Genomic DNA, 72089 nt, shown 5'->3' on the forward strand with positions numbered 1-72089 from the left:
TATGATATTGTTGGTTATGTGCAGATATCCGATGGGTGTGGTCATAATGACACGAGGGAGCGTAGCTCCCGAGTGTCATTATGGCCACGCCAATCGGGTATCTGAATATAATCAACAATATTATATGGGGTAAGTGACTTGTACCATAGTTTACTATTGTTCATTATATTGTATTATAGCTTTCGGAAGCGCGGTCGCCTGTTTACAATATGATGCCAATTGTTATGTCTTTACATTACACTTTGTACACCATATATTTCTATCATAATGACTTTCTATCACCGAAAAATGTATGTTCATTAATTGTTTTTAAAAAGACCGTTTTTAAAGTGCATATAGATATTTTTATTTTAATATATATTTTGACTAAATTGGCTGGAAAAATATTTACATGTATATACAATAGATTTTTTTTAAAAATGGTGAAACATAAGAGAGAAAAAAATTGTAAGACGCGAAACCATAAAAGAAACACAAGTCTGATTCACTCTGTCCGCTAAACAACTTTATATCTCTCAAACGCGTTCTTATTACGTGACTGGGTCTTTTATAAAATTCTTTATAAATGATACCCGTATTTACACGTGTTTCTCGACTTGAGGAGAATATGGAAATAGAAAGTCTGTGGTACGAGACCAATGACGATATTATCTTGTATAAAGGTTTAAGTGAGATTCAGTGAGAATATCTATAATGTATTTGGAGAACTTAGTCTGAGTCAGTTATCCGTGTTTGATATGTGCAATTTTGATCTGGAGGAACTTCATACAGTGGACAGTGATGTTGTTGGTTTTTTGTTTTTTTGTTTTGTTTTTTTCCCCCTAGAATGTGGGCGGGGTTTGAAGAAAAGTGTGGGTTATGTACAGGTAACCCACACTTTTAACAAAAAAAGCACGCCAAGCTATGGTACAAATATATAGTTTGCTCAACTATCTATTTTGTATTGCTTGTAGGAGTTATGAGATTGATCACTGTTCGTTATCTTCACCTTGCATGTATTGGATGAGTACATCAGGGATCAAAATAAACTATCAGTGTACAAATAGAGGTTGTACGAATCGTTGCAGTCTCAGAGGCATTGCATTAACTAGCTTTGGGGGAGGGGTACATGTAAGTATAAATATGGTCATCAAAAACTGTCTATAATGAACATGATTATATACTTGAATGTCTACAGTTTCCTTTAAAAAAAAAAGGTACAGCATTTTTTCCTAATTACGATTAACAAGCTCCAAAGGTCAATTTAACTTTCATTTCATCAACAAATGCAAAATACTTTAGCGTAGTTTCAATTACTTAGCTTAATTTTCACTTCATCGAAAAATGCAGGACAGTTGAGCCTAGTTACAATTACTATGTACATAGGTCAGTTTCATTTCATCGTAAAATGTAAAAGAGTTCACCTTAGTTATAATTACTAAGTACTGGGGTCAGTTTCAAATTTAATAAATATTTTTCTACCTCGGTCTCCTTTCGGTTTTTTTTATCCACGTAGATGTATGTACAATGTGCTTATCATATCATATATTGATTATAGGGTTTTGATCCGGGTTAAAATAGATCCTCAGTACCCCCTTGCTTGTCGTAAGAGGCGACTAAATGGGGCGGTCCTTCGGATGAGACCGCAAAAACCGAGACCCCGTGTCCCAGCAGGTGTGGCACGATAAAGAGCCCTCCCTGTTCGAAGGCCGTAAGCGCCGAGCATAGGCCTAAATTTTGCAGCCCTTCCCCTGCAGTGGTGACGTCTCCATATGAGTGAAATATTCTTGAGAGGGACGTTAAACAATATTCAATCAATTGATCAATACTTCAACGTATTTTAAACATGTGTTTCGTTATTTACTATACAACGATGAATACGGTGTAACCCTTTCAAAATTTACATCTTGATTTAAGAAGAAAAAATGCTGATAGACACATGCATACCTTGCTAATTTTTAAATTATATATATTGTTGAATGTTACAATGATGTCATATTTAAGAGAAATTAATTCTTTTTAAATAATGAAAACACTAAGCGTGCTGCAACATGCTAGAGTTAATCCCCAGAGAATTGAACACCTAAAAAGCCCACACCGTGTGTATTTTCAAAATCATGTCACGCGGAGACAACTCGATATCATTGTTTCAAAATCCGGGCAATGATATGAAGCCTCTCAAGGTAGTAGATCAGTACGATTAAGAAATATATTGCAATTCATTTTGAGGAAGGAACAGCACTAAAGATCAGATTTCTTAATCACATTTGATGGAATGAAACACCTTTGCGTTATTTTCACGCGGATTTAATGATCTACTAACCATTATATATTAAATATGAGATGTCGATGCTAGACGTGAATTATTTAAGGGCATGGTATTTCGCACGTGACATGGGACGTTTCATTAGCTGAAAACGTGACAAAGAATGATCAAATATTGTATAAACAGGGGTGATCCCGCCAGACGATTCCATGTTAACATTAAAGGGACTGGTTCACGATTTTTGATAAAATTATTTTTCCTTTTTGATGTTAAACTTTAAAAATATAACTCATTTAATGTTGACAGCCAAACTTTTGACCTTCTGAATGCCAGAATAAAAGCAATATTTTAGCCTTAAATCTGTGTTATGTAAACAAATACTCAAGTCTTTTTATGTAAACAAACAAATGAAATATTGATTTTGTAATATGCTTCTTAATTTTGCATAGTCACAAATTTTAACTTTTAGGTGACACATTTACTCCAAAAATGCTTGAAATGTGAAAGGTATAATAAACTTAGATCGATATCCATTTCTTTTGAAAATTTTGTAAACAATAGCATACCACAATCTTTGTTTACAAAACAAATAATAAACTCTCTAAAATGAGCTTCTGTGATAATATATGACCTTAATTTTCATGTGAAATATTTCAAACACAATAGACAGTAGATTTTGATCATCAAAAGTAAAAAACAAAATTTTGGGGAAAATCGTGAATCAGTCCCTTTAACGTTAATGAACAAGTGTTTTAGCAAGTAAATTTTCATTGACGTGCAGGTTACAATATGAATGCAGATTCTTCTGATTGTAATGTAGAACAATATATTTTTTTCAGAAAAATATAGTGGTCAAAGTACAACATGTTGTTCATGTATTTAAAAACCATAATAACAAAATTAATACAAAACTACACTATACTAGATAATACCCGTTATACGTACTTCTGTCTGCGGTCCGAGTGTCCACGCTACATTAACATCTAAGTGGACCAATTATCCTGATAAAATCTTATTTGACCAACACTTTGTATTGATATTCCACTGTTCCAATCTATACCGTCCACCAGTGCTAACGTTTTCTTACGGACGCTTGATGGAGGCAAAATCACGTGACTGTTTGGGCTGATATATATTTGGTTTAGTGGATACAGATATAACATACATACAAATAACAGACTTGTAAATTTTACATGATGTTCAAAAGTCAAAATATATCGCCCCTGTCTATATATTCCCATTTCTGAAATATTTTGGACTTATTTGAAATATCATGGCAATGAATTACATTCCATACGGTATATTGTATTCATGTTACTTATAAGAACAGATTTTTCACAATTGTTAGGTCACCTGAGTAAACTCAGGTGACCTATTGCAATTGGTTTTCGTCAGTCGTCCGTCGTGCGTTAACAATTGAACATTTTTAACTTCTTAATAACTACCAGTCCAATTCTTTTCAAATTTGGTATGAAGCAATGAAGCACCATTGGGACAAGGGGAACATTAATTGTAAATTTCAGGACTCCAGCACCCCTGGGGTCCTAGGGGCGGGGCAAAAACTGCCCAAAATTGACCAATTTTAAAAAATCTTCTTCTCAAGAACCATACACATGTCAGAAAAACTAAATGCATAGTGATGTAAAACAGGAAGGCCTCTACCAAAATTGTAAATTTCATGATCCCCGGGGTAGAGGTTCTGACCCCAAGGCGGGGCCAAACTTGTTACATAGTGTTTATGTGGAAAACACTTAAATTACATCTTCTTTAATGCTATTGATATTAAAATGAAAGTAAATAGATATTTAGAAAGAACAGGTAGTCCTTTACCAAAATTGTAAATTTGATTATTCCAGGGGTAGGGGTTTTGGTATCAGGGTGGCGCCAAAATGGTAAGTTATTAAATGTGTGAACAATAGACATTTTTAACTTCTTGATAACTATCATTCCAATTCTTTTCAAATTTGGTATGAAACATATTTGGAACAAAATGAACATAAATCGTAAATTTCAAGATTCCTGCACCCCTGGGGTCTATGGGGCAGGGTAAAAACTGCCCCAAAATGACAAATTTTCAAAAATCTTCTCAATGACCACACACATGTCAGAAAAACTAAATGCATAGTGATGTAGAACAGGAAGGCCTCTACCAAAATTGTAAATTTCATGATCCCCGGGGTAGGGGTTCTGACCCCAAGGCGGGGTCAAACTTGTTATGTTGTGTTTATGTGTAAAACACTTAAATAACATCTTCTTTAGTGCTTTTGATACTAAATTGAAACTAAATGGATAGAGCAGGTAGTCTTTTACCAAAATTGTAAATTTGATTTTCCCCAGAATAAGGGTTTTGACCCCAGGGTGGGGCCAAACCTAGTATATATAGTATTTATGTGTGCGTTTGCTGATACTGTATAAAATCTAAATGCATACTTAGAAATAGCAGAAAAGGATGTTCAAATAATGGCGAATTTCACAACCCAGGGTTATGACTTTAGGGCGAGTCCAAATTAGTCATATATTTTGATGTTTTAATGTTACTGCAACTATTATTGAAAGTCTTCCATCAGTGTATGTACTTTTGAGGGCAGTGAAGTTTTAAGAACACATCTTGTTTTATACTGTTGCTGAACATTAAAATTTAGCTTAGATATTCAGAACAGGAATTTTTTTCTAGATTTCATAGCCCATGGAAGTAGTGATATTTTTTCACTAGTATTCAGGTGACCGATGAGGCCTGTGGCCCTCTTGTTGTGATACATATACATATATATATATATATATATATAGAGAGAGAGAGAGAGAGAGAGAGAGAGAATATACATACATTGCATGTTTGGACATTTGGTTCATCCAACGAGTTGATATGGTGTATTTATTCGCGAGGCTTAAAGGACATATCTCATGTTTTCAAAGTATACAATATTACATGCATTTTGTCTTCTTTATGCTTATAGTAATTAATTCTAATAGTTCGTTCGCCGAAATTTTACGTTTATATGTGCTGACGTCATGCGCAAAGAAATCAAATGGCGAGGCGGCGACCTAATTCAAGTGATGCTCCATTTGTCGGTGTTAGAGCCGTTTAAACGGCGATAGCATCGTATTAATCATGATGTATTTGTAGAATAATCTTCCGATAACTGAATCCTCGCGTCTTGGAAGATGGGCCCGCGAAATAAAGTTTGTAAGAGGTAGGTAAAGCAGCGACACCAGCTGGTGTCGCTGAATTCCCACTTTTCAATATGGAGTCCGCTCTGACTCTCCCCCGCACATGTCAAATATAAAAGCGGGGGTAAGAGTCAGAGGAATCTCGGATTACGTCGATATATGTTGTTACAAGGTGAAGGTCAATTGATCCGAGTGTGTATTGAATTTGAAGAGCAAAACAGAATGTATGTTATAGGCCTACCAGTGCTTATAGCTTCGATATATCCATTTTCTCGCAGTTTATCAGGGTCTCTGTCCAAGCGATGTTTGAAAAGGTGACTGGGTGTGTTTTTAAGGTAAAGTTCTTGCTCCAACAAAAAAGTTATCCACGTCTTTTTTCTCGTACCTTCCTTCGAAAAATTGTAAAATACTCAGTCTAAATCCTTTCTACCGACAACTAGTACACCCGAGCACGGCACAAAACATCTTAATGCATTATTATTTACAAGCCGTTAACGTGACAATTGGTTTTTTGTCGATTAAATCTAATCTGTTTATGATATGGCTAATAGATGTTTTCAAACCCGAGGGCGCATATGACGTCACACAAAATGGCGCGTAAACTAGCGAAAGAAAATATGCATATCGCAAGATTTGAATTTCATCGCTTTCAAACTCGAAAACTACGCAAAATATTTCATTTAAAACACATTTAAAGTAGTGTTAGGCATAAAAAGAGTTAATTTTGCTGAAAAAATGAAAAAGTTTGGAAACATGCGTTGTGTCCTTTAAAATACACAATTGTAGATGTTCTATTTATCTCATACGTCTTCTTTTCGCTCTTAATTTTGAGATGATCCCCAGTATGGTAGAAACAGCAGATTGAATTTGTTTTGAATCCGTGGTTCAGGCGTCGTACTTATTAATCTTCCTTACGCGGGAAAAAACAATGCGCTTATAATCTATCCATGTTCATCACAAAGGACAATTTTTATAAAAGAAACCATGGATGAAAATTGTTTTAGAAGGGATATACTTTATGAATAATAATGATTTGCCAATCCCGTGGGGATCCGGGTTATAATAGGTCCTCAGTCGTTAGAGACGACTAAATGGGAAGGTGCTTCTGATGAGACCGCAAAAACCGAGGTCCCGTGTCTCAGCAGGTGTGGCACGATAAAGATCCCTCCCTGCTCGAAGGACATAAGCACTGAACATAGGCCTAAATTTTACAGCCCTTCACCGGCAGTGGTGACGTCTCCATATGAGTGAAATATTATCGAGAGGGACGTTAAACAATATTCACAACTAACCTATTGACCGAGTGTTTATTCATTTTGTACGTAGGCCTGACCTTTTTATTTTTTTTTTAAAGTTTCAAGTCGCCGTCTTTTTTTAAATAAACAAATGTGTAACAACGACCATTAAAACAGGCCTAATATTTTAATGCAGCGATATTAGAATGTTCAACAGTTTACAATGAAACGTAGAAGTGTTTATGTATTTGGAGTATATTCACGTGGTTTCTTTGAATCTAGGGGCGAGAGGAAATCCCGATGCATGTATGTCTAGTAAGTAAAGCTGTTGAGATTTATTACATTCAATATGGCTCCAAGGTAAAGAGATTGTGTTTGTAGATGCTTGGTACCGCAGGATGTCGAGGAACTCCGATAGGCGGTTGATTCCTTGTTGATGATAATAGTGTGGATATTTCTTTGTTGTCTTATTGCAATATTTTTGAGCAGTTATAATGATCGAGTTGATTGATTGATTGTATCTTGATTAACGTCTCACTTGAGAATTGTTCACTCATTTATGGCTCGTAACTTACATTATATGTCAGTTTGGCCAATATCATTTTAATTTTGCTATAAAAGGAATTGTAAATGGATACAGAACAGAATAACAAGCTATACGCTTTATTTCATGCATCGATATGCATCAACACAGAAAATGTCATTCAAGCGGGGACAGTGCCAAAAGTAGTTTGGACCGAAAGTGCTTTATCAAACAGGCGTGTAATAAAGCTAATGCTTTATCTCACTTGCAATATACACCACACGTTTGCTTTCTCTCTCTCTCTCTCTCTCTGTGTGTGTATATATATATATATATATAACGTAAGGTTGGGTGTTATAATTGTTTGTTTGTGCTTTATATTAAATATTCTATACAATTGCATCGAGAGATCCACTCTCCTTATAAAATATCTTAAACACTGAATATCACAGCGACTGTGTGAGGTTGCATCAGTGTGTATAAGTAGCGCTTTAGGAGCATAACAAAACTTCCTTTTTGGGAGTTGAACTATGTTCAGTCTCCTTGGGTCATCACGCACTTTTCTGCGCAGTAATTTGTATTGATTTGTATAGCGGTCGTCAGCGGGGGTTCTGTGTCAGCTGATTTACTCCTAGGTAAATCAACATAAACTTTTATAAACATCCGCCATTAAATAATCCATGTAACTTTTCTGAATTAATCTAATTTTGATAATTGACATGTAAGTAAATGCAATGATATTGTATTCAAATCAATTTGAATACAGGATTTCGATCAAATTGATACTGATATACATAGAAAAATAAAAGATAATGTTGAAAATTGTCGTTTGTAGCGCAGCGTCACCTATAAACATTGATAGGGAAACGAACGACAACTGCACACAAGACCTATTGACACCGTGGTGCGAAATATCGAATATGGTGCGAAACCTCAGAAAATTTACAAGAAATAACTCTACAACATTGCGTGTGGTATATATTTGGGTTTTTTTTTAATGTGATATAAAAAATGCTTGATGTTACATGTATATTGAATTAAAACACGTCATTCCCAGTCAACAACTTTCGATTGGGATCGGAATACGAAATAAAATTTCTTATATCCGGTTGCAAAGTGAAACTGCTTCATGCTTCAAGTTATTGAATTACGTAGTAATTGCACGTTACACATTAGAGAACTGTGTCTTTTAATAAAGAAAGTCACAAAATAGATACAAAATGAGTGTACCTTATTCATTACTGTTACCGAGCTTTCGTCGACGAAAATCTCGAAAGGCGTGTTTCGCTGCGCTTGATGACGGTAAGGTCCACATTTTCTACGTGAGTAGTGTGATATTTGTTTATGAATTTTTTGTGCATACATGGTATGTCTCGGCTAGGAATAATGGAAACTTTCTCACCTATGTATGTAAAGACATATTAATCTCTATCTTTAAAAATGTAGAACACTTTTATCAAATGACAATGTTTGAAAACGCTTAGAGCCCCGATGTCAGAATTTCCTTTTCCAAGACATCAATGTGTCAAATTCATTATCCTTTTTTAATAGTATGTACCATATTTTGTACCAGTTATCCATTTTGAATCCCCTATTACAATGAGATTTTGCTGCACTCTGTAATGTTTGAGTGGATGTCATGAGAGTGTGTTAAACAGAAATTTTAAGAGCATGGGATAAGGTGCTGCCATGTTTGACTTCACTATCAAAGTTTAACCCAGTTGCCACAATGTTGAATTTATGCTGCAAAAAGGATTGGAAATTGCTCTGGTCAAAACACATTGTTTATTTGTCTACAGATGAAAGAGACATGAGGATTCTCCCTCACAAACTGAAAAAAAAAATAGTTATGGATATTGTACATGTATAGTTTATTAATCACTATAGATTTCCAACATCACGAGTCTGATTCCGCTATATTCTTCCCATTTTGTCAGGTTCATTCACCCCCTGTTTAAGCCACAGTATAATATCCCAAATACCTTGGCAATAAATAACATTATTTGACTAGTGTTTCATTTTTAGCGGAGTTGCGATTAAGTCGAACTCGGCTTATGATCTGATGAAGTGCCTTTGGGCGGGCAGGCGGGCACGCATCAACATTTCATTTCCGCACCATAGCTCTTGAGCAAATTATAGGATCTCATTCAAACTTAGATGGATTGTCACCCTCAGTAAGATGAGGAAGCCTATCGATTCTGGCGTCACTAGGTCAAAGGTCAAGGTCACAGTGGCTATAAATAGACTGAAGTTTGGAGAAAATTTTGTTTTCCGCACCATAGCTCTTGAACGAATCATACGATCTCAATTAAACTTAGATGGATTGTCACCCTCAGTAAGACCAGGAAGCCTATCGATTCTGGGGTCACTAGGTCAAAGGTCAAGGTCACTGGCTATAAATAGACTGAAATTTAGAGAAAATTTTGTTTTCCACACCATAGCTCTTGAACGAATTATAGGATCCCAATCAAACTTAGATCGATTAAGTAAGACAAGAAGCCTATCGATTCTGGGATCACAAGGTCAAAGTCACAGTGGCTATAAATAGACTGAAATTTGGAGAAAATTTTGTTTTCTGCACTATGATTTTTTAACAAATTATAGGATCTCAATTAAACTTAGATGGAATATCGCCTTTGATGAGACAAAGAAGCCTATTGATTTTGGTCAAGGGTTAAAGGTCAAGGTCACAAAGGATTTAAGTCGGCTGAAATTTATGTACGCAAAATTTTGCTCCCTGCTTGATAATTCTTGCAAACTTTTCTGCCGGTTCCCTCTATGCCCATTCCTTGCAGAACTCGGCTTGTGCATTTCCGATGCCGGACAATTTTTAATTTTTTTGCATTTCATTTATTTTGAGTTATACAATTATTTACCATTCCATTGATCCTCTACAGGACTGTAGTATACCCAGGTGACAGTTTAGCATATTGGACTACCTTTTCAAGTAATGAATCCTTAGAATTAGCTACAACTAGGATTAAACTTGAATGTATATATACAGGGGAAAAACTTCTTCATAACTGCAAGGCATTGAAAACCATATTGATTTGAATGTTTGGGCCATAATATGTGGTCACATTTTTCATGAGAATATAAAGGGGTGAAATTCTAGAAAACAACAACACGACTTCAGTTACTCGAGGAGCGTTGTGGCCCATGGGCCTTCCATTATCCATGTTTGCTGTTGTAACGCTTTGAAAAACAACAACAATTGATTTGTATTTAAAATCATGATAATATTCAGTCATTTATCCCCCTACCCTTCCAGTGCTATCTGTTCTAACTGAATTTCCACAATGTTCAACTCCCACGAGTACTTTAAGTACTTTGATTTAGGGAAGTCGTTGTGGCCGAGTGGACGTACGCACTGGTTTGACAATCTTGCTAGGCGGTGGGTGCCGTATGTCGCTGGTTCGACCCATGGCTGGGGGCGAAAATTTTCAGTACCTAGTTGTGATTATTTAGTGCTTTTTATATATATATATATATATATATTGTCTATAGCACGTGTTGTTAAAACCATTGTACATCCCAGTAGCCAATAAGAAATATGTAGAGATTTAAATATATATCGTCCTACGGTTATTTTGATTCCACCTTGATAAAATAAAGCAAATATCGAGCTACAGTATGAGCAAAATATTGAATAATTTATTTCTGTATCACCAAATGACTATCACCGGTCCAGGAATGTGCAAGCAATTACCAGACACTACCGAAAGTCCTCCGAGACATTCAAAATTGATAATTTGACCATGTTCTTTATCCAAGTGGATGATGGTATATCGTGCAATAACGAAGTATACATGAACCGATTCCCCCAAACGGAATTGCATTTCAAACAAAGTTGTGAATGAAAAGGTGAAGATAACGAAAGTCATCAACCTCATAAATCCTATAAGGAATACAAGATTGACAATAGGTCAATCACGGACTCCAGGAACACCAGAGATTCAAAATAGTAACGAGGAGGATTAAGTATTTTCTGTTGACCAATTACATCCCCTCGAAACACTATACTTTGATCAGGCAAACAGAGTAATCCCTTGTCAAAATTAGTATCCAAGTACGACCTAAGAATTCCCATTAAATAAGTCAGCTAACATTCAACCTAATGATATCTTGTCTATACAAATGAAGTTTTAAAAGATCATTATAAAGACGATATACTTTTCGAAATACTAACTTTAAACGAGACTGTAGAAATCCCTGTTGCATCAAATTAATTGACGAATCCATCTTGATAGGAAATCCAAAAGGCCACACTAAATTGCACACTGGCTTGCAATGGAAATGGCCATGACTCGTTGCAGTGCATAAAGACACAAGCATGTAGACATTTACAATTTATTAATATATACAGAAATTGTACATTTGGGATATACAGAAATGGACAATGCATTGTTGTTGAGGGACATTCCTATTGTTTAAGGACATTCCTATTGTTGAGGGACATTGCTATTGTTGCGGGACATTCCAGTTGTTGAGGGACATTCCTATTGTTGAGGGACATTCCTATTGTTGAGGGACATTCCTGCTGTTTAGGGACATTCCTATTGTTGAGGGACATTCCTGCTGTTTAGGGACATTCCTATTGTTGAGGGACATTCCTGCTGTTTAGGGACATTCCTCTTGTTTAATGACATTCCTATTGTTGAGGGACATTCCTATTGTTGAGGGTTATTCATATTGTTGAGGGACATTCCTATAGTTTAGGGACATTTCTATTGATGGGGGACATTCCTATTGTTTAGGGACATGCCAGTTGTTGAGGGACATTGCTATTGTTTAGGGACATTGCTATTGTTTAGGGACATTCCTATTGTTGAGGGACACTCCTATTGTTGAGGGACATTCCTATTGTTGAGGGACATTCCTGCTGTTTAGGGACATTCCTATTGTTGAGGGACATTCCTGCTGTTTAGGGACATTCCTATTGTTGAGGGACATTCCTATTGTTGAGGGACATTTCTATTGTTTAGGGACATTCCTATTGTTGAGGGACATTCCTGCTGTTGAGGGACATTCCTATTGTTGAGGGACATTTTTGTTGTTTAGGGACATTCCTATTGTTGAAGGACATTCCTGCTGTTTAGGGACATTCCTATTGTTGAGGGACATTCCTATTGTTTAGGGACATTCCTGTTGTTTAGGGACATTCCTGTTGTTGAGGGGCATTCCTGTTGTTTAGGGACTTTCCTCAGAAAAGCTCTCCCAGTATGATATTGCTAGATCACCTCTGTATGCGTTAACGATGTTTTGCCACGAGAGAGAGAGAGAGAGAGAGAGAGAGAGAGAGAGAGAGAGATAGTCCCTGTGTTCTTTCCATTGTCTACCCATATGTGTTGGTGTTCGCTAATATATCTGTCAATGCTGACATTTCAAAATTCTTGTAAAACGCTTTGAACATTCTTACATGTATAAAAACGTTTAACTTCGCTTAAATCAATTTATGATGCAGAATTTTAATATAGAATTGTTTTACCGCTTGTAAATAAATTCTCAAAATTTTGATTTTAATTCCAAAGTATTTTCTAACGATTCTTGGCGTTATTTCAGCTACATTATTCATTATAATTTTTAAATTCTCTTCCGTTTCGTTTTCCGTTCTGCGTTTTAGCAACACCCCTGAGAATCTGGTGAAGAACTGTTTATTTTTGGTTTGACGCGGCCATAATGCAAGCGCGGTACGAAATTTCCGACCTCCTCACTCTTAAAAGAGCGAATCTCTCATCTCTCTCTGTCTGTGTTTGTGTTCCATTACCAACATTATTAGAGGTAATGGATATGAAATAAAGAAATGGAGAGATCTTTAAGAATAAGGACAGACTTTAACATGCACGTTTTTGCTCTATTGATTGACTGTATATCGTTTAACATCCTTCTTATGATAAGCAAGGGGTACTGAGGACCTATTCTAACCCGGATCCCAACAGGAGTTTGCTCTAGGCATATAGAAATTCATCATTGTCTATTTTGAAGGGGTGGCTGATTGATTATTCGATTGTTTTACGTCTAGTCGAGATTTTCTCTTCCCGTGGGTATCCCGGTTAGAATAGGTCCTCAGTACCCCTTACTTCTTGTAGAAGGCGACTAAATGGGGTGTTCCTTCGGATGAGACCGCAAAAACCGAGGTCCCATGTCACAGCAGGTGTGGCACGATAAAGATCCCTCCCTGCTCAAAGGCCATAAGCGCCGAGCATAGACCGAAATTTTACAGCCCTTCACCGGCAGTGGTGACGTCTCCATATCAGTGAAATATTCTCGCGAGGGACGTTAAACAATTTTCAATCAATCATTCGAAAATTTCTCAGTCATATTTAAACGTCGCCAGCTGTAGGTGAATTATCACAAATTTAGACCTACAGTGTATGGTTAGCGCTCTGGGCCGGAGCGATGAGGGTTCTTTATCGTGCCAACGCCTTTCGTGATACGGGACCTCCGTTCTTAAAATCATCCGAAAGACCCACGATTCTCACTTACAGATGCCGAGCGTTTGGCGAATGAGCAATCACTACCTATTTTGATGTCTGGGGTTTGACGTGGCCATGGCTTGAGTGGGCCTCGAACTCACGACCTCCTGGTTACGACACGAAAGCTCGACCACTGATTTACCGCGACCGGCTCATACATGTCCAAGATCTAATCCTATTTCGATATCGAGATCAAATTGATATCAACTAGATATCGTCGTACCTGCTTACACAAATTGAAAGCTTTCAAATTAACGTTATTTAGTAAAAATAAATGCAGTTTTAGAAAAAATTAAAAGCACTGCTGGACTCGATCCCACGATCTACAGTCGACGTGCTTACCTACTGAGATATTCAGCAAGGCGATGCCTTTTGAAATGAATAGACAACTATTGCTAATATCTATATTTTCATCCATGTAGGTGTAGAGTACCTCCTTACACAACATGATCGTATTGTATCTGCATTGTGTCCTGGACACAGTTCCTTCTTTCTTATCTCTATCAATATATTACATTGTTTAAAAGTGACAATAGAGCGATTGTTAAGAAGACAGCAGCGTCTTGAGAGGTACATTCACTAGTCTTCAAATTAGATCAATTGCAGACAATTTGATAAAGAAATTCTAACACTTCTAGTGTCCCTGGTAAGAAATTCTAACACTTCTAGTGTTCCTGGTAAGAAATTCTAACACTTCTAGTGTTCCTGGTAAGAAATTCTAACACTTCTAGTGTTCCTGGTATTCAACTGTGGATTATTATCCAATATTCCTTAGTCATTGTGTTCAGGTGTCTCATGCAATGAAAAACAATATCTATGTAACCTGTCATCACGAATGTGATGTATGCGGTAATCCCTTTACAGCCATTTCACTTTCGTTTTTAAGGTCTTGCTCATGATTTTTATGCATCTGTTAAATTTTTGAAGTTGATTCTAGATAGTACACATTGAGTAATATGTATCACCTAGTGATAATAGTGATCTTTTACATAAAGGGACAATATAGCGTTCTGCTTTGCTATTCATTTAATGGATATGGGCGGCACCCATATTCAGACTTCTCTTTTAGATCCTTGCATGATTAAAATGCATCCATACACACGATATTTTGTAAAACACATACGCCCCCATGGTGCAAAACTGAAAACGGTTATACACATGCTTCATTTAATTGATAGCAGTATCACAAATTTGAAATATTGAGCAGACAATATCTTCAAATGTCAGGAGTGGATTGACCAAGTGACCTAAAAATCAATAGGGGTCATCTACTCCTTATGCTGTAACAGTGTACCAAGTTTGGTGTAAATCAAGCAAATAACTCTAAAAATGTAGGAGACAATATATTACTATTTCCAGTTTAAACCTTGACCTTTGACCATGTGACCTTAAAATCAATAGGGATCATTTTCTCCTGGAGATGTACCAGTGTATTAAGTTTGATGTCTGTCAAGCAAAGGATTCTCAAGATATTATTGAGTGGACAATGTCTTCCTATGTCCAGAGTGGATTGACCTTTGACCCTGAAAAACAATAGGGGTCGACCCCTCTTCTACTCATAACCAACCCACATATGAAATATCGATCACTACGATCAAGTGAATGGTTCTCAAGATATTAAGCGGACACCATGTGGTCTACCGGCCGACAGGTGAAAAGCAATATGTCCCTCTTCTTGGAAGGGGAGTACAATTATGTTTCTCTATTTACCTTGCATATCATTAATATATATATTTAGAGAGAGTTAGCAAAATCTATTCATAATTAAAACCACTTCAAAGTTGCATGATCCCGTGGGGATCCGGGTTAGAATAGATCCCCAGTACCCCCTTGCTTGTCGTAAGAGGCAACTAAATGGGGCGGTCCTTCGGATGAGACCGCAAAAACCGAGGTCCCGTGTCACAGCAGGTGTGGCACGATAAAGATATCTACCTGCTCAATGGCCATAAGCGCCGAGCATACATGTAGGCCTAAATTTTGCAGCCCTTCATCGGCAGTGGTGACGTCTCCATATGAGCGAAATATTCTCGAGAGGGACGTAAAACAATATACAATCAATGTTCCATGCCTTTACAAGAGTACAAAAAGTTTCAAATAAATAAAACCCTATACTTAGAGATGGGGGTGGGGGAGGGATGGCAACAAGCTTTAGTTCCTCATGTACTATTTGTTCGCTGTCTTCGGTGATTAGACGTTAGAAAACCCGAATTGCGCTCCATTATATGTACTAACTGACCTGGGTTTTTTTGTTGTTGTATTTATATGACGTAAAATTTCTCCAAAATACTACAGAAGAAGGAAAATATCTTGTCCTTCAGCATGCCACTTATATTAAAAGCGTTTTCTTCATCAACATACTTCACTTCCATTCATCTATCAATTCGATGTATCCCAATAAACTCGAATTAAAAGACACCACATAATCCTCCACATCTGCTTTATATTTGGATATTGTATTACACATAAGTGTTAATGATATTGTATTACACATAAGTGTTAATGACAAACAAATAACTCATCTTTCTGACAAAAGCGATGACTTATTAAAACCTCCCATGTTCATGTAGCTATATTCTATCATCAGTTGCATATGGTGTTTATGCTGTATCTCTGATCTAATTTAATAGGTGAAAAATTGTTATGCATATGCCTTTATTTTTAAACTGAGACAGAATACTGAAAAATAATCGTGATTATTTAATTTTATATCAAATAGTCCCTATTAATTTAGATACGCTATGCATGTTGCGTCTACGTGACTTATCTGCTATAGCGTACGAGTTACTCTGTATGCTCTACGTCACACCTGGTACTCCCCGAGATCGAACCCATCCATTAGACAATTTTCAACCGAAGCAGCAACGTGTACTATCAGAGCAGAGATAATATACGCACGTGGTGGAAGTTTTTCTCCTTGATAGCACATTTACATGTAAATTTACACAGAATACCGTGTATGTGTATACTTACAACAGGGAGTGTGATATGTATATAATAACGACAATTCATGATCTTATTAAGTCAAGTTAAACATCTTGTGTTTGATATATTATTTTTTTACTAACAGAGACTTTGTGACCACAGCACTCCAATCCTAGACTTCTAGCAGTTGATTTCTAAACAAAATACTTGTATCTTAATATTTAGATTAATGATGAGATGACCTTTTGGTTCCATTCAAGCATACATTGTCTAGCTGTTAGTCTTTTGGCTATTTCATATCTGTTAATTTCTCATATTATGGATCATAAACTTCACCTTAGTTTTCATTGGTTCTGTTTCAATCTTTCTCTCCCGCTGTATCTCATAAGGTCCAGCACTAATCCGCAGGATATCGGTAGGCTGCAGGTACGCATTTTCACATAAATTTATCCTGCATGAGGCAAACATTTATATACACCGTTCGCTTTAAACTTTGATGTGATACATAGATAAATACATGTATTATTATACCAGGTGTAGAACTAAACTACGAATAATAGAAAGTTAGATTTATAAAGGCTGTTTTGGGGAAATAGTTGAAAAAAATTATCTTACATTTTTCAATGTTGTTTTTTGGGGGAACATTGTATTCATTAAATAAAATTCAAGTCTTTTTCAGTATGATTATTTTTCTTTTCTTTCTTTTTTTTTTTTCTTTATTAATATTTTTTGGTAAGTTAATGAATTCAAAATACATATGCATTAGTAGGAGGTATATGAAAAGGTGGATGACTTCCCGCTCTTCCTGTAATTTCTGCTTCCCTTGTCCATGATAAATCATTTATTTTGAAAATTCTGACCTCATAACATTGTTGCATATAATATTTTCTGTTCCATTACGTTTTCCATTCTGCGTTTTAGCAACACCCAACTCTCAGCATCTTGAAGTGAGAGTCAATTTTCTTTCGGATATGTCCTTAAAACGGTGGTCCATGTCGTAGCAGATGTTGGTACAATAAATAGCCCTAAATGTCACGGCCTTTTGCGCTAAGCATAGGTCTAGATTTGCGGTACTTCCTCTAAAGCTAGGGACGTCGGAATATGAGTGCCAAATTTTCGAAGGAACATAAAACTCTGGACAGACAAATAGCTCTTCTTCTGCCTTAAAATCGACAGCTTTATGTTCTCCTTCAAATATACTGTCTTCTCTCGATCTCTAAAAATAGCTTCTTTAACAAAACGAATAAAGCTTTCGGAAAATATTGTACTTTCTGATTAGATTTAACATACGATCGCGATAGTTTCCGAAGCTACACGATAAACGGAAAACCTGATAAACGCAAAACACAACCTGAAACGCACAATAGGAATGTCAAGAACAACGTTTGCGGGTACTGTACATGTTCAGGAGAATATGACTCCTATTGATTTTGAGGTCACATGGTAAAATATCAAGCGTTAAACTGGACATAGTAATACATTACCTCTTATATTTTAAGAATTATTTGCTTGATTGGCACCAAACTTGGTACATTGGTACATCATTAAATCTGCTCCTTATTTTGAATTGGTTATACTACTATCAATTAAATGATGTGTGTGTATAACCCTTTTCAATTTTGCACGGGTAATACTAATAATAATAAATTCTTTTATTTAGACAGGATATCACAATTAGTACAAATGAAATAATTTACATTGTGGTCCTGTATAAAACATATTCACAGACAAATAAATGAGAGAATAGAAAAATAGATATAGTGTAACATAATATAAAATGTATACATAAAATACACACACGATGTCACTGGGGGGAAAATAAACACATACATATACACATATATATACCTACATACAAACATATAGGGGATATGTGTTTTACAAACATTTCTTGTTTGTAATTACACTGTCCGTTATCTTCACTCCCTTCATTTAAAGATGACATAAAACGGCATGATTAGATTGATTGATTGGATATCATTTTACGTCCCTCTCGATAATATTTCACTCATATGAAGACGGTCACCATTGCCGGTGAAGGGCCACAAAATTTAGGCCTATGCTCAGCACTTATGGACATGGAGCAGGGAGGGATCTTTATCGTGCCACACCTGCTGTGTCATGGGATCTCGGTTTTTGCGATTTCATCCGAGGGACAACCCCATTTAGTCGCCTCTTACGACAAGCAAGGGTACCAAGGACTTATTCTAACCTGGACCCCCACGAGATAAAACATGCGTATTGTGAGACACACCCTGTGTATATAATTCTATTCGTAAAGGTATATTAATTTTCTTATCTTTATCCGGCTGTCTTACAAATGTGATTTTTGAACATGACTAACTTGTCATTTAAAGTTTTCAGTCACCTTTTATGAATTTAATTAAAACTGAAGGAATTGGCTTTCCTGTTTAATATATTCGTGTGAGTGTTTAACGGCTTATAATTCAATTGTTACATCAGATTTTATCAGGTTAATCCTATAGAACATAAACACCAATTCGAATGTCACGTAGTCGATCGAATTTACAAGTGCAGGAAGGTATGGACTAGGAGCGGTTTCCCATTTTCCCGGGCGCCAGAAATAACGCACAATGTGTATCAGTGGTCCAATTTGACCAAGCAGTGTATTATGCATGTTGCTAAATTATCTATGGAAGGTAAACCAGTCACACAAAGTTTTGCGACATAAGATATATTGATATGTATGTACTAAGTAAGTAAAGGGTGAAAGCTTGCACAATATACCCATATGCATGTGAAGTTTACATAAAGTATCATTTCAATTATTCTAAAATCGTACAATTCTAGTTAGGCAAAAATAATCTTTAAGTTCATTCATTACCATGTTTCCGTTTTACTTAACATTGGTTCAAAACCTATATCCAATGCGTACAATACAACCAATTTTAAAACACTATAAATTATACAGCATAGGAAAGAAAGATGTATTGAAGAATGGACGACCCGTAACATGTAAGTTTTTTTTTTATTGAATATCAATTTAAGAATTATTATTTCCTATCATGGAATCAAACATAGTGTTTTGTTATCAATGAAAGTGTAGAATAGTTTCCTTTCAGCATGGTGAAGATAACGAACAGTGATCAATCTCATATATCCTACAAGCAATACAAAATAGATAGTTGGGCAAACACGGACCCCTGGACACACCAGAGGTGGGATCAGGTGCCTAGGAGGAGTAAGCATCCCCTGTTGACCGGTAACACCCGGTTTACGTTTAATTGTTGCTAGCATAATCTTTACATGATTCATTGATTGAATATCGTTTTACGTCCATCTCGAGAATATTTCGCTCATATGGAGACGTCACCATAACCAGTGAAGGGCTGCAAAATTTAGGTCTATGCTTGGCGTTTATGACCATTGAGCAGGTAGGGATCTTTATCGTGACACAGGACCTCGGTTTCTGCGATTTCATCCGAAGGACCACCCCATTTAGTCGCCTCTTGCGACAAGCAAGGTGTATTGAGGACACATTCTAACCCGGATTCTTTACAGATAATGAACCGTGATCAATCTCATTAGGAATAAAAATTAAGAGTGTGACAAACACACACTTAGACACATCAAAGGTGAGCTCATGTACATATATGTACCCAGGAAGAGTAAACATCCCTTATTGATCGGTCACAGGTATTTACAAAACATATCAAATAACAGGTCAATTATATCACATTGATGACAGGATAATTCCTTTACCCCTAAATAAAATATAAATAGGTTAAATTCAATGAATAAATATAGATTGGGGTCAATTAGAAATACGGATGGATATCTTTAATGGAATTTCACCCTTTCTTTAACCGATTTTATGCCCCCTTTTTAGCTAAACACAGGAGAAGATTACAATGACGTTGAAAATAGAATTTATTGATCAAATACACGTTGATCAACAATTCAGTCATGTAACATAGAAAGAAATCTTAAGTATCACATGACTATTAAAACTGCAACTAAAACTACATGCAACTATCTAGTACTAAATTGTATGAACACAGCAGAAAAATATACGAATGTGCAAACTGGTTGTGATGGAACCTAGAGTTATCTTTCTTTGCCCTTGTTATTTTCAGTTTGATAATTCAGAGTTCTCTTTCCTTTGCGGAACTCTTCATTTTTAAGTCATGTTTACAACGCGCGTAGCCCCATCGCATGCTACAAACGCTAGTAGACTTTCTCATGTTCCATCCCTGTCCCCTCAGATTGTAAGTATTATTATGTAGTTACATAATACATGTATATATATGCTATTTTCTTTCATGTCATATTTATGTGTTATTATACCCTCGTGCAACTAGTTGCGGAGGGGATATACCATCGCTACGGTACGTGTGTTTGTGTGTGTGTCTATTACAGCTTGTGGGCAAAATTTAAAGAGAACCTTTGCACTAACGATTCTCAGCCTTCGCATACATATGTGACATTGTAAAAAGACGAACCCTATTCATTTTCTAGTTAATCGGTGAAATATGTCTTAAAATATCGCGTCTTTACTACCTAAAAACCGTGAAATTTTATGTACGGGTTGACAATACTCACTTCCGGTTAATTCAAACTGGTACCCTGTCAAGTTACGATTTTGGTCGCTTCGGCTGCACCAATTAAGAGGGAACCAGTTTAAAGAAAACGAGACAGCTTACGTCTGCTGCAGGTAAGTTTGTATCTGTGCATTGTCATATTAGGCCTAGTGCACGTTGGCGTGCGCAAAGACAGTCTGTAGGAATTAAAAGCGCTATCTCTGACACTGAGTAATTAAAATAACAACGACGGTTTTATTACCAGATTACCACACGTGTCTGTTTACAGAATTAATTCTTGAGGGGTAAGTAATTATTGAGAAAGCTATAAAGATATTTCACAAGCTTCGTCGACCTGTCAACACAGGTATATTGTCATTTTACATAACGAAAAAATATTGCTTCCATGGGAATGTTCTGAGTTCATGCATCCTGCATACAACAACTGTGAGGTATATTCAGGTAAGTAAATAACTGAAATTTAGTGCATACGTGATATGTTTCTGCTAGGAATAAGGGAAACAGCCCAATCACGTTTGTATATGCCCCCCCCCCCCCATGCCCCCCAAGATAATATGCATCTTGATATGTTTATTAAAAATGCCATATTAATTACCCACCCACCACCACCTAATGATGTTAGAGATATCTGAATTTGAATCAATAATAAATAACTATATATATTTAACAAACACCTATATATGAATATATATAATGGGAAGAATAATGGAAACTGCACAAATGATATGCACCTTGATAGGTTTATTAAAAATACCATGTTAATTATGCTCCCCAACTCCCACCACCACCACCAAATGATAATAGAGGTATAAGAATTTTAATCAATAATAAATAGCTATACAGTATAATCTGTCTAAACCGACTGTGTGTGGTTCCAAAGAAATTGGCCGGTTTACACAGTACGGAGTGCAGAATGTTGAAAAGTATGAGAGTTTTCTTCCCTTGTATTCGCTGTCTATTATGCATACATGTGTCATAATTACTAACGTTTTATTATATCACAAAATAATTCAAAATGTGGAACTATAAATGTCAGTGTTTAATCGTCGAGTTCTTTTGAAAAAGTTTCAATTTTTATTAAACGGTATGAAAATCTGGGAATTATTATATTATATTATATATATATATTGGCCTCATTCCTCATTTATGCCTTGATAATGCATACATATGTTCATGATATTTCCTGCCGCGAGGGGATGCTCCGCTTAGCGGTGCCCTTGTTTCAGCACTTTACCGCGCCTACACACACACAAAAATCGAGTGCATTGCTGGTCCTAGCAGGTAACGCTGCAAGCAAACACATAATCAGGATATATAAACTTGTCTAAAATCAAATTCGAGTACATTACAAACCCCCAAAAGGTAATGGCAATGCAAACTAGATAATTAGTTACTTGTTCCAGCAAAAGACAAGGTTGCAGTCCTAAACAATAACAGTACTAAATTGTTGTTTGTGGCCACCGACCCCAGCAGGTAAACACAGAGGTCAAGTAAGGGTAATAACGAAAGCCGTGTTTTATTACTTTTGGAAATTCGATTCCATCCGATATATTTCTAAAACAAGAGATGTTTGTAAAACACATATGCCCCCCATGGTGCAAAATTGAAAAGGGTTATACACACATCATTGAATTGATAGTAGTATCATCAATTCAAAATATTGAGCAGACAATGTCTTTCTATGTCAAGCGTGAATTGAGCATGTGACCTAAAAATCAATAGGGGTCATCTACTCCTTATGCTGTACCAGTGTACCACGTTTGGTGTCAATCAAGCAAATAATTCTTTAATTATAAGAGACAATATATTACTATGTCCAGTTCAAAAAATTGACCTCAAAATCAATATGGGTCATCTTCTCCTGAAGATGTACCAATGTACTAAGTTTGATGTCTGTCAAGCAAAAGGGTTATCAAGATATTGAGTGGACAGTATATTACTATGTCCAGTTTGACCTTTGACCATGTGACTTCAAAATCAACAGGAGTCATCTCCTCCTAAATATACACAACTGTACTAAGTTTGATGTCTGTCAAGCAAAGGGTTCTCAAGATATTGAGCGGACAGTATATTCCAATGTCCAGGTTGACCCTTGACCTTTAAACATGTGACCTCAAAATAAATAGGGATCATCTTCTCCTGAAGATGTAACAGTGTACCAAGTTTGATGTCTGTCTAGCAAAGGGTTCTCAAGATATTGAACGGACAGTATATTCCTATGTCCAGTTTGACTCTTGACCTTTGACCTCAAAATCAATAGGGGTCATCTTCTTCTGAAGATGTACTGGTGTACCAAGTTTGATGTCTGTCAATCAAAGGGTTCTCTAGACATTGAATGGTCAGTATATTCCTATGCCCAGTTTGACCTTTGACCATGACCTCAAAATCAATAGGGGTTATCTACTCTTTAGGATGTACTAGTGTGCTAAGTTTGATGTTTTTCAAGCAAAGGATTCTCAAGATATTGAGCAGACATTATATTCCTATGTCCAGAGTAGCTTAACTTTTGACCTGAAAAACAATAGGGGTCATATTCTACTCGTAACCAACTCACATATGAAATATCATTATCATCAAGTGAATGGTTCTCAAGATATTGAGCGGACAACTCATGGTCTACCACATTGGGTTAAGACCAGCAGTTTAACCTTGATCTTTGACCATGTGACCTGAAAATCCATAGGGATCATCTACTCTCTAAGAAAAGCCTCTGTATCAATTTTGGCTATTATCAAGCAAAGGGGTCAAAAGATATTGAGCGGACAACACATGAGTTTAAGACCAGAGGTTTGACCATGTGACCTGAAGGTCAATAGGAATCATCTACTCTCCAAGGGCAACCCTTGTACCAAGTTTGTAGTCATCATGCATAGGGGTCAAAAGTTACTGAGTGGACAACACATGGTCTACCACATGGGGTAAAGACCAGCAGTTCGACCTTGAACTTTGACCATGTGACCTGAAAATCAATAAGAATCAGCTACTCCCCAGAGGCAACCCCTGTACTGAGTTTGGTTGTTATCAAGCAAAGGGGTCGAAATATATTGAGCGGACAACACATTGTCTACAGACCGACCGACCGACAGTTGCAAAGCAATATGCCCCCTCTTTTTCAAAGGGGGCATAAAAAAGCATTCGAATACCAGCGACCCAGTGATCTTATTTGCGCATCTATGCAACTTTTGTGGAGAGCGAGAGTTGCAGCACCTATCCTAAAGCTATGCTTTTTATATTTTGTGCCATCTAAATCACAGGCAAGTAACGTTTTCTGAAGGGTGTTATTGAATGCAACCTTGGTAAATGATACACCTCTATTCAAAATAAACAATGAACTGTCCCTGCTTTTCCTGGAATTTAAATATTGCACGAGGGCATCTATGGTAGATATTTTTCAGTCCCCATGTGAAAATGACATGTATTTGGGTTGACCCAGAGAGTTATGTTTCACAAAGGGTGTTGCACAGAAGCGGGAATTTTCCCTAATCGGCGCTCCGTGCCAACATTCATGACGTAGAACTGACCTTCATTCATATTTATACTCATTGTGCATTTGCCATTTAAATACCTGAAGGATTCCCCAGTACCAGGGACAAGCCTAATACATTTCATGTGTCAATACATTATACATGTAGTCTAAAAAGAATTTTTGAAATCGTGAAAATTAAATTAGAAAACATCTTTACATTTAAGAGTCGACGACCTTATCCACTGAACCATGCAGTAGACCACACACTACTGAGGAAAATTAACGTACAGGTTAAGTTGAAAATAATACGAGTGAAGTCGTTTCGATTTTAATTTTACAAAAAAATGCCCCCGTGAAACAAACTTTCAGTTTTTTTTATAGAAAAACTCGAAGAACATGCTCATGCTAAATTTATTTTGTTTCACGGAGGCAGTTTTTCTGAAATTCGGGAATACCCCTCCATTTTAACACTAAAAATCATATAAATCCCTTATTGCTTGATTTAAACTCGAAATCTTTTGGCTAATTTTGTCAATAAACGTCTTTTAAACTTAATTTCAAAAAATATTGAATCAAGACATACGTTCGAATTGGTTTTGTCATATATTTGAATAGCTTAAATTTTCCAATCTTTCATGCAACACTTCTAGGGAAATTAACAGGAGACGTGCAACACCTTTTTGAAACAGACATTGACCTGATATCGATCTCCAGCCCTACACATACAACTGATATCTGAAAGTTGATTGGCATTTGTTGTTTTGTTGTACGTCTCACAGAGCTAACAATTCTCCAAAACGTGCGACCGACAAAAATACAAATAAAAACAAAGCCGAAAACAACTGTTTATTGTAGTTTTCCAGAACAACGCCTGGCAAGCATGATAACAATTTGTCTAAAATCTAAGGTCTTATTGGTAAACGAATATCAAAGGTATTGCCTAGTCGCTAAGCACCAGAAACTAATTTCTCTATAACAAATGACGGAAGCGGATCCTGATAACTTAACGCTTTGTGCACATACCCAAGAGTTGATAAATATGTTAAAATATATTTGGGAGAAAATGACATCGAAAAAGATGGACCACAAAAGGGTCACTATTGATGTATTCAGGTCTAGTTCACAGAGCGTTCCATAGGAATGTCAAATCTTAACTGATTTTAGGATAAAATGTACATTCTGCCAAGTCCGCGATTGTAAAAACCCCGCGTAATTTTATACCAGCGGACATAAAATAGGCAATTTCATATAAACTAAGCAGAACTTCATATCTGCGGTCCAAACAAAATTAAATATGCACGAAATAATTACTCAATGGAATTAAGTATGTCCACTGTAGGTTAATAATTCGAAGATAGTGTCGACTATTTGAGAATATTGAGTTGAAAAATAGTTTATGTTTTGAAATGTTTGAACTCACTTTTAATTAATTTGATCAATCTTGAAATCATTGAACATAAATATGATTTAAGACAAATTTTGTTCAATAAAAGATAGCTTCATTTATGTGATTTGAAATTGGTTCAATTAAATAGTATCTAGTGAATTAGATATTGAAAAGATAAGATATCTAGCAGTGGCCTTTAACTCGATGACGTTTTTTCTATTAACAATACTTCACATGTCGATTCGATATATCCAAGTGAACTCGAAATACAAGATATTACAGAGTCTTCCACGTCATGTGCTTCATACTTGGATATATTATTGAACATAGATGTCAACAGCAAATCTTTGGGGGAACTTCAGGTTGCCCATTGTCAGCTTCCCACATTTAATTAGCAATATTCAATTATCACTTGTAAATGGTGGAACTCATTCAATACGCAATACCCTTTTCTGCGTATGTTCAGTGTGTAAATGGAGGCAGGCTACTATTTAATTAGTTGATTTGATAGGGGTTTCAACAACCTCTGTTATAGTCAGTATTTCGTGAATCTTATGGTCGTTAAAACGATTTGTTTTACAAATATAGCCTGTCAGTAAGTCCAATGCTGTAATAGTTTATCTGCATTGTTAGGTAGCTCTTTACAAACTAATTTTGACTATGAATTACTCAGTTTACTAAGGACTACGGCGGGCATCACCGGTCGACGGGCGACGCTTTTTCTATCCTAGACACCAGATCGCACTTCTGGTTTATTCAAAGGTCAGCAGTTACTCTACTCCTAATTTTGTATTCTATGTATTCCAGGAAGTGCTCTACCAAGCCTCTATCTTTGCTCCTCATGAAAATATTAACAGCTTTTGAAGGTGAAACTTCAAACTTTCTGTGCGACTACATATTTCAGAAGTGGTGTTAATCAAATGTGGATTCTAAAATATTCTAAACAACTTTTAGTAAACTTGAAATCGCAAAACTTTTCCCAAATCAATAACATCAAAACCTATGACTTTTCAACACTATACACAAGTCCTCACGATAAATTGAACACTAAACTTTTTGACATCATAGACAGTTGCTTCGTCAACAAAAATGGAACAAGGAAATATGCATACCTAGTTATCAGTCATCCAAAAACTTACTTTGTTAAACACCACTCTGATTCCACGCACAAGTACTCTGAGGTTGGAATAAAGAATATGCTAGACTTCCTCATTGACAATGTCTTCGTGGTCTTTGGTGATCAGGTCTCTCAACAGTTTGTTGGAATTTCCATGGTGTAATGAAGTTCTTTTGGATTTTGTGTAGGCAATAGAGAAAATGATAAATCGTAGAATAAATAAAAAGAAAATTTATTTAGGAATAAGATAAGAAATATAAAGATGTTTGAAAAACAAAGAAATCACACTTTCACATACACACACCCATACTCTCTCACCGAGAAAGAAAATATAAATTGGTATAAATAAACCTGGCAATATTGACAATCAATATAACGTATAACTGTCAAGACAAGTCAATAGTCAATACAACAAATATGTCATTCCAGACTGAACATATAACTCATAATAAATGTATTACAAAATGGTTCAAATAGTAGCAAATTCCACTAACTACAGAAAAAGTTAAACAGTAGTAAATTACGTTTTGTAAATACAAAACTTCTCAAATTCCATTTTGATAAAATGTTAATTTACTGAAACTCAATATGAAAGTTTGGCTACTCAGCACAATTCAAGTTATCGCCATGTCACACTTGACACAACCAGGCCTCCATACAGCGCGAACACCCCCCTCCGCTTCCAGTCCCGGACTCAGGTCTCTCACTGAACAACGATACTGGGTATAACGCCGACTTCAAACCAATGGCAACACTAGGCCCACAAAATAATTGCCGAGTCCACCACGTGGAACACCCATGTACAGTGCGGTCTCACGTGTTTTGATTCCCACGCCGAGCACCTACTGAAACGCTGAGAGTACTGCCTGATATGGCCCAGATAGCTTCCTAAATCCCCTCTGCACTGAAATAGCAATTACTTAACCTAAAACCTATACTCAAAGCGACTTGGTTAACAACAAAATTGAAAACACACTACACGAGCAAATTAACCCGAAACCTCGCAAATATTTCACACAAAAATAGCTTACCGGCTGGAAAAAACCAATGCCCACACAGTAAAATGTGTGTCGCTCTGGCTACCCATTACCCAGACTAACTTCTGGAATTCGCCAAGAAAAGACCCCTGCTGAAAAGCATGAAAACGTGGCCGCACGCTTGACAAAAAGCCGCTACTCTGACTGACCAAACCGGTATGCTAAAAATAGCCTTATCGACCAACACTCACACTACGGAAACACCTTACAAGCATAAACAAATATTTACTGACAACACCACAAAAACTAACTAAATGAAAATTAACTTCATCACACATGGGCACCAATTGTGTTCCTTTGTTAGCTAACCTGTTTCTTTATTCATATGAAGCAGAATTTATTCAAAAACGTTTACGCTAAAAGAAAAAAATATCTTGCTGAGGCCTTCAATTCGACATTTAGATATATGGACGAGGTTTTGTCTATTAACAATAATAACTTTAATTCATATCTCGATTCGATATATTCCTGTGAGCTTGAAATAAAAGACACCACAGAGTCGTCCACTTCTGCTTCATACTTAGATATTTTATTGAAAGTAGACATTAACGGTAAACTGACAATTCAACTGTATTACAAATGGGGTGATTTCAGCTTCCCCATCGTCAACTTCCCATATTTATGTAGCAATATTCCATTATCACCTGCATATGGTGTTTATATCTCTCAACTGATTCGATAAACAAGAGCTTGTTCTGCGTATAGTCAGTTTTTGAATCGAGGTAAGCTACTGACAAATAAGTTGGTGGTACAGGGGTTTTAACAGTGTTGATTGAAGTCCACATTTCGCAAATTATATGGTCGTTATAACGATCTAGTTCGTCAATACAACCTATTTTAGGTTAAATGCTGTCTGACGTGTTTCATACCGATTGTTAGGCCGTTCTAGGCACATTGATTTTAACTACGGATAACTCCGTTTACCTGATCAGGATATAGGGCTCACGGCGGGTGTAACCGATCGACAGGGGATGCTTACTTCTCCTAGGCACCTAGGCAGGGGTCCGTGTTTGCACAACTATCTACCTTGTATTGCTTATAGGAGTTATGAGATTGATCACTGTTCGTTATGTTCACCTTTCTTTAACTTCCATACGGAAGTTTGGGTGAGTGAGAGTAATACCACGCTCATGTGATGCCATAGGACTTTGCAAAATCATTGATTTATTTTAGATTTATGCATCATAGGAATATGAATTATGTTGGAGTCTTGTTAAACATTAAATATTTCAAAAGTCTAATTTACATGCATATATGAATAATCATCGATATCTTTCAAAATATTGAATCTGAGAGTAATTACATTTCTTTTTTCATTGATATATTTACATAGTCCATTACACAACAGGTTTACTTTATTTTCAGACATTTTGTATCTTTTAGTAAAGGATCAGTTTGATGAAATTGTTTTGAATCTGTGACCTGTTGATAGGGGATGCTTACTCCTCCTGGGTATCTGATCCCACCTTTGGTATATCCAGGGGTTCGTGTCTTTGCCCAACTCTTTATCTTGTATGCCTTATAGGAGGTATGAGATTATCAGAATATAGGGCTCTCGGTGAGTGTGACCGATCGACAGGGGATGCTTACATCTCCTAGGCACCTGATCCCACCTCTGGTGTGTCCAGGGGTCCGTGTTTGCCTAACTATCTATCTGGTATTCCTTATAGGAGTTATGAGATTGATCACTGTTCGTTATCTTCACCTCTCATTGATCACTCACTGTTCGTTATCTTTACCTTTCATGAATACTATAAGTATATAGTTATAACCAGTTTGTGTGAAATTTTGATAACGCTGTTTAAGGAAAATGGCAATTATTTGACATTGATATATGATTCTGTTTATGTATGTCTTGCATCTTAAGAAGTGTGATGATCTATACATTTCATTTGATGATTTATTAGTTTTCACTCTATTCGGTGGAAATAAATATGTTTTTATACACTTTTATCAGATAACAATGAGAGTATGGTGTTACCGTAATTTTGGCGTTTTTAAAAATTGCTATTCTGTTTGGAAAAATATAGGAAGCAAATCATTGAATTTCATTTGTTTTAGTTTGAAGTTTGCTACTTGAATCATAAATTACCACATTGAAATACACAGCAGCAGTGTAGATATTGGCAATATATTAGATAAACCAGAAATTGTAAAATCTGAAAATTAAGAATTTTTTGATAAGAGAATCCTTCAGCCACGACATGTACTCGTTCTCAACCCTTTAAGAATTGAATTATCATATTCAAGTTATAAATATATAATATGCTTAAACCAATCAAAATAAGTATTGAGCCAGTGCCTACACAGTTATATCATCTTAGATTTGTACTCAAAATCCGAGGAGCTAACTTCCTTAATGTAAATATAGATTAGGGGAAACAATTAAGAGAATGTTACTTCCGAAAACAATTCAGTACATGAACGTTCGCACTATATCGTTTTCTACATGCACATGGACCTTTTGAGTAGTATCCACTTGACTCGCAAGCGAAAGTTGGGAATGTTACTACGTTATGCGATTAAAGTTAATCTAATCTGTGTTATACAAAAAACAATACGTCTTTCATGAAATCGATAAGAATAGCAAAAAACTTAAATGAAGAAATCTAGTACTTTACGGATATTTTCGATATTACACAGACTCAAAGCATTTGACTGTATGAAGTAGTTTTCAGCAGTAATTATGTAGTCTTTCCACCATTTGCTGTCTGACTATCATCACCACTTACATTATATCATACTATGCATTCTTCACGAATTACCTATGAGGATTTCATCAATTATTATGACGCCCTTTTTCTTTCCCTTTGTGCTTGTTGATGACTCCGATACAATGGGATCAACATGAGTTTGGTCGCACCAGAAAACTAATGCTATAATCTTACTGACGATCAACTATTTAACTTATGCGAATACCACTGCACCAAGCTAACCTGATATCGCATGGATCAGGATGTGGCAGATGATAATCTAGATTTAATCATAATGGGGAGTCGGTTACCCTTCCAATTACCACTCATCAAAATTAATCTACAAAATAAAATCATGCAATTTTATAGCAATATCACTGTTATTTAGATATTCATTACAATTTGAATGTTGAGATATAAAGCATTTATTCTTTACAATGAACACCTTTAAATCGTATACAAGTATGACTTCCATTTGAATAGAACGGGGAGTCAATCATGATTGTCGTTACCACTGGAAACACATCGTCTCCGCAAACACACACACACACACACACACACACACACACACACACACACACACACATATATATATATATATATATATATATATATATGATTAACAACTGAAGGTACCAAGGGACGTTTTCGTGAATAAATCTACCAGCCTTGTTAAAGATAAGTACTTTGGTTTTAGTGGGATTTACAGATAAGCACCAAGCATTCCAAAATACTTATCTAAGTTGTCAAGTCTTATTGACGCTCATTTAGTGAAGTAGATAGAAATACATCATTAGCATCAGCACATAATTAACAGTTAACAGGCTTATCATTTAATACACACGATCAGTGTAATCATGGATCTTCGATAACGATATTGAACAAATTTGAACTTTAATTATATCCTGAATCCCGGAAACAAAATAAGATCACCTCTTTCTAACTGAGCGCTTGTGCACTGGTCAAATACAGATACTAAGGATTTTAACCTCTGCGCCACACTTCGCACTCGTGAAGCCTATATCATCAGCATAAGAAATATATCTATATATTTATTCCACCTCTGACTTGACCATGATGTTGCGGAATTGACCTTCAAGGAAACCCCGTTTTACAACACTGATAGGAATTCTAATGATTCATACCAATTTGTTGATCGTGTATTACACACCGATTGTTATTACAGATTACCCCGTTTACTTGATCAAGATATAGGGTTCACGGCGAGTGTGACTGGTCGGAAGGGAATGTTTACTCCATCTAGGCACATGATTCCACCTCTGGTATGTGAATTGGTCCGTATCTACCCCATATTTATTTTGTTATTATTTATATCAATGAGTTTGATCACTGTTCGATACGTTTACTTTTTCATAACACCATATAGGTAATTAAATTTAACGGACACTTCCTATACCAACCAACCAGACAATCATTTCTTTGATGAACTAAACAACATTTTACGTAATGTTTGTGTTCGTTCCTGATAAGTTCCACTCAACAAAGGATCGCCTACTCCGGAACATATCTCCATGTTATCATCAGATACACCCCTTGTCTTTTAACCCTAAAGCCACGCTGAATGAAGGAACCTTAACAAGTGTTACTGCATCGCCCTGTCTTAAGTGTTGTGGGAATGTTCGAGTGAAAAACATCAATTATAGAGTTGCTCAGAACATTTGACGGACTTTCGGAGAATATAAACAATTCCTTTTCTTCTTAAAACATAGGCAGGGTTGGTCAAGAATCAACAAATTAGCAGAGAGACTTGCATTTATGCAAAATACAATAAAAAGCATGAAATTTTGATCTGAATGCATACATGCTTCTTGTAATAAACATATGATATGAGAGGCTAAGACATACATAACGTTCACTTGTAATTAGATCGGGGTCTTCTATCTACCTTAATTTTCTTTTAAATGTAGAGACGAGAGCAGTTACCTGAAAATCATATTAAAATGGGTGGGGAAGGAGGAACACGCATGTAATTAGTCTTCCTTCTAGTTTCGATAGCATAACATACAATTTTCATTAAGAAATGCGTGTGTATTGTACAATTTAAATTAAGAGTCCGAATTCATGTTACTTATTTGCAATCGATATGGGTGGTTCACCGATTGGTGCCTCTAAAGCTAAAATCACCACCTTCCAAAATATTGCCTCTCGTGTACCACCTTCGTGCCACGTAATCATTCGTTGACGTTTTATTGTTCTATGTAGGGAAGCTATCATGTTCCTGCTATTTATGTTTTTATATAGCACAAATACAACTGTTGAATCGCCACGTTGTCTCAATCTTTCTTCGACGACATTTTCCTGCCAAAGACACCACTCGTCTTTTGCAAACTCGTTTGACAATATCACCAATATTTTTTTGCTATCCCTAAAGGCGTTTTCTATTTGTGTACACTTATCCGCGCCAATTTCAAATTCCCTGTCAGGAATACATACTCGTAATCCTTCAGATTCTAATTTTGGTAAAACTTTTCGGAAAATCCATTTTTCATCAGCTTCGGAATAAACTATATATGTGTCATACTTGAAGTCTTGGTCATTCAGCAGTTTCAAATATCCCATTCGTCTCAAACGTATATAATATACGAAATTGCGTATGCTTGGCAAATACATAGCGATGGAAATGGAACTAAAAACGAGAATCCCTGCTGAAACCGATGTAGCTATCACTATTAGAATCCAAGGGTTTTTCACTTCACAGTCTTCTTCTGTAATACGAAGAGCCAAAATTGATTGTCTCAGCATGCTTGGAGGGGTTTTGCAAGAATATTCACCCGGAAAATTCAAGAGAGTAACATTGGTTTCTTGACACCATCGCTTGAACCAAATCATGTCACATCCACAATCAAAGGGATTATAAGCTAGTCCTAACGTCTCTAGCTTATTTAAGATTTCTGGGGGAATAGACGTTTGGTTGAAAACTGCAATTTTGTTTAGATTTAGATTTAAGTGAAGGAGATTAGTGAGATTTTGAAAAACATCATTTGTCCATCCAATAATCCTATTTTGCTGCAAAGAGAGCTTTTCTAAGTTTTTTAATGATTCAAATGTATTTCGATGAATCGTATCCATTCTACTACTTTGGATAACTAATTGTTTTAAATGTGTCAGAGGCTTTAATAGCTTGGAGGCAAGCACCCCTGTAGGAAAATGGTTTCCACTTAAATGCAGGATCTTTATGTTTGAACAAAACTGAAATAATGTATTTGATGAGAATTTCGAGGTATCTTCAAAATTGAAGTCATTGAAGATAAACTTTAGTGTGTGAAGACTAGATACGTTGAATGCATAATTTGAAAGTTTTTTCAATGTTTTAACATATCCTATTTGTAAAAATGAAAGCGATAAAAGAGGGCTAAAGACATTGTCTGGGAGATGATGAATTTCTGTACTGCTCAAATCTAGTTTTTTTAATGACGGAAGACAGTTAAAACTGTTGTTAAAAACATACTTGATTTTTGTATTGGATAATTGTAGTTGGCGTAAATTTGGTTGGAAACTCTTACCCGATTCATCGCAAAATACTGGAATTGCACGAAAAAAATTAAAGCGAAGGTCCAGATTTTCTAATTTTGAAAGGCAAGGGAAGTTAAATGTTTTTAAAGGCACTAAGCTTGTATTCATGAGGTTAAGAGAAATCAAAGTTGGTGTTAAACTGTTTCCTGATTTGTCACAAAGATCAGGTATTTCCCGAAGAACGTTATTACTTAAATCTAGACTTTTTAAGGATCGAAGACACCTGAAGGATTCTTTGTTTAATATCGTAATGGTCGTATAGCTGAGGTGTAACTTTTGTAGTGCCGGCACATTGCTTTCTCCACTCTGATTGCAGAATTCTGGAAGATCGGTGATTGCATTCTTACCCAGGTCTAGTGCTTCTAATCTGCTCATACATCGACAATACCTTTCCGAAACAGTGTTCGATATACCTGTATTTGTTAGGGATAAATTTCTCAATTGATTAGGGAAATTCGATGAGGAAAAACAAATTTCGGGAAAGTGACCAAGTTTTGTGTTTTGTAAATCCAATGTTCGAAGTTGTGGCAGGCATTCGAATATTGACTGTGAGATGTGTCTTACTCTTGTTGAACGAAGATGCAAATTTTCAAGATGACGGTAAACTTTGTTGTTTTCGTCACAAAGTACATCGATATTATTAAAGTTAGAAGAGGATAAATCAAGAGTGGTCAGATTTAAGTGCTTTATTACTTTTCCTGTGAAGTTTGATAACTTGTTCTTCGACATGTCTAAGGTACGCAAATTGACCAGGGAAACACCACTGAACACATCAGAGTTTATCCATTTCCAACCATTTGACGAAAGGATTAGGGTGGTTAATTCTGGACTAATGCTACGAAGTGCCTTTGTTAACGTTGTCTGTAATAAATGTGTGTTCATGGAAATTTCCAAAACTTTCAGTTTCCGAAGTGATTGAAATGACTCAGTTTCCATGTGTCTGATATCTAAATTTCTTAGACGTAATACTGATAAGGAGAGTTTTGTCAAATTTCCCAGCATCTTTTTAGTGACATCAAGGATTACAAAATTTCGAATGACAACTTCTTTTATGCCACTCGGAAACGCAGGAATAAAAGGCAGTTTTGCATGTCTATCCTTGCCTCTGCAGTTTGCAGTTTGTTTCTCATAATCACACAAACATACCTCCAGGCCACATTGTGACACAAAGGTGAAAGCAGATTTAATGCAGAAAGAGTAGACGAAAATCCTAATTACTAGTGCTCCGTTTCCAAACATCATTGTGTTTATTGAAGTTCTGAAAAAAACGAGAAGGAGAGAATTACCACATGTCGAGCTGACCTTTTCAGATCGCCCTAGTCACTACCGTGACCTATTGGTATTACCATGCGATGACAATTGAACATTTTAACCTCGTGGTCTTCATAATTACCCTGATATTTTCTTCCAAATTTAAAATGTAGCATCATTGGGACAAGTGGGACATATATTTCATTACTTCTCCTGCCCTGTGACCTTAGGGGCGCAGCAAAACTGCCAAATATTAACATTTTCAAATATCTTCTTCTCTACAACGATGCAAGAAAATCTAAATACATAGTCACGTAGAACAAGAAGGCCTAAAATTGTAAATTTCATGATTCCGGTGCAAGATGTTCTGACTCCAGGGCAGGACCAAATTAAGATACATGTATGATGTTTATGTGAAAACATTTGAATAACATCATTTTAATACTACTGACACTAAATTGAAACTAAATGGGTATTTAGAAGTAGCAAATAGTCATTTACGAAAGGAATGTATCAAAATTTTGCAAACCGAGGGTTACGATTATAGAACGAGTCCGAAGTATAACATTTAAAAAAGAGAGAGAAATATAGTGTTAATATTATACTGACCAAAATAAGAAAGGTATATGTCTATATGTCGAATATTTTCCACTTGAAATTGAATAATAGACCTTAGCTACAGTCTATCGTGATAAAGTAATCGTGATTATTCAAGCGTGGCTATTTTAAACGACATGTGAGTTCATTGGGTATACGCTCTTAGTAACGTGGATTTGTACATTTTTCGTTTAGTTCTGTCCCTTTGTTAGGTCTACAAACGTTCAAACCACAATGTCTTAGCCGGTTCCGCACTGCTCGAGCACTAATTCTTCTGCCTAAAGCATTCTCAGACATCTTTACCGCAACTTAAAAAAAATTGTTTCGCAAATACAGCAAACGAACTTGACGGTCTTCTCTAGAGGCCGTGACTCTGGGTCTGCCACTGCGGGGTCGATCATCAAAAAGGCATTTATGATGATCAGAATAAAACCATATTACCACATACTTGGGAATTATTATGCAGATTTTGCACTTCGCGGTACAGGTGACGTCACAATAGCCTATCACATATCAGACCCAAACTTCCGCCAGAGTTCGTTTGCTTATGCAAACCAAACTCTTCCAGTTAGGCATTATGGGATAGCGATTTCTTAGGCCGCGTATACTGTGTGACGTCATTGTAGAATGGCGAAAAACATAACGTCAAACGTAAACAACTTTCAAAACAAGAACGTAAACATCAAGTTCATTACTTTACACAATAATTTGAACAGAGCCTCCCTACTTTTTAATCATCTTTTGATCATTTTATGTTTAAAATAAAATCCATACTTTTATATTAATGCTCTTAATGTCAATATCTTTAAACTTTTAACTACGAACTACTTCTTTAGTGTTATTTGCCTGCATGATAATCGCGGACTCGCAATATACAAATCTCTATATTGTACTGCGTCACATTGGAAAGGTCTATTCGTAGGTGACGTAATGAGGCCTCCACGGGGAGTTTGATATCAGACCGGCGTGCAAAAAATGTCTATCAATCCAGAGTTCGTCTTCGCTCGTAATAATCAATGCATCAAACGTTTTTACTACGGTAAATTAATGTATCAAGGTTTTCACTGTAGTAAAACAATGTATCAAAGATTTAAAGGGGCATTGACACGATTTGAACTGAAAAGTTTCAAATTTCATTTTTCCATTTTAATGTTTAGAATGCGTAACTAAGGTATTTTTAATGGTCAGCAAAGATTTGAATGTTAGGTGGCGAGGTATGTGGGAGATACAGAGCTCACAATTCTTGTGGTATGTAAACAAGGTTCGTGCCATGGTTTTGTTTACATAGGTTAAATATACTAGTAAAAGTTCGTTTAAAGCAATTTTTTTCAATTTGCAAGTTAATTCTGAACACAGTTGAATAGTGCCTAGTGTTTAGCACACATCATTTTGTTTTAGACATGATTTTTTCCATTAAGCAATCTAGATGTAAATTGAGCCTTGTTTACATAACCAAGTATTGAGTACTGTATACTACTTGTAACTCAAAAACTGATGTTCAAATTTTGGTTGACCATTAGAAATACTTTAATTAAGCATTGTAGACAACAAAAATTTCAGCTCCAAATATGACAACTAATTTTGAAATTATGATATTTATAACAGGCGGGGAATTATAGATTATGTAATGTCTCTTACTAACCTAATATTTTCAACATGCCTCTTCCACGTGGTTTACTGACCACATATATCTACTATGATGTCATTAGAATACGTATACCCTGTCACTGGAGTCAGTACATATTATGCTGTCGAAGTATACGAAAACAAATGAATTCATTTTTGAATTTACAGTTTGTTGAAAAACTTGCTTTTATTCCGTTGTTGATGGTTTAAATGTTGCAGCCACTTTTTCTTTGTTGTATGTTTGATAAAGTATCTCAAGAATACACACATTGCAGTCATTTATTATGACATTTGTACATGTACATTAAAAAAGCATCAAGAAATTCAATGATTAATGTCAATATGCCTTTAATTAATGTATATAACCACATCCGTAAAATCATCGACAGGATAAATTCATTATGTAGACACTTAGGGGGGTAATACGGAAATAGATGGGGGTCCTTGAAAAATACCAAATTTGACGAGGCGTAAGTGTCTACATAACTAACATTACAAGCATGTATCAATCTAAGAACCACCGCGGCGGTATAAAAGTAGAGCGTTCGCCCTGCATGCGGAAGCTCGGGGTTCCAAACCCGGTAGTGACAGGCCTAAGTTGTTAAAACAGATAGTGACAGTTTCATTACCAAACGCTCGGTATCAGGTGTGAATGTCACGGGTCTTAAAACGGATGTTCCGTGCCACTGTAGATATAACACGCTAAAGAACCCTTACTGCTCAATGGCCATAAACGCCGAGCATAGGCCTAAATTTGAAACCCTTCACCAGTATTGGTGACGTCTCCATATGAGTGAAAAATTCTCAAGATACAATACAATCTAATTAATAAAATTAGATCCTCTGATGCGATGTTCGTGAGCGGATCAAAGGATCTAATTTTAATTAGATTGGTGCAAGCACAAAGCATTCTGTTATGAAACAATAGCCTCTTTGTTTCCTGCGATTACAGAGTTAAATATGACAAATGAATTTCATTTTAGAAAAGGCAAGATAACATGAGCTGCAACGCTTCCACCAGCATACTTTGCGTTATTGAAATTCCAGGAACAAGTGCTCAACAAAAAATTGTAAATGTTTGTCTTAGGAAGGGGGCTTAAAATAAATTTATACATACATGTACATGTAACTTTGACACGTTCTAGCAATATCATTAACATATATGGAAATAAACGAGGACCTACATGTAAAACAGATCCTTTGGGGGTCTCTAGCACGTTAACTTGAATTAAACAGGAATTGTGTTTCTGTTTAGATAACTTTGGACCAGTTTTAGCTAGTCATTACTAACTCTAAAGTTGTAGATTGATTGATTGATTGATTGATTGATTGGCCCATTCAAATGCCGCATTAGTACCTGTCAAAACTATCATTTGATGATTTGAATGAAAAGATTTTGTAATAATATTATTCTAAAATAACACGTTCCATAATTTTACCATAGCTTATAATTTAACAATAATCATGAACCGCTTTCTTGAAGTAAGAAGTGACATGGTGAAGGAAATACACATTTAACGATTAGACACAAACTAATTGAGATGATGAATATTTCAGTTGCTTGAAAGATGTATTTAAAAAACATCCGTAATAAATTTGATTTTATAAACGTTTGTATTTTACAAAATTTAAAAATTTCATGTCATACCCCTGGCATATCAATATTACATCTTTCTTTCATCAAAACTTATTCTAACGTAAGTTATATTATATCGATGTTCTGACGTTGCGTTTTTAACGTCATTTTGACACCAATAGCGTGTGCGACGTCAATGTGTTTGTTATATCTACCTCCAAATTTCATTTTACTCGGAATTACCAGCCGTTAAAATATATGTAGTACATGTATATTCGGCACGATTCATGCAAGCATTGTTCACAACTGCACATCATGATAAAATGACAATCATTAATTATAATTGGTAAAGTTATCAAAAGCAAAAAAAAAAAAAAAAATTAAAAAAAATGGAAAATTAAATATAGATAACAGCATGTGTTGATAAAGGAAGAAAATGGCTCGGCACGCATTTAAACATACATGTATCAATATCAAACAAAATAACAAATCATTGATTATAATGAAGGACAGACATACCGTATTTCATTGGTTATAGTTGCATTGAACAAATGTCCTTTCACCTTAGCCTGGTATTCACAGCTGGTGTGTTAACAAGGCATACACAATGATAATACCCATGTAAAAAAAAACTTCCGTATTCTTATTTCCTTGTAGATTGTATAATATCTGAACGTGTATCCGTAGGCCTTTGATTTTTTGAGTAGATGTAGGAAGTTGTTATATCTGCAATTATTTGTTTTCCCGATCTAATACACATATCAATTATCAATATTATACTTTAATCCTCGTCGGCCAATCTATTTGTTTTTGTGTTAGAAAGTGCATATCGGGAAATGAGAAATTAGTTCTCATCGTTTCGGTAGAATGAGAGGTGATTTGTTTGATAAGAATAATTCATTATCAATAACATGAATACAAAGTTATTAATAAAAGATATGAAATATAGAAACGTAAGTCTTAATTTCTGTTATCAATCTGTTTTATTTTTATTCATTTTTCATCAGATATTTTGCAAGGACTACTCCCCGGAAAGACAGTGTGCAAGATATAAAAGGAACCTGTTATGAGTTTCCGGATATTAATTAGATAAATGCATTTATAAAAGGGAAATACATTGTGGTTTGAATACTTCACAATTGTAAGAATTGATTGATTGTATTTAGTTTAACATCCCTCTCGAGAATTTTTTCTCATATGGAGACGTCACCAAGACCGGTGAAAGGCTTCAAAGAGGGTGTTGCACCGAAGCGGGAATTTTCCCTAATCGGAGCTCAGTGCCAGTGTCAATACACTATGCATGTAGTCTAAATATAATTTTTGAAATCGTGAAAATTAAATCGGCTTTTCCCCTCATGAGTATCAAATACAATGTATACGGTTATATGTTACGAGTGTATCAAATATTTAATATTCTATACTAGTACAGTCTAAAAAAAATTCTTATACTCGTATGTATTATTTTCTACAATCAACAATTGGCAACTGTACATGACTGACCGAAAAACAAAATATGGGAAGGTTTAATAAGCATTAATAAAAGTTCAACATAATTCTAAGTACATGCACCTGAAAACATTGATTCATCATTACAGCAATTTGCTACTTGAATACATATCATCTTATCCACTCCAACTGTTTAACGGTTATTTACTTTGTTTGACCTTAAAGTTTTTCTTTCAAAACTTTGCAAATTTCACAACGGTTTTTCGAAAAAGGCACCATGCCTAAGTCAACAACTTTCACTCAGAAACAACATACCAATTCTCGTTAGCAGCCTTGACTATTACAGTGTAAAACCACAGGTATTGCATGCTGTATTCGGCGTACATGCATTTGTTGCGAGTCATATTCACAAACTTAAGAAGTGTCCAGGTTGAAAGCTTATTTCAAACTCTGCACAGTGTAATAATCAGAGATTTCACACGAAACATGCATAAAAACTAGAAGTGCGTTTCAATTAAGAAAAAAATCTGGGTGGAAAACGCAATATGAAAAAATATATGTTCGTGAGGGATTCCAACCCGGTCGTTTTGAAAAAGAAAACATCGTTACTTATAAAAGCTGATGACCTAACCCACTGAACCACACAGTAGACCATATATTACTAAGGGAAATTAACGTTCAGGCTAGGTGAAGTTGAACATAATATCAGTGAAGTCGGTTCGGATTTTTTGAAATTTACAACAACAAAAAATGTCCTTGTGAAATAAAATTTCAAAACGACAGTTTTGTAGTGGAAAACTTGAAGAAAATGTTCATGCTAAATTCATTTTGTTTCACGGAGGCAGTTTTTCTGAAATTCGGGGATACCCCTCCATTTTAACGCTAAAAATCATATAAATTGCTTATTGCTTGATTTAAACTCGAATTATTTTGGCTAATTTTTGTCAATACACGTCTTTTAAACTTATTTTCAAAAATGTTTAAATCAGGAGATAAGTTTTTATCATATATTTATGAATTTAATTTTATCGATTATCCATGCAACACCGGGAAATTAACATGAGACGTGCAACACCCTCTTTAGGCCTATGCTCGGCGGCCATTGAGCAGTGAGGGTTCTTTAGCGTGCCACACCTACTATGACACGGGACATCCGATTTAAGATCATCTCCGAAGATCCGTGACATTCACACCTGATGCCGAGCGTTTGGCGATGGAAGTCACTACCTGTTTTAACGACTTAGGTCTGTGCGGCCTGGATTCGAACCCCGGCCTTCTGCATGCGGGGCGATCGCTCTACCTTTACACCACCGAGGCGGCCACAATTGTAAGGAAGGAAGAACGTACATGAAATAGCCTGTAACAACATGTAGATAACCCCAGTCTGTGTCATGGAACTAGACCTCAAGTTGATATGATTTGTGGACAGTGTTTGTTCATCACCATATATTATTTTTAATCTCTTGTATTTACCTTTTAAATCTGCATCAACTGAGAGATAAGTCTTATTTGGATTTTAGAGGAAGAAGTCTGCTATATCTACGCATGCTGTGATAAAATTACGAAATCTGAAGCTTAAAGTAAATATACATTATACAATTGTAAAGTTTGCATTATCAATGTATGCATACGCCATTACTTCCAGCTATATAAATGACAATATATCAACGGATATGGACACGATTTTTGGTAAAAAGTAATACAGTTATATATTCATCTGTTAATATGATAGTATTTGATTTGTGTAAAACATAGCAGCAAACCTTAAATTTCAAAAACTGACGCTAAAATATATAAACTTCTAAACTATTCATTTTCGAAACAAGGCACGAGCCCTGTTTACATTTATATACCTGTTACGTTACGGATTCGATGAAATCTGAATCTTTTTATAATGATACTTTTCTGTTCTCTCTTATTTGCGCTTACTCTCTAAATTGATTTTTATAACCAACATGTGTCGAAATATCCAATGCTTTGCACTTACTTTTTTTTGCTATTCTTTTTTTTTTTTTTTTTTTTTTTTTTTTTTTTTTTTTAGAAATATTGACATTCTGGACAGTTTTCGACGTATTACTTACTTTCAAGATTCAAGATCTGTGTTATCATAAAACTTGTTCAACCAAAATAGAAACTTTGTTTTACATGTAACCTCTGTGTACATAACAGTACATATTAACTGCTAATAAATTATAACAAAACGCTAGTCCAAACAGTTACTTAAATGATCACGGAAGAAATTAAGAACATCAAAGATGTCAGATGAATATCGTATTTAAAAAAGTTATCGATGTGTCAGATCGTTGGTCTCGGAAGGGGGGAGGGTGTCCTTCATTGAATGAAATGTATATAAGTAATATAGTTATAAATCTTCATAAGATTATAAATATGGGCCTAGTCAAAACTACTATTAGTATAACTAACACTGAACACCTACACAATTCTATGCTGATCGCGTAAACCAAGCGCATCTTCTTTACTTGCCGAAAAGGCCCGAGAATAGTTGTGCCTCGCTACGTTCTGGAAATTTCCATATGGCTAATTCAAGACTAAACTCAACGATTGAATAAAAGAAGTCATATTTTATTTATTCAAAAACTATCAAAACTTATTTCTTCTATAAGATCAAAATCAAGTATCGATAAACAATTATAGATGAACGTCATATGGTATTACTTTTTAAAGTTGTCCTTAAAAAAAGGCAAGGAGCGAGAACACGAGGGTAAGGGGCGAGAACACAAGAGTAAAGAGCAAGAACACGAGGGTAGGGAATGAGAACACGAGAGTTGGGAGCGAGAACACGAGAGTAGAGAGCGAGAAGACGAGGATACAGAGCGAGAACACGAGAGTAGAGAGCGAGAACACGAGGGTACAGAGCGAGAACACGAGAGTAGAGAGCGAGAACACGAGGGTACAGAGCGAGAACACGAGGGTAGAGAGCTAGAACACGAAGGTAGGGGGCGAGAACACGAGGGTGGGGAGCGAGAACACGAGAGTAGAGAGCGAGAACACGAGGGTGGGGAGCGAGAACACGAAAGTAGAGAGCGAGAACACGAGAGTAGAGAGCGAGAACACGAGAGTAGAGAGCGAGAACACGAGGGTAGGAAGCGAGACTACGAGAATAGGGAGCGAAAACACGAGGGTAGGGGGCGATAACACAAGGGTAGGGGGCGAGAACACGAGAGTAGAAAGCGAGAACACGAGGATAGGGGACGAGAACACGATGGTAGCGGGCGAGAACACGAGAGTAGAGAGCGAGAACACGAGAGTAAAGAGCGAGAACACGAGGGTAGGGGCGAGAACATGAGGGTAGGGGGCGAAAACACGAGAGTAGAGAGCGAGAACACAAAGGTAGAGAGCGAGAACACGAGAGTAGAGAGCGAGAACACGAGAGTAGAGAGCGAGAACACGAGGATAGGGGGCGAGAACACGAGAGTAGAGAGCGAGAACACGAGAGTAGAGAGCGAGAATACGAGGGTAGGGGACGAGAACACCAGAGTAAAGAGCGAGAACATGAGGGTACGGGGCGCGAACAAGAGGGTAGGGGGCGAGAACACGAGTATAGAGAGCGATAACCAGGCGCGTAGCTAGAAAGAAAACGAAGTGTATGCGAAGCATAGCAAGGGATCTGAGGGCCGCCATGCGGCCAGCGCAAAGTCCTTATGGGGGTCCAGGGGGTAGCTCCTGGGATTTACCAATGAAATCACCTATTTGGTGCATAGAAACAGGGTTTCTTGTCAATTTCAAAACCCAAAAGAATTCACAAAATTATTTTCTAAAGTGTTCATCGTGTGTACGTGGGCTGACTTTACATTTGTTATATGATTTCCCCCATTGTTTTCGACAGCATGATATTGGTAGAAACATGTATGGTAAATGTTACTGATGAAAGGTGAAAATTACGAATACTGATCAATCTCATAACTCCTATAAGCAATACAAAACAGAGAGTTGGGCAAACATAGACCCCTGGATATACCAGAGGTGTGATCAGTTGCTTAGGAGGAGTAAACATCCCCTGTCGACCGGTCACACCAGCCGTGAGCCCTATATTTTGACCAGGTAAACGGAGTTATCCGTAGTCAAAATCAGTGTGCCAATAACGAAGAATATCCTAATCCGTATACATGTACTACATGTACATTCACTGTATGATGAACATTAGAATGGCATTCAACATTATGTTAATGATTTGAAATTGACTGAATGGACATTATGATGCTGATTAAATCATAAACCGGGATTATAATTATATAATGCAGTTATATTAGGCACAACTATCTTAACGGCAAAGTATCTCTCCCCCCCCCCCTCTCAAATAATGTGTACGCAGTTGCGTACTTGCGTATAGGCAGCTACGCGCCTGATAACACGGGGGTAAGGGGCGATAACACGGGGGTAGGGGGCGATAACACGAAGGTAAGTTAATATATTTAGCAGTGAGGAAAAATAAAACTGAACCAAAGTGCTTTGATTAATGAATGGTAGACGTGCATAGGTTATCTTAAGTTTTAAAAAACCTGAGATATTCTTACCCTTGAATTCGTAAATCACGAGGGATAGTATGTTACATAAACCGATCTGGATAGGACAGTTAATATTATAATACACGTCAAGGAAATTACTCACATTACAAGACTGAAGAAAAGCACAACTGCACGAGAATCAGATCTACCAGTAAGTTTTTTTTCTCTCTAGAAATAAATACGCTCGGGTATAAAATATATTGAGAAGGTTCTCTTCCAACTGATTTGAGTAAGGTGTAATAATGTGAGCACCTTGTCTTCACGAACTCTGATGTAAGACGTGCATGATAAGGAATCTTCACCACAGAGTGTCACCAATTTTAAACTCAGCCAGACGACACAAGCCATGTGGTCTATAATTTTTTATACGACCACTTTCATGGTCTTCAGTTTTACACCGTGTATTAGTAAGTTGATCTCATTTATTACATTTCTTTGACAAATTACTCCTCAGTCCTGTAATATCACTTTAACCGGTAGAAATAGGTACGGATAAATTATATTTGATATTAATTAACCTTATATCAGAGATAATCAGCATGATTTCTGTTTGTTTGGATTTTTTCTTTCTTCTTCTTTTCTTGTTAAAGTTTTCATCACTTTAGTAATGCATACAATGTACCTCGCTTGGTTTGTTTGTAGGACATTTTGACCTAGTTATGGCGCGCTAAGCCACGATCCTGTGTTTTTACTATCAATCGAACAAGTGTAGAAGAATTGTAAGATTAATTTCAATATCGAAAAAAAAATCGAATTGGTTTGAACGAATTATTAATTTGCTATTAGACTCTTACAACCGATGCGGAATTATTTTGGAAATTGAAAAGAACAAATAATTCTTGAACACTTAAACACATTTCACACGTGTCAGTAATGTGTTGCCTTTATCATTCTATATTTATTATTCGGTTACAAATTTCAACTAGAGAAGTTGTATCATCTACATGTATGAGTTATTATCTTAGTAGGATTTCTACATTTGTGGTGAGGAAAATACACATATATGCTGTCGAGTTACACTTTGCGTTGAGATATTAATTAACTATGTAAATTCCGAATTGCTCTATTGAATGCACACAAATGATTTTAATTAATGATGTCGGACATACTTGTACAATGCTCAGGGATGTACGACGGCGAATTCCTGCCATGTTAACCTAGCAGAAAAATAATGAATTGAATCGTTAACTACGAATTAGTAAAACAAATTCAAAAGACGTTCCTACGATTTAAAAGATATTTTGTATGATTTAGTGTTTACAAAAATGGTTTGTATTAGCTTGTAAATCGTACAAAAGATTTGAAAGGTCGTTTGTACGATTTAAAAAAAATCATTTGTGCGATTTCGTGAATCTTAGAAACGACTATTTAGTCACCTGCGCTGCGTCCATCATGCGTATCCAATTCTTAAAAAAAAAACCATTTGTACGATAATGTATTGATACTAAATTGAAACTAAATGCATCATACCCTTTACCTAAATTGAAAATTTCATGATCCCAGAAATAGGGGTTGTGGTTACAGGGTGGGACCAAAATTGTTATAGTGACTATCATCTTTATCAATTGAAAGACTTCTTCACTGATAACAAGATACCCACAGGCCTCATCGGTCATCTTAATACTAGTGAAAGAGTATCACTACTCCCACAGGCCTCATCGGTCATCTGAATACTAGTGAAAAAGTATCACTACTCCCACAGGCCTCATCAGTCACCTGAATACTAGTGAAAAAGTATCACTACTCCCACAGGCCTCATCGGTCACCTGAATACTTGTAAAAAAGTATCACTACTCCCACAGGCCTCATCGGTCATCTGAATACTAGTGAAAAGGTATCACTACTTCCAAGAGCTATGAAATGTAGGGGGAAATCCTGTTCTGGATATCTAAGCTTAATTGTAATGTTCAGTAAAAGTATAAAACAAGATGTGTTCTTAAAACTTCAATGTCCTCAAAAGTTCATATACTGATGAAAGGCTTTACATATATAATAGGCGTATTAATATTAAAAGATATGGTTAATTTGGACCCATCCTAGAGTCAAAACCATGGGTTGTGAAATTCACTATTTCTTGTACATCAATTTCTGCTATACCTAGGTATGCATTTAGATTTTATACAGTATCAGCAAGCTGACACATAAATAATACACACTATAAGTTTAGCCCCGCCCTGGGGTCAGAACCCTTACGAATACGCCGTTTGACGTGTTTCATACCGATTGTTAGGCCGTTCTTTGCACACTGATTTTGACAACAAATAACTCCGTTTACCTGATCAAGATGCAAGAGGTCGACAGGAAATGATTACTTCTCCGAGGCACCTGATACACCTCTAGTATATCCAGGGGTCTGTTTTTGCCCAACTCTCTATTCTGTATTGCTTATAGGAGTTATGAGATTGATCACTGTTCGTTATCTTAACCTGTCATGGACTGAAACAACTTAATAGCTTACAATTTGAAAGCTAGATAACATTTCATAGAACTTGACACATGTATATCAAAACGGATGCAACAGTGCATATGATTTGCTTCACGTAAAAATATTATTTAAAGCAAATGCAGCGAATTTTACATTCTCCTCCTACTACCATGACCACATGGTGCTACAACAGGGTTCCGCCGGAACAAGCCTATGGGGACACTCCAGCAAAATCGGTGACGTAGTACACATCAAACTAAACAACAATGAAGTTGCTAGGGCCACGGTAGATAGTCATCAGATCTGGCAAGCGACATTTACGAGTCCTACTGACCATGGTCCGTATACAGTATCCGCCACGTCCAGCCTGGGGACACTCCAGATCTCTGACGTTCTATTCGGTGACGTGTGGCTGTGTTCAGGACAGAGCAATATGGAGTTCACTGTTGCTGGAGTAAGATGGTTCAATTTGTCTTTTAAACACCATTGTACATTAAACAATACTAAGCGTTTGTTAATATGGCCTGTCGATTTGATTTTTAGTTAATCAACGTCACTGAGGAATACGCAGACCTCGTTAATTACCCAAATATTCGACTGTTTCAAGTTCACAATGCATTTTCTGCCACACCGTATGGAGATGTACAGCACGATACTGCGCTGTGGCTGAAACCCAATAGGAGTAAGATGAGCATGACTAAGCTGTTGATGTTTGATATCGGTGTTTCAATGCGCTATTTAGGAATGCATGCAAGCAATAATCTTGTTTCTAGGGACTATGGTTCATTACTCTGCTGTTTGTTGGTTATATGGAAAATACTTGTCACAACATTTTAACTATCCAATCGGATTGGTCGACGCCGACTGGGGAGGGACAAGAATCGAAGCGTGGTCATCTCCAGACGCATTATCAGCTTGTTCCGGATTCAGTGGTCATCGTAAAAGGTTTATCATTTAATCTTAATATCAGTAAAAGACGGTTATACTAAATTATAATGAATCCAAGCTTACAACCAAACGATTTTCATTTCCTGGCCTAGAGTTTTAAAGCACATCAGTAACTTAGTGGATATAACGAATTACGTTTATAACAAATTAAAATTGTTCATACATTCCAGTGTTTCGCTATAGGCGTGTTATACTATAGTATCAGAGAAATACTGTAAAATTATTATTTGCAGTCTAGTAATTCCGATTCGTGGTAGAATATTCCCCACTTTGTACTTTATCTATGAATACATGACATGACCCTTTTCACTTTTAACAAACCTTGGCGATAGGAGCGTAGAGGTAGAATTCCAATTCTGAATGGCTAAATAATAAATGAATCTACTCGAAGTTAGCGAAATACTACATACTTCAGCTTCCTCCTCCTCAACTTCCCATATCTACATCTATATTACAATATTATAATTCAATTAGTCTTTGCATATGGTATTTATGTCTCTCAACTGATGTGACACACAAGTGCGTGTTCTTTGTACGATCAGTTTTTAAATTGAGGCAGACCATTCACAATTAAGTTGATGTCACAGGAGTTTCAACATTCTCGTTTAAAGTCAGCATTTCACAAATTCTGTGGTCGTTTCGTTCTACCTAAATATGGGAAATAGACAATAGAGAAGCTGGATTCATCCCGTTTATGATATAGTTGAGTTATCGATGTGTCATGTTTAGCAGATAGAGTAAATCCCCTATATTTCCGTGACATACAATGTAGGTATATGCCAAGCAGGAGTCAGAGCTAGTAAACATGTGGGATTTCTTCTTTGAAGCATCCTGATGTACTTTGTAATATCTGTCATAACCATTGTTAGGATTGTCACTGTCTACAGATACCCACAGCATTGTAATCTAATCAAAAGTTTGTAGACGATTCATCGTCGTCTCGGCGTGCATTGGGTTGGTCGGTTCACATCATTTTTGCTGATGGACAGTGAGAAGCTTAATTACGGAAGTTTAATTCCTAGTGAGGTTTCGTTTTTATAACCAGCAATTTCAGCCTGCACTGAATCTCGTTGATAGGAATCAGAATTCAAATAACCAGCTTTACAATGCTATGATCTACCCACTTTTGAGAAACACGATCAAAGGCGTCATCTGGTACCAAGGTAAAACCGTGATTTCTTTGTTAATTGTCAACTGTTCTTTTTTTTCTTCTTTAGATATGCCGTTTCTTTACATCTGTCAATGCACGTGTGCACATGTATATCATTATGTTTGAAAGGCATAATAAGAATCAGCTGTTTGTTAATTTTGTACAGCAAAAATTATCTAAATATCAAGCATAATTATTCCTTTTCGTGAGATAAGTTTTGAAACTTATTCAATATAAACCACAAAACCTCTTGAATTTCCTGGTTACTGCCCCAGCAAAATTATATACAATATATATAATATATAATGAAATAGAATCAATATAAATTCCTGTTTATAAAACCGATCACATTTCATTTACTTAACCTCCGTAAAATGGCTGAAATATTACTAACCTGTTCATGAACTGTAAAAGATGCGTTACTTTAACAGGAGAGGCCAATGCTCACCATGCTAACCAGTACTCGTGTCAGTTTCTTGAGATGATAAACGACTGGAGAGCGAAATTCAGCAAAGCGTCTGGAGGAACAACCAGCTCCTCCTTCCCATTCGGTTTCGTACAGGTGCTTTGTTGTTTCCAAATGTTACTGTTCATGCTTGCTTAATTTCTTTGTGAAGTTTAAAAACGACTTGGTAGTTCTTCAGCCATTGTTTGCTATCATACAAAAAAGATGAGATTTTACCATATATTGGTGCCTTGCTTGTGGTCACGGTGGGCTGACTGTTTTTGGTACCTATACGCATGTAAGTCAACGAGTTGTGGTCTTCCAAACACTGTCCGGACCGACAGTTACAGCCTCCATCCGACGGACCATTGCTCTCCGTGTGCGAACTATTCATATATGTTTTTTACCCTTTAATACATCATTGCTGTGTTGGGGTCAAATAATAGTTTGAACCTTCCGTCGTATGTTGGTTTATCAGTAGTACATAACAGTCCCGGTGGGACACGTCCCGTGGGGATCCGGGTGAGAATTGGTTCTTAGTACCCCCTAGCTTGCTTTTCCTAAGAGACGATTAAACGGGGCGGTCCTTCGGATGAGACCGTAAAAACCGTGGTCCAGTGTCACAGCCGGTGTGGCACGATAAAGACCCTTCCCTCCTCAAATGCCGTAAGCCCCAAACATAGGCCTAAATTTTGCCGCCCTTCACGGGCAAAGGTGACGTCTCCATATGAGTGTCAGGTTCTCGAGAGGGACGCTAAACAATATTCAATCATAATCAATCGAAAATTGGTATGAGGCATGTTTGGAACAAAGATAATATAATTGTAAATTTCAGGACTCCTGCGTCCCCGGGACCTTAGGGACAAAAATTGATAACTGTGTTGTTTTGTTTTTCTTTATAACCGCACCTCTTTGATACAAACTAAATGCGTAGTGATGCAGAGTGAGAAGGCTTTTACCAGAAATATAAATTTAATAATCCCCTGGGTAGAAATTCTGACTCCAGGGCGCGGCTAAACTTGATATATGTGTTAAACATTTAAAAAATATATTTTACAGGATACTAAATTGAGACTAAATAAATATTTAGCAGGAGTAGGCAGTCCTTTACCAAACTTGTAAATTTCATTATCCCAGGGGGGGGGGGGGGGGGGGGGGGAGAGAGAGATTGTGAATTTCGAAAGCCCAGGGTTTTGACTCCCTGGCGGGTCAAATGGTTTGTGTTTGGATATGATTATTATTCAACAAGTTGTGTGTTTTCCACCCCCGAACCTTGGCGAGTATTTTTATCACATATTTCATCCTTACAGACTACTTAATTTGCATTTCAAAATATCTCCTTTAACCCCAACTATATTAATTCGTAATATTACGCCGAAAGAAATAGTTCGTTGGAAGATATGATTGATGGAATGATTGATTGAATATTGTTTAACGTTCCGTTCGAGAATATTTCGCTCATATGGAGACGTCACCACTGCCGGTGAAGGGCTGCAAAATTTAGGCCTATGCTTGGCGCTTATAGCCATTGAGCAGAGGGGATATTTATCATGCCACACCTGTTGTGACACGGGACCTTGGTTTTTTGCGGTCTCATCCGAAGGACCGCCCCATTTAGTCGTCTCTTACGACAAGCAAGGGGTTGCTGAGGACATATTCTAACCTGAATCCCCACGGGAATTGGACGATACGAATAAAAAAAATATGAATAAAAATAAATATTGACTATCAAATATCTAATTCATTAAAGATCATTTTAATTGAAAACATTTCTTACATTGAAATTGTGTGATTATTCATATAAAATATCAGCCATCCGAATCTGTCATAGAGGACGAGCAACCTTTTTTAATTTGTTGTTGTAGCATGTTGTGAAATGTTAACGGTGATTTTTCCATCACGTTATAATTCAGTAGTGAAGGAGAGAGAGAGAGAGAGAGAGAGAGAGAGAGGGGGGGGGAGAGGGAGAGTCAATAGGGTGGTTTTCCTTTTGTGTCTCAGGAAACGCTTTCAGTTATTTCACGGCGTAGGAATATAAAGACTTAGTGTGAATACGAACATAACGATATTTTATGAATGATATTCACTAGGTAAAGGGGTAAATATATGTTGAATCACATTATATAAAGTCTTTCATTAGTATCACAGGCAATTTTATCGATTTGGGTTCGAATTTACTATTAAAGAAGAAAGGTGTGGAACTCAAAACATGGGGTACCCAAGTTCTCCGATGTAAAAACAATAAACCAAATGGTATAAAATTTTAGTCTGTAATCGAATATAATCACATATAATCAATCTACATTACTTTATTCCGAATGAATAATTATTGATCATAATTAATATTTGAGTTTCTTGTGGATCCTTTCATCTTCTTTGAGCCACACCGGTCAAATTTTCTGTGATAATCGGAAATTTTGACAAATCAGGGTTGTCTATGAAATTGTCCGGACCTTCGAACTTCTGTTCACACTGTATCGACTGATTTATCACGATGATGAGAGGAGAAAAAGCGGTACAGCATTTGATTTAAATAATCAGGCAGTTTGATCATGTCACCTCAAAGAAATCCACTGCAGATATCGATGGCTGAAATATTGTAACACGATTTCGAAAATAGAAACCATATCATCAACAAACATGGATGGCATTGGCTTATATATATAATATACATGTACACTAAACAAGATGGCAGGTTTTTGAAAATAAGGATTTTGTATACATTACAGTTGGCACCCTCGAGGGAGGGAGCGTCAAATCTTGCCTTCCCCCTGCTTCGGTGGGCACAGACAGCTAATATCGGATACGTTCCCAATTCTCTGCTCCACAACGTCTTCATGGCCGTGGCTATGGATCTTCCAGACTTCAAATCACCCTACGGAAGGTACGTCAGTGTTTATATAGATCTCCCAGACTTCAAATCACCCAATAGAAAGTTAGTTTCATATTTCATAGGTAATGAAATGTATGATAAGTTTTTTAATTTGTTGGGAATTTCTCCACTGTAAGACACAAAGACTAATTCATTTTCTGTTTAATAATAAAATCTTTATTGAACTCCAAACGAGCGGGTCTTGTATGTACATGTACTATGTGGGGGTTTTTTTTTTTGGGGGGGGGGGGGTTCTGGCGGACGACGAGTAGGAAACAGTCGGCTAAGAATGACTGGAAATCGGGATCTCAAAGAGAAAAAGATATGTTGGGCTTTAAAAGCGTATTACACCTAGCAATTCTGGAACTTCAATGATTTTCGTATATATAAAGTAAGATACGCGAATTTGAATTTCAAAATATCAAGAGTCACTGTGAGTGATGGAACACTGGATACAACACGTTATGTTATTGTTTAACATTTGGCTGTCTTGCTTTCGAAATATTGAATTACTTACATGTATTAAATTTATAACAAATGCCGATAGAGATATGTCGGGTTTGGAAATCCAAAGCGAAATGATGAATCGTGTGAATATGTCGGATTGGTTATTACATGTACATATATAAAATTATTTTCCTATGTGCAATCAATTGTACATGTACATTTATTCCAAAGCCTTGCTATTTAAAAAAAAAAAACCTTTAGAAACATAACGGTTTATTTGAATCTAGCATACATCCACGTTACAAGCATGACGTAGCTTATCGTCTGTACCTTGCGGCATTGGGCGTGGCTTACCATCAAAGTGGCGTGAAATTCGAGGGTCCATTCCCTACATCTGCTGTGATTGACAGCACGCACCGCCATCTGACGATTGAATACGGCCGTGGACTAGCTCCTATCGAAGTCAGATCCAGTGATGGGTTTGAGGTATCATTCTTTACCATTTCATTTCTGTAATGAAATTCAAGTTTTCAAAACAATTGTTACTTATGGTATAGAAATTATATTTTACCGCAAACATCGTCTAACATTTAAAAGTACACAAATTTGACCACGTACATGTGTAGAAGATTACAGAGATCTTTTAATGTGACATTGCTATGTTCGGAAATTAATGTCTCACAATAAACAGATTGACGTACATGTATACTCGTATGGTTTACACAATACATGTATAACTGTACATTTTGTTTGTCTGCTTCTTTTTTTTTGGGGGGGGGGGGGGTCGGTCAAGGCGCAATTTCATTTTGTTTATTGAATTGTCAATTTAGCATCAAAGATGTATTTTGTATCCCTCGCTATTTCATTTAAAAGTCGGAAACGTTATAAGTTTATTGTACAACAAACAACATTTGATTGGGGACTAGATTTATCGACGGGTTACTAAAATGTCTCTGACTTATTTCCAGAATCGGAAAAGAGAAGGGAAAAAAATCATTATGAAGAAATCAATGAAAATAAAGATGATGATGAGTAATTAAAAAGAATTGTGTATGTAAAAAGATTATAATTAATGTTATACGTGCAGATATTGTCCAAAAAATAAAAATAAAAAAACCTTTTTAAAAGATCACGAAAGTAATCGCCATTTGTTGAATTTAGCTATTTCACTTTTATATAAGTTATTGAACAATGATAGAGGATATCTGACCACGCTGATTATAACAATTGTGTATTTGGAACAGGAACAGAAACAATAACAAAACTGCCATCTGCTTCATTGATACATGTACACATATAAGCATATACCTGTCTTAATTTTTTTCACCTTTAAGTTTATCTTTAATGAAATACATTTTTCATGTAGTAAACACAAAATCAATATACATTGCTAAAATGTTTGTAAGACTTTCATAACTTCAAACAAATGTCCCGAAAGACTATTTTAGAAAATAAAAATAAAAATTCGCAATATCTGAAAACCTTTTTACAAGTTGATGACAAGTTCATGTTTTAACTCTTATTACAAGGTTTGTTGTGTAAGCCATACAACGAAGTTCTGCTCTCCTGCTGACGCCCACTGGATGAACACCACGATGACGTCACATGACTTTGCTACCGTTACCTTGGATATATCTTCGTGTAACCATGGAAATCACGTGGTGCAGGTCAGATACGCCTGGCGGGAGAGTCCATGTCCTCTCCATCAATGCGCAGTATATGGGAAGTCAAGTAATTTACCAGGACCACCATTCACGTTTCATGTTAGTTCGTGAATTAAAATGATTATGATGTCAACAATTGTGGATCAAATTGGCAACTTTCTTTTATTTAGGATAATCATCATTGACGATTTGAAAAGTTATTGTTTTTTGTTTGTTAATTTTTTACATCATACCCCGATGTATAAAATGAATACATGTATACGGATACCTAGTATGAATTAAAGAAGCGAGTCAATCTCAGAATCCTATGATGCTGTGTTCAACAGACACTGGTAGATGCCAGGGTAATTGGCTACCGTCACTTACTATCGAGCGGCTGCCGTTTATTATCAAGTGGCTGCTACTTACCATCGAGCGACCGCCACTTTTTATCTTGCGATCGTCACTTATTTAACTGGCGGCCTCCACTTATTTTATTGCGCGGCCGCCAATTTCAAAATTAATTTACGTTGCGCTGTTGAAATATCATTTCTAAAGAGTTTACTAGGTTAGTACACAGACATCTACATGTACATTTTATAGCTGTCTCACGGGTTTCATACCGATTGTTAGTCCGTTCCTGGCACACTGATTTTGACTACGGATAACTCCGTTTACCTGATCATGGTATAAGGTTCAGGGCGGGTGTGACTGGTTGACAGGGGATGTTTACTCCTCCTAGTAACCTGATCTCACCTCTGCTGTATCCAGGGGTCGATATTTGCCCAACTCTTATTTTGCACTACTAATAGGAGTTATGGGACCGATCACTGTTCGTTATCTTCACATTTCATTACAACGTTTTTGACATTCGGGGACAGTCGTAGAAATTGTCTTCTGACATGGTCGACAAGCAAACAAGTAACATAAAAATGTCGTTTTGCCCAAACTTTTAAATCCTAAATTGGAAGGACACTGTTTGCCTTTGAATTCATTCAAGCTTACATCTTACCATTCATTACTACCATCAGAAGAGTGCGATGGGGGATCCGCCAATGTATTTTACTTTTCATGTGAAAATAAATATATTTGCATTTTAAAAAATAGGGGGAGGGGAAAAACAAATCAACAAAAACTCAACTTTATCAAGACGTGGAAGGGGAGCAGCCCCCAGGTTTATGTGCCTAGTATGTTAATTGGTATATTTAGAACACATTGATATTTTCTCGCGCGCAGATCTATTTCTGTGATATCCTGAAGATATATATATATATATATATATATATAGAAAATCAGAATGACACATTCCATAAAAAACAATCATTTACTGCTAGCGCTTTCTCCATGTCTGCATGGTTCATCAGGCAGTTCAAATATGTATACAAAAATTGTTTAGTAACGTCTTTGTTATGACGTCAATTAAACGAGTCCTTTATGACGTCATAATAACGTTAACCGGTAGCGTTTGGTAATTGTCTATTTTGTAAAAATATTATGCTAAATTGTAGTTCAATTATTCAAATAATTATTTTCTATTAAGGCTTGGATTGAAAAGTTTAAGAAAATAGTCCTCTTTGGCTTTGCGAGTTATTTCATTTTCAGTCCACATTTTAAAGAACGGGAACACTTTAAATTTACCACCCCCGCATTCCGCAAAATGTTCACTACATGGGGTGTTCCACACACTAGGATCTTTTACTTGTTGTTTGTGCACCTTTACTCGCGCATTAAGTTTGTTCGTTTGTCCTATGTAGTTTTCTCCACAAGTTTCTGGACGAGAAGCAATGAGGATTTACAAAGATTTCATTCATTTTAAATAATTTACATGAATCAATCCAATTCACAATGGAAGCGAGCACTAAAAATCTACCATTTCTGAATTTATTTATCATAAAAGAGGGCAATCACATTACCACTGATTTATACAGCAAAGAAACGGATACTCATCAATATCTAGATTTTAGATCGTGTCACCCGTCACACACTAAACGTAATATCCCATACAATATGGCCAGACGTATATGCACCATAATTCCAAATTCAACATTACGTAAAAAACGCTTAGAAGAATTAAAGATACATTTGATACGACAGCATTACCCAGAAAACCTTATTGATACTGGAATCCAACAAGCAGAAAAATACCTATTTCAGAACTTCGGAAAACCTGCCAAAAAGATACCAAACAGAACAACAATGTGCCTTTCGTCGTCACACACAATCCAAGGAATCACAATATCTTAAATACAGCTAAACGATTTTTTCCAATTTTGGAACAATCCAACAATATGAAAAATGTGGTGAATTCATCCCAAATTATTAACAGCCGACGTCAGGCACCATGCCTAAAAAAACTACTAACTCGAGCCAATTTCTCCCTGAATAAGGTCAAATACGTCAAAAAATGTGGTGACCCACGCTGCGGGTATATATATATATATGTGTGTGTGTGTGTGTGTGTAACTTTGTAAACTGACAAGTTCAACATATATTAATGTTCTTAATTGTAAAATGTATACGTAATATGTATATACGGTGTGACTGTTGGACCGAACTAAGAATGATATGGTCATTGACGTGTCCCGAGTGATTATCATAATTCCGTTAATCTGATTTGCAAGACTTGCCATCATGCACATGAAATAATAAAATTAACGTAGTCCCTAATTACAAACAAACTTGGAAATATAGATTTTTTTATCTCGTAGTTGCGCAATAAAACAAACAAATTATAGGTTACATTCATTTGGCGTTTATGGGCACGGCTGAGTAATACAATCACATTTGGGCTTCCAAAACATAGGGTAGGCCAAGCAACACAATTAACAACATTTCAATACAAAATCACAACTTTATGTGACGTTGACCCTGGGAGGTGCAGACGCCATGAGCAAAGAATAGAATGTTCAATGTAAAAATAGTCTTAAATGTCCATGACCCCGAGAGGTGCAGAGGTGAAGGGGAAATAAATCAATTGTCACAATATTTACATGATCTTCAACTGTGATCCTGAGTGGTGCAGTGGTCCAAAACAGACAAATTAGAGTTAAATTGATGTATGCCGCTCAGTTCGCTACAAGACCCCATAACTAAATGCTTTCACATAGCATTTATGCATTTGGGCTCCGCCACTGACTGGTGGTGGTGGGGGGTCATGAGCGGTGTAACAGCCGTGACCTTTCCTACTTTAACAATAGTGAATGCTTATTGGGGTGGCTAGAACTGTGTCCGGTTGCCTATTGTATTGAGAAACAGAATGTTGCCTTATTTAGATAGATGAACTCCATCCCTTGCCACCAGATTCAAATATGTAATCTTTGTAAATTCAAATCACCAACCAGATATAGACTCGGTAAAAGACCTTTTGATAATAGATGACCCAAACAGCCACACGACTATGGGATCTGAAATGACAACTTTTGATTTAATTTATCAAATTTTAGGAATACGAATGTAAGTCTTAAAACAATTGGATTTCCATCTTCCAGATGACTGAATTACTTGGGAGTGAATCCTTTTAGTACAAGTTATGCGCATCTGGTGCATCAAAATTGGTACCGTATACGTTTTACATTGTTCCAATGCAAAAAGAGTGCGATTTGTAGCCCTTGACATCCAAGTTCAATGCAGAAATTGATTAGGCAGCACAGCGGTAAACTGATATTTTGACAGAGGGCTGTCTGCAAAATGACAGAATAAGGACCAACTTGGTTGCGTCTGATTTATAAATAACTTTGCAGATTTGCCACTGGGCATGTCACCTGTACTGTGCAGTTGCAGAACAGTGCCTTTGCCACACTGATTTAGTGAGTGTTAGTAGTTAGACAGTTTAGAATAACAAATTTCAAGGTGTAGCAAGGAGCTATTTGCATCAACTTGATCATCGTTGATCGTAAGAACCCTATCTGGGAATGTGCCTGAAAATGCAAGTTCTCCTGCCCTAAGGGGGCCATCAAATGTAACAGAGAAAGCTGCTGAGAACAGTGTGGTTTATTATGAACTTTAACAAATACTGGGTAGAACTGAAATTATCTGACCTAAAATGTGTTTGGTGATTGGCAGCCTTCCATCTATTTTTAGAAAACTTGCGTTTTAAGCCCTGTAACAATTTTTGCACCAGGAATTGAACAGTTGGATCTTCGGTACCTTGAAGTTTACAATAGTAGGAGATTGATGCAAGTTACGACTGAACTGTAGCATAGGCAAGACCTTTTAATGCCAAATGTGCGACAAATCTGACTATCAACTCAGAAGTAGGTGGCCAAGGGGTATTTAAACCCTGAATCATGCAAGAATAAATAGGTTTTTAGGCCAATTTGATATACCTTCCATGTGCTTTCGGACAAGGCTGCTGCTAACAACTTGTTTACCTCAAACTGGAGAGGAGCGTATGAAATGTGGTTGGTATCGTGCATGATGATATCTGTGAATGGAGGGGGTGGGGGCAGCTTGCCTGAAACGGTGCCACTTTTGGCGAGAAATTGAATCAGTAATAATGTTAGCTCTAGTAGGTATGTGAACTGCTCTAAATAGAATATTGTGCAACATACAACATACATCCTTGGACGAATTTAGCTCCATTTTTTTGGCACGCTGTTTTTGGCTATTTTTAGCTCTAAAACTTCATAGTTATTTCGGATTTCAAACATTTCGGTTGAGCATCACTGAAGAGACATTATTTGTCGAAATGCGCATCTGGTGCATCAAAATTGGTACCGTATAAGTTTTACACAATCTACGACAAGTGGGTGGATTAACTTCACATCCCGGTTGGGTTTGGAGGATTGCTTATTCAAAACTACCACTAATGCCTCATTATCAATATGAAAAAGGACTTTTTCCTCGCTAATCTACTGGCCCACAACTTGACGGCCAAAACAACTGGAATAAAGTTGTCATATCACGCATTATGTCCATGTTATACCAATCATGTGGCCAAGGAAAATGGCACTACTCACACTGAAAGTAGGCACCACAACCTAAATGGGCAGAACCAGCACTGTCTGAATACAAATCCAAGAGCAGGTTAGATGACCAATCGGTTTCTAGGAAGTACGCTTGACCATTAAAACGTTCTAAGAAACTTACTCCCATGCAAATGTCTTGTTTCATTTTATTATTGAGCTTGATATGATGGTGTGGCTTACTAGCCCCATGGGTTGCATTGTACAAAAGCCTCACAAATGTCCTTCCCGGTGAAATGGCTTTAGTGAAAAAATTAAGCTTCCTCAACAGGGACTGTAACTGTCGCAGCAGAATATGTTTTACTTAGATGTTCCTGCAATAATGCCAACAACTCATCACATTTTGCTTGAGGAATTTGAACCATCATCTGCATGGTTTCAATTTCCAGACCCAGAAAAACAAGACAATGTGTAGGAAAAATGCTCTTGCCTTTGCAAGTGGGACCCGAGTTCACTATACACTGTTTCAATGTTTGCATCAGTTTAGAACAAGATACTTGATCTTTTCCTGCGAAAATGAAATCATCCAAATAATGATCTAAGGCACTTGAACCACTAAGTTGATGAGTAACCCAATGTAAGGATGCGGCAAATTCTTCAAAAACTTTACACGACAATCAACAGCCCATTGGTAGACATTTGTCAATGTAGTACAGACCATTAACCTTGAAACCTAATAAATCAAAATCCCCAGGAGAAATTGGCAATGACCGAAATGTAGATTTTATATCCATTTTTTCAATGCAAACACCCTTCCAAATATTGGCCAACATTCTCATCACTGTATCAAATGACGTGAAAAGAATTGTTGACGCAAGGGGGTCTATCTAAAGAAAATTAACACTGTTCTCTGCAGGATATGATAAGTGGGATATTAGACGCCAACCAGTGTTATCAACCCACCGGAGATATGCGAAGATTAGAAATAGACAACCTCTTGTATGGACCCCCATCCTACCTAATTCCACCTCTTTGTTAATTTGTTCTGATGGGTGTTCATACGCTGAAATTAAGTGTGATTTTCCAAACACATGCGTGGGCCAGAATAACATAAATTGAAACCTTTAGAAAAACGTAGAATAACTTTATGAGCTAGTTGTTTGTTGGGATAATTGACAAGCTATTTGCGCAATACAGGGATTTTAATTGGTGTTTTTCTTAGTGCCCAAATGTTTTTGTGCATTTCCCCTGTAGTTAGGGGTCTGAGATGGGGAGCCCAGATAGTTTTGCTGGGGTTTGGTGTTCTGTAGTACTGAGAGGAAGGAGGCCTAGACTGGGGGCGAAAAGAACTTGAGGGTTTCTATTTCGCACACAGGGCCCTTTAAAGTTGAAATCAAAGCAACATTTCTTAACTTGTGATTGTTGAGCTTGGGGAGGTTGAGATGAGAATTGGGAGTCGTGTATAACAACCATAACTCTGGATCCACCATGGCCCGCGAGCTACCAGGGATCATGGATTTGCGAAGACAATAATGTGTATCATATTCCTGTCATCCAGTAGCTCCCCAGACGGATAGTATGAATATACTTAAACATTTCAACTGCTTTGTTTGGATGAGCTGTTGTGTAGATAGATGCAAACGCCAACATAACATCCGTCCATTTTTCAATAGAAGATATTTTGGAAACATTTTCTTTTGTAACAATTTCCCCTGTAGGACTGATAGTCAGGGTGTTGTCACTTCCACCCTGTTTTGGAGGAGGGAGTGAATGCAAATAAATAAAACTACCCTCAATGATTTTTGTTCTTGAAGGGATTGATTAATGTGCATATCTAGATTGTGAACAGACTGGATTGAAACAGCCTCATGGTCCTGGGGTGTCTGGGCCAGTGGCTGTTGCTACAAGTTTGGTGTGGTTTGAGGTGCAGCGAAGGTCTGCCGTGGTTGGGGTAGGATCGTGGATTGTGGATGAGGTGCATTGAGAGTCTACTGTGGTTGGGGTATGGTCATGGGTTGTGGAGGTGCAATTGGCTGGGGTTGATTCAGTGCTAGCTGAAATTTGGGCTGTTGCGGTCCAGGGTCTTGTGCAAGAGGTTGCAACTGCGGTCGGTTCTCCGCAGGGGTAGGAAAGCTTGGAGGGCTTGAGTTCCTCTGCCCGGTGGTTTTAGGCCGGCCTCAAGTCTTCAAGTTTACCTCTGGGTCGAAACGGTGAGGGCCCTGGTGGTTCTTTGAGTGCGTGACATATTGTAGACCGTAATAAATAGAAACAAGAATACACATTACAAGGAGCATTAGCAAACAACTAATTAACCAAAACCCGCATGGCGCGAGAATGACATGTCCCACGTGTACGTAAAACCCGATGTAATCTAGGCAATAATTGGAGAAATACCGCCTTATTTACAAATCAATCAAATAATAAAACGTTGCTAATCATAAATATGTAATTTTAAATTGTATGTTTAACGCTAATGGCAAGGCATTTCTTTTTCAAAAACACAACCAACCTCACAACTGGATCGTTACGAGCAACGAAAGAGGTTACTACAACAGCGCCTCCTTTAATACCCGAGTTATATAACTTGTACTTAAGCTGCTTGCATCAATCACCAAGGGAGATAAAAGTGCGCTTCCTCATTAAAGCAACGGGACGTTTCGACCCCTATGACGTTTCGACCCTATTTTGGGTCGAAGCGTCCCACGTATTTCTTATATATAACTAGTACGTTTCGACCCCAAAAAAAAAAAAACCATTTCGACCTCAGACGTTTTTCCTTTTCAATTGTGTTTCTTTTCGTCTGACGGTTTTAGCCTATTTTTCAATAAGGAAATATCACGCTTATGTGAAAATCAGTGTTTAATAGAATAATATGACTTCAACTTACCAGACATCTTGAATTGTCAAACTCTATGGGGGTAACGAAGGTTGTTTGGGGTGACTCTCATATGTATTTGGATGGGTATACATTGATCTCATCATTATCGTCTCCACGCCAAACACCACCTTTCAACTATTTTTAAAGGCTTCGCTTTCGAGTCCACTAATTAGTGCCAATCTTGTCGCGTTTGATCGCAGTTATCTCACACGCTGCTCTTTGTATTCACCGCGACAATTAATTATTATAATAATGAATTCCAATGAAGAAATATCCATTTGTTTTCAATCTTTACAAAAATCATTATGTAAATCAAAATCTCCATAACTAACAACGCAAGTGGCAAACATTGAAATATTTAACATCATAAATACATAACACTAATGCATTCCAAAATCAATTCATAAATAGACATAAAACAAAATGAATTACATACACATACATACATGGAGAGAAAGAGAAAGAGAGAGAGAGTCTAAGATTTAACTTTGGGTCGAAACATCCCAGTTATCAATAAAACAAATTAGGTGAGCCGATTTGACCCAATATATTCTAGGGTCGAAACGTCCCTGAGGTCGACACGTCCCACATTCCTCAATAGGGTCGGAAAGTCTAGTTTACTTTCACTTTCGATTTACTACTTCCGGGCAACAGTCGAAAAATGTCACTTTGTTTTGCTTTGGTTATGCTCAGATGACAGCGTTAAAATGAACCTACAGCCTATATAGATTCCCTACTTATGCAAAAAGAGGAAGAAGTGGATTTATAGATGCAGGTAAATAAGTCATACTTATATTTTTATAGTTAAATCGCCGATTGAGAACTGAGAAGCAGTGAGCTTTACCCACGAGCGGGTAATTGATCTAAAACCTATTTTACTGAATATGTTCGATAATAAACAGCTGTCAAGTTGAAGGGTTTAGTTTTTTATGAATTAGAACTAATATTCCATGAAACAATTATGCAGTATGTTACTTTTGATGAAGGAGACAAACTGAATGCAATAGGGTCGGGGGGGGGGGGGGGGGGGGTTGGGTTCGGGAATAAAACAATTAGCTGGGTTAAGTAAATATATGCAGGTATCTATTTGTATAATGTTTTGTCAATCTCCCTGATTAATAGTTGATCATATAAACTTGTAATAACACATTTTTATATGGGATGCTGACAGGTAAGAAGGGGGGGGGGGCACATTTACAAGACAATGCAGTTTCTCATTTTCATTATGTTTTAATTAATGATGATATTTTTTGATGGGACAAGAGGGGGTGGGAGTGGTGGTGGTGCCATCCCCCATTTGGTAGTTCATATGTAACAAATATGGAAATTTGGGTTGCAATTTTGATAATTTTAATTTACACATACCTCTTTATGGGGATAATATGAATTACACTTGCCCCCTTCCCCTCCTTTGCAAATTTTCTTGATCCACCCCTGCAATACTTTTAATGATATTCACTTGATGTCTATGCTTGTTACAGATGCCGTTATATACATCGTTTCCTTCAGAAGTATCAATGTGTTGGTGGCTGTTATGAAGAGAATGGGCCCATTTTAACAACTTCTAGGATGGACAGTACAAGGGTTCATACCAGTGATCAATTTATCATGACTCTTATGAAGTTGCACCAAAATCTAAGGGATCTACATTTAGCAGGCCAGAGGGCTCAATGCCGAATTTACCTCTGAAAGAATCGCAATGGATACAACAAACATAACACTGGATTTAACTTTAAAAATGAATAACTAGTCATTATCTGACAGCAACTACATTGTGCAAAATTTGTCACACAGCAAAGGCTATCACTTGTGTAGCACAATTGTTCTGAATTCTATCCTGGATCCACCTCTGATGGTGACATTGTTGATCACTGATGTGTATTGGATATGTTGAAGCGAGATAATATATGATTCTTGCTAATAAAGGATTTGATATATTTGATAAACTTTAATCAGGAATGACATTGAACATAACACCTTTTCTTTCATCAAAATCTCATTTCAGTAAGGATGAAGCACAGCTGTTACAAGACCAGGAAGAGTCAAATTCATGTAGAGTGTGCAATTGAATAATTAAAAACATCCATATTCTAAATCATATACCTTCACAATACAGACATGTACATCTGTCCACTAAGATTTTCAACTCTGTGTGACCCTTGTCCATTTGCAAATCCTCTACTAAAGGAAATAGCTGATATGAATTCCACAATATATTAATCTTACCTTTGGACTTAGATACTATAAATGTACAACTTCTTACTCACATTATTCTGCATTGTCAATTTATATTAAATGCATCCAAGTAAATGATAAAGTGAACATTTATTTGAGGTTGCTAGTCAAAGAAATTGTTACAATGGTGATTCATGCACATCTTCACACTGATCATTTGTAGCAAAAACAAAATAAAACTAATGGAAGACATTTGAATTTTCACAAGTCTGTCTAGTTGGTTATTGCAGAGAGGGCACAAAGGCTCAATCATGTATGCCAAGTATAATTCCCATAATTCATCTTGAAGAATGAGAATCACTTCCATGTTCATTGGTGTTCAAACTATGAAACCACAAGTGGTGCCTGTGAGGTAAAGCTGATGGAGAACTTGATGCCAATAACCATGGTTCTCTGAGCTGCAGCGCAACTTCCGGGCTGCACTCTGAAAATTTTACCGAAACAAAAAAATATACAGTGTATTTAAAAAAATGACGTCCACTATGTCTATATATTCTTTCATAAAAATACTAATGCTAGATAATTCTTATTTGGACATTCAACATTTTCTTATATAGCATAATAAAATTTATTTACTTATACTGCTGTCTGATAGAATTTGTAAAGAAAAACTTTATAATGATATCTGCATATATCTAGTAAAATTCCCTATATGTTTGCACAGGCATCCTTTGCTGTTGCAGGTAATGGACATTTAAAATTTCTATATTGTCTGGAGATGCATTCATTTTTGATGAACCTTTATATTTTGGGATCTCCTGAATTTACATGTATACAAGTATTCATTACAGAATGAATATCATTTAATATTGATAGCTTGATGAGCATACATTGCATAAAGAGCTTTGGTGAGTTACCAATATTCTGATTGCCTGGGTGGATACATTTCTCTCATTGTCATAGCTTTACGAGGTGCAGACTTAGGATGCTTTATCCAGCTGTGTTGTTTGCCCTTTTATATCTAAAAGATTAACATTGTAGTCATTGTCACACAAACCATGTAGATTATGCACATTAAAATGCGAATTGACTATCTGGACTTGTCAATGTTTCATAATAGACATATAACATGTTCTATCAATTCAGCTGAAATTCAGATAAGGCCACTGATAAAATATGTTGTGTTTCCGCTAACCCGACCGACCCTAAAAATCTTTTCTGCTAATTTGAAAAAAAAAATCATCATTTTTTTCGGAAAAAATATATTCTCGGTTCTTGGTTTTCTTTTTAGTTAGACGTTGAGATGAAGTCATTCAAATGCTTTAACGATGTACAAAATTGCATGGTATTGTGTCAAGCGTTTAAACAAGATTGATAATGTTTGTAACTAACAGCATGGCATGATGGTTGACCTAGTACTGTACCTCCATGCTTGCCTCACGCAACGATGCTTTGACAATTGAAGTTAACAGATGGCCGAGAGACTTTGCCAAGTGTCATGTTTCCATACAAGACTTTCTTTTGTTAAAATTGTCAACTCCTATGGTGTTTTTAGACGGTGGCATTGTTTATATGGAGGTCATGATGCAGAGTGACAGACATTATATAGTGCACTTGAATGTCCAGTCTATCAAATTTGTATGCACGTCCATGGTTTCTGCTGCAGTTCTAACTGAATACACTATGAAAAAGGCCACAAATAAAGCAGTGAACGCATCCGAGTTGTTGATGGCTGTTGAGAGCCGAGGGGGAAAAAGATGTGCAGGCTTTTTTTTAAAATAAAAATTTATATCCGGTAAAAAGTTTTAGCTGGAAGAGAGTTGGATCCCATTAGAATAAGTGGGATCTGCTTAGACTGTCTTCCTACCCTTGTTCCATTTAGATTATGAAAGTACATTAAGAAATGAATTAATAAACTTAAAATATGTTAATGATGTTGATATTTTGGTGATGATTTAATATTTTTATCAAAATCATCACATTATTTTCCTGTCAAACATATCCAATAGTAGTATTGCTTTGACAACCAATCTAAATGTAGAAACAATATATCTGGTACTTGTATAAAATAGGGGCATAAAGGAGTTAACTTTAATTTGTGTTTTATGCTAATATGTTTCATTGAAAAATATTGTTTCTTCTAAAACATCTGGAAATAATCCTCAGTCAATAACAGGTGAAATGCTAAGATTGAAAATTTACTTGCAATGCAATTTAAGCAAAATTTTATATTGAAAGTATAAAATTCAATAGATCATTGAACTTGTTAGAGTTTACAATGTTTTCGCATACTTTGAAAAAATAAAATTTAAAAAAAAAATAAAAATTATTTCTTACCTACCTACCCTATATTTTTCTGGAACGTTAGCGGAAACTCAACAATTTTTGTTGTTGGCCTAAACCAAAATTCATAAGATATACATGTATTTCTATCTACAATCCATGAAATATGCCAGTGGTGGATTTAAGGGGAGATAGATCTCCACCTCATAACCCCCCCCCCACCCCCCACCCCATTTGAATTCCTGGGTCTGCAATACTAGTATATATAGAATTACACACTAAAATGTTTGTTGACTATATCTGGATTAGTGATAATTCAGCTGAAATTCAGATAAATCAAAAAAATCTAAAATGCCAGTCGCGGATTTAAAGCCCCCCCCCCCCCCCCCTCCTGAATTTCTGGATCTGGTCCTGTATGCAGTTTTACATACTAAATGTATATACTATAATATTATTAATTACTGCAGCTACGTAGTGGAAACAAAACTGATTCGTGGGACTTGGATATGATATGGTGTCAGTAAAAAGTTCTGTCTTCATTTTATAGAAATATTTTTATTAAATAATATAAATAAATCTATATGAAACTGTAAAACGTTCAAAATCATAGAATAAAATAGAAATATACATGTATATCCATATTATACACAACAAGAAAAAAGTTTTATTCTTTCCTAGTGTTCTAGCGTTTTCACTCGATGCAGATTATTGGGGGGGGGGGGGGGGTACCACATCAATGAAGAACCAGTCTAATCAGAACTACGCAAATATATTGCTGAGATTTTGATCGAGGACTTTCGATATCTTGAACTAAACTCTGAGATATAGATGTATGACTATAATGTAAACAAACCTGTACTTTGTTGGAAAATGTCTCGTATTGACGCTTGAACAACCGCTGTAATAACTCGAGTTCTATCTAGAACACATTTTCTAAACCCAGTTGTTATCCACCGCTCTCTCGCTTTTTGTAGTAAGCTCCATGTGGTTTTGAACGTAGCGAGTCTAGCTAGTACATTATTGATAATGTCATATTGACAACTGCCCGGAAGTACGATTTCACGTCATTTCTCGCGAGTCAGATGACGAGACTTTCCGATCCTATAAAAGCATCTTATTCTCATAGTACGAAATAGATGCCATATTAAGAAACTCCCCTTGTGTTAAACACCCATTAACATCGAAACATCAAAAGGGGAATATACATATATGTGGATAATTATATGATCCGCCTAGTCATTTAGCAGAAAGTAAACAAATCAACCAACATATAGCATGGTAAAAAAGTAAGCGTATATAATATCGAGAGAAATTCGTGAACTTGTTCATCTACGTAGTCGTGTTACTACTTTTCTATCTAATAATTTGCTAAAAACTGTTACAACACTCATGATAATTACATCATTCATTTTGGAAAAATTGAGTATTTTGGATTGATTGAATATTGTTTTACGTCCTTCTCGAGAATAGTTCACTCATATGGAGACGTCACCACTGCCGGTGAAGGGCTGCGAAATTTAGGCCTATGCTCGGCGCTTACGGTATTTGAGCAGGGAGGGATCTTTATCATGCCACACCTGCTGTGACACGGGATCTCAGTTTTTGCGGTCTCATTCGAAGGACCGCCCCATTTAGTCGCCTCTTACGACAAGCAAGGGAGTACTGATGACCTCTTCTAACCCGAATCCCCACGGTATAAGTATTTTGGAAATTACAAATTGCACGTCAGAGTCTTCTATTTGTGGCAGTTAAATTGAAAACTTGAATAACTGTTGAAGCAACTAATGGACAAAAAATGGCGGCGCCTTTACGGCTTACAGAAATTTCAGTGCACGTGCACTGTATGTCGAGATTTTCCCTAGACATACGACCTTTACATACGACCTTTAGAACCTGGCTTTGTAGAATGGCCTTCTGCCCGTCCGAGCTTCGTTGGTTATTTAGTTATTAATTAATGGAGGGGAAGGTTACGAAAGCCCTTTCATTTTGGAAAAAAAAGAGGGAAAGAAAAGATACGCCAGTTAAATAACTAAGGTCCGTCTGATGAATTAAGAGGTGGTCGCAGATAAATTATGTGGCGGCAGCCATTAAATATTGGCAGACGCTATATAGATAAAGTGGCGGTCGCCAGTTCAATTGATGGTCAATTCTATACCCTCGCACATACCGGCTTCTGTTACACGGTAGTTTTCATCCTGTGTACACTTAATTGAAACAGCATATATTTTACAAAACATTTAAACATATGATTCAATTCCATGTCATACCACGATTCCGCAATATGTTACGTTAAAGGTTTGATGTAATGATGTTTCAACGTTTTCTAATGGGTTAATCAGAGATTCCCCTGACTCTTACCCCGCTTTTATAGTGTGACATGTGCGGGGGACATGTCACAATATAAATGCGGGGTAAGAGACAGAGGAATCTCGGATTAATAATGGGTGTGCAAATTCTATGAAATGAACCAGATATTCACTCATTTAATTTAGTTCCCGTGAGAATAGCTCCTCGGTACTCCTTGCTTATTGTAAGAGACGATTTAATGGGACAGTCCTTCGGATGACAATGACAATATCTTTATTCTCTTAAACTGATTTACAGTGCAGAGAAATGAAGAAAGTGAACGTAATCTAGATATACATGCAAGTCGTGGGTAATGGATGTGACCGCAAAAACCGAGGTCCAGTGTCACAGTGAGTATGGCACGATAAAAATCCCTCCCTGCTCTAAAGCCGTAAGCGCCGAGATAGGCCTACTTTGGCACCCATTCACCAGCAATGATAACGTCTCCACATGAGTGAAAAAATGCTTCAAAAACAAATCTGCTGTAACAGTCCACGATGTTACAAATGTGATTATGACCTCGACATGTCATTTATATATTAAACAATGTTAAACTCATAACAAAGCAATAAAAGAAAGCTTCTTGTACTTACTAATTATTGGTTTTATGGGTTCTTTCATCATATAAACAGTCTCTTGAAAACGTTTTAACAAACTGTCGAGCTTTGTTTTGAGTCGCGCTCAAATGACAGCGAAAATTCGGTTGACTTTTGTTATCGAATTTTGGAGTAATATTTTCGTTTAATAGTACAAGGAGCATCGTTTTATTGATTAGTGATGAGTTTAACATTGAATTTGGCTCGCAAGTATTTAAAATCGGTCCGAGAATGCCGCCTCCAGCTGGAGGCGGTGAATTTCCAGTTTACGTAATGGCGCCGATTCTGACGTTTTCGTGGCACAGTAAATATCAAAATTTAAAAAAAAAACTATATATTGTCTTGTTTGCATGCTGGTTGTCAGAGGAAATAACAAGTAATAACTTGGGAACATATAAAAACAAACACGAAAAAACTCCTTGTTTATAGATCAGTTACATACATGTACATTGTGACCATGAATATGTAGTGCACTTGATGTAATGTTTTGAACAATTAATTCTGTAAAATCTACACAATATTCATTAAAATATCTATAAAAATAATTTTCAATTATATAATAAATTGTTCGACTAATTTCGCGCACCCTTTAATCTACTTCGCATAAATATTACCACCCTGTGGACGCTATTTAATTGTAATTGATTTAAAGCGCATCATTTTACTTCGAATTAAAGATACGCATCTGTTTGAACGAGGCATTAGACGCACAATGTAAGCTTCAACATTACTATACAATACTCAATTACATTTCAAGCATGAAACAATTATTGTCGTTTTGAAATTTTAGCTCCTAAATAATGGAATTAAATATGCATTTTACATTTGCATGAGGAAATGTTACAGGTCGCGTCGAAAAGTTCAACAGAACTGTGGTAGCATGCTTCAGGACGCAATTTGTTGACAAGAAAGATTGGCATAATAGTCTTCTAGAATTCTATTACAAATATAACAACCGCGTCCATAGGTCTACGAAGCCCATGAATCCACACCAGAAATTCTTTAAGAGACCGAACTTTTCCATCATAGTAGAAGAACAGGTATCCATTTTTACCTATTGTTTAAAAGTATTGCAAACGGGTACACAATATTTATCACATACAACTTTTACATTAATTAATCCTCTCATTTACTCTTCGTAATTTTAAAAATACTATACAAATACTAAAGCCTGTTGTTTTATATCCCGATGTGGAACTCAACCAGAGGGGGTGGGGGATTTCTGGAGAGAGCACACATTGATGTCGAGGAAGACGACACAAATCGTGAAGAAGAAAGTGATGATAAGGACGAGGAGAATGCAATGCAGAGTGACGAGTCAGACGTGCTAAATTACTATCAATTTTATCAAAGTTGTTATGTTGCCTTGCAACGCCATTCAAAAAGCATTCATCCGCTGAACAAAATAAGCTAAATATTTACTTGGAAAAATAAAATATGAAAAGTATTTACCGATGTTTTTATTCTTAATTATAAGAAATGAGGCTAATTTTTACCTGTTTTATACGAAATAATGATTATATTAACAATAGTACAATTTTGTCACACCAAACCTCTCCTGACGTACATTCCAGCATTTCGCCACAGCCG

At 36.5% G+C, this 72089-nt stretch overlaps 2 protein-coding genes and 2 long non-coding RNA genes across 4 annotated transcripts; 2 read left to right on the top strand and 2 right to left on the bottom strand.

Moving 5' to 3' along the window:
* Nucleotides 1-27316: 27316 nt before the first annotated feature.
* On the bottom strand, nt 27317-28243 carry LOC130053163 (uncharacterized). Its single transcript, XR_008801653.1, has 2 exons — nt 28133-28243; nt 27317-28005 (listed from the first exon to the last, which is right to left on the bottom strand). It is a non-coding gene; the product is annotated as an uncharacterized LOC130053163 (long non-coding RNA).
* Nucleotides 28244-32590: 4347 nt separating this feature from the next.
* Nucleotides 32591-40477, bottom strand: LOC125674529 (toll-like receptor 13). The gene is made up of 2 exons (XM_048911686.2): nt 39935-40477; nt 32591-35623 (listed from the first exon to the last, which is right to left on the bottom strand). Exon 2 carries the CDS (start codon nt 35605-35607, stop codon nt 32917-32919), a length of 2691 nt encoding a protein of 896 aa, XP_048767643.1. The 5' UTR covers nt 35608-35623; nt 39935-40477; the 3' UTR covers nt 32591-32916.
* A 5039-nt stretch (nt 40478-45516) lies between these two features.
* Nucleotides 45517-55627, top strand: LOC125674534 (sialate O-acetylesterase-like). The gene is made up of 9 exons (XM_048911691.2): nt 45517-45794; nt 47947-48266; nt 48356-48494; nt 48586-48757; nt 49838-49923; nt 50342-50472; nt 53085-53239; nt 53962-54160; nt 55204-55627. The coding sequence occupies exons 1-9, from the start codon at nt 45734-45736 to the stop codon at nt 55447-55449; spliced, it is 1509 nt and encodes a 502-aa protein (XP_048767648.1). The 5' UTR covers nt 45517-45733; the 3' UTR covers nt 55450-55627.
* An 8083-nt stretch (nt 55628-63710) lies between these two features.
* On the top strand, nt 63711-65758 carry LOC125669258 (uncharacterized). The gene is made up of 2 exons (XR_007367790.2): nt 63711-63874; nt 64581-65758. It is a non-coding gene; the product is annotated as an uncharacterized LOC125669258 (long non-coding RNA).
* Nucleotides 65759-72089: the final 6331 nt, after the last annotated feature.

Source organism: Ostrea edulis, chromosome 3 (assembly GCF_947568905.1).
Source record: "Ostrea edulis chromosome 3, xbOstEdul1.1, whole genome shotgun sequence".
NCBI lineage: Eukaryota > Metazoa > Mollusca > Bivalvia > Ostreida > Ostreidae > Ostrea > Ostrea edulis.

Coding starts and splice junctions, on each gene's coding strand:
- LOC125674529 (XM_048911686.2), bottom strand. CDS start 35,607: ATGATGTTTGGAAACGGAGCACTAGTAATTAGGATTTTCGTCTACTCT.
- LOC125674534 (XM_048911691.2), top strand. CDS start 45,734: ATGTGGTCTATAATTTTTTATACGACCACTTTCATGGTCTTCAGTTTT. Junction 48,758..49,837: donor TTCAGTGGTCATCGTAAAAG/GTTTATCATTTA, acceptor TCTCGTTGATAG/GAATCAGAATTCAAATAACC. Junction 49,924..50,341: donor AGGCGTCATCTGGTACCAAG/GTAAAACCGTGA, acceptor TTACTTTAACAG/GAGAGGCCAATGCTCACCAT.